This window comes from Pinus tabuliformis, chromosome 2_2, assembly GCF_031772625.1.
Source record: "Pinus tabuliformis cultivar Carrire ecotype Pingquan chromosome 2_2, CPIR1, whole genome shotgun sequence".
Taxonomy (NCBI): Eukaryota; Viridiplantae; Streptophyta; class Pinopsida; order Pinales; family Pinaceae; genus Pinus; species Pinus tabuliformis.
Window position 1 is genome coordinate 373,917,266 of NC_142300.1, and position 72,089 is coordinate 373,989,354.

A 72,089-nucleotide genomic window follows, 5' to 3' on the forward strand; every position below is an offset into this window, starting at 1 on the left:
TTTTTTTTAGGGTTCATCGTGTAAGCCTTAAAAGTTTCTTAAAAGTTTCTTGGGTTTTATTTTTTTCTCCACATAAAATGGGTTGGAATGTGGTTGGACGGAAAGTGGTAAATGTTGGTTGGAGAATGGGTGGAGGGAAAGTGGTAAAAGTGTATCATTACTTTTAATTTAAATTAAGATTTTTCATATACCATTGATTAAAGTAGAGAGGGGAGATTATAGCATTGAACTAATAATTTTTAATTAAAATTTATCAATCATGTGAATAGAAGTAAACTAGCAATTTTCCCAAAAGGTGCAAATGTACACCGAAGGAAGATTCAGGAAGTTCATCTTATCATGAATAGAGCACACCATTCCTGAGCATGTTCAAGGTTCTTAAATAATCTAGCTCAAATAATGATCATATAAAATCATCAAATCTAATAAGAATAACAATGTTGTGAAAGAACCCTTAAAACTCAAGGGTGTAATGAATATAAAATAAATTTCTCAACCCAAGGATGTAATACATATATGATAATAGAGTTCAGGCTTCTGTCATCCATATCAATTTAGAAAGAATTCTTCCGCGAAAATCACAAGGAATATCATTTGTCAACGCGTTTCGAACCAACCAGTGTGGTTCATCGTCAGGACAAGTTGAAGAACAGATGCAGCTTAGCATGTTTAAATAGCTAGAGCAGAGACACCAACGGTTACCTTGGGCAAGAGGTTGACTCAAGGAGCAAGGTCAAACTTAGTTGAATTAGGAAAAAAATAAATAAATAAATAACCCAATATATAAATGATAAATTATAATATAATAATGAAAATATATAAAATATAAATTTAGTTACATTAGGTGTAAGAAAAATAATAATAAATTATTTATTTAATATATAAACGAGGAATAATAATAAACTACTTATTTCTTAATTAAATTAATAAATAAAAATAAATTAAAAATATATAAATTTTTTATATAAAAATATAAAATTTAGTTATATTAGGGGTAAGAAAAATAATTAATTTATTTAATATATAAATGAGGAATAACACTAAACGACCTATTTATTAATTAGATAAATGAAAAAACATATAAATTAAAAAATATATTAATACAAGTAAATAAAAAATATAAAAAAATATAAAAAAATATAAATTTAGTTATATTAGGTGTAAGAAAAATAATAATAAATTATTTATTAATATAAAAATGAAGAATAATAATAAACTACTTATTTATTAAATAAATTAATTAAATTAATAAATATAATAGCAAAAAATAAATTAATTATTTAATTTATAGAAATGAAAGGTATCATTAGTAAGGTAAATACATTCATATTTAGTTATATTAGGTATAAGATAAATAACCAATTGAAGAATAATAACACTAATAAATCATTAAATTTATTAAATAAATAAAAATATAAACGAAGAATTAAAATAATAATAAATTATTTATTTATTTATTAAAAAGGAATAAATATATAAATAAATGAAAAATGAAAAAATATAAATTAACAAATATAATAGTAAATAAATTATTTATTTAATTTTTATAAATGAAAAAATAGAAATGGTATCATTAGTAAGGTAAAAATTAAAGGGAGGAAGTTACGCACCGGGTTAATTAGTTAGGATCAAATAATCCAATAAATAAAAATAGGAAAATGAAATAAGGATTTGAAAATAAAATAAATTAATTATAGTTAGTTAAAGGTTAATACAACTAATACTTAAAAAAAAAAAAAAAAAATTAATAATAAAGCAGTTAAAAATAAATAAATAATAATAATAATAATAAATAAATAAAAATATAATAATAATAATATTAATATAATAATTAATGAATAAATAGAAAATAATAATAATAAAAATAGTAATAATAATAATAATAATAATAATAAATAATACATAAACAATAATAGTACTAAAACTGATGATGATGATGATGATGATGATGATGAATGATAATGATGATAATAATAATAATAATAATAATAATAAAAGACAAAACTAAATCCTAAGGAGGAGGGAGGAAGCCAACTAGGAAGAGAGAGCAGGGACCCAACATCTACTAACCATCGTCTCTATTAAGATTGCTAGGCCTCTTTTCAATCTCAAGCCATCGTCTCTATTAAGATTGCTAGGCCTCTTTTCAATCTCAAGCACTTCCCTAAACTTACGATGATGGAAATGCGAAACCCTAGCAATAACACTAGCCTCCTCAATACAAACATGATGAGGAGGCTAGGAGGCTAGTGTTATTGCTAGGGTTTCGCATTTCCATCATCGTAAGTTTAGGGAAGCGCTTGAGATTGAAAAGAGGACTAGCAATCTTAATAGAGACGATGGTTGGAAAGGTAGATGTTGGGTCCCTGCTCTCTCTTCCTAGTTGGCTTCCTCCCTCCTCCTTAGGATTTAGTTTTGTCTTTTATTATTTATTATTTAGTTTTTTTATTATTATTCATCATCATTCATTCATTCATTCATCATCATCATTCATCATTCATCATCATCATCATCATCATCATCATCATCATCATTATCATGTTTATGTATTTATTATTATTATTACTATTATTATTATTATTATTTTCTATTTATTCATTAATTATTATATTAATATTATTATTATTATATTTTTATTTATTTATTATTATTATTATTTATTTATTTATTTTTAACTGCTTTATTATTAATATTTTTTATTTTATTTTATTTTTTTAAGTATTAGTATTAGTTGTATTAACCTTTAACTAACTATAATTAATTTATTTTATTTTCTAATCCTTATTTCCTCTTCCTATTTTTATTTATTGGATTATTTGATCCTAACTAATTAACCCGGTGCGTAACTTCCTCCCTTTAATTTTTACCTTACTAATGATACCATTTCTATTTTTTCATTTATAAAAATTAAATAAATAATTTATTTACTATTATATTTGTTAATTTATATTTTTTCATTTTTCATTTATTTATATATTTATTCCTTTTTAATAAATAAATAAATAATTTATTATTATTTTAATTCTTCGTTTATATTTTTATTTATTTAATAAATTTAATGATTTATTAGTTTTATTATTCTTCAATTGGTTATTTATCTTATACCTAATATAACTAAATATGAATGTATTTACCTTACTAATGATACCTTTCATTTCTATAAATTAAATAATTAATTTATTTTTTGCTATTATATTTATTAATTTTTTCATTTATTTATTTATTTAATAAATAAGTAGTTTATTATTATTCTTAATTTATTATTATTTTTCTTACACCTAATATAACTAAATTTATATTTTTTTATATATTTTTATTTACTTGTATTAATATATTTTTTAATTTATATGTTTTTTTATTTATCTAATTAATAAATAGGTTGTTTATTGTTATTCCTCATTTATATATTAAATAAATTAATTATTTTTCTTACACCTAATATAACTAAATTTTATATTTTTATATAAAAAATTTATATTATTTTATTTTATTTTTATTTATTAATTTAATTAAGAAATAAGTAGTTTATTATTATTCCTCATTTATATATTAAATAAATAATTTATTATTATTTTTCTTACACCTAATGTAACTAAATTTATATTTTATATATTTTCATTATTATATTATAATTTATCATTTATATATTGGGTTATTTATTTATTTATTTTTTTCCTAATTCAACTAAGTTTGACCTTGCTCCTTGAGTCAACCTCTTGCCCAGGTAACCGTTGGTGTCTCTGCTCTAGCTATTTAAACATGCTAAGCTGGATCTGTTCTTCAACTTGTCCTGACGATGAACCACACTGGTTGGTTCCAAACGCGTCGACAAATGATATTCCTTGTGATTTTCCCCGAAGAATTCTTTCTAAACATATATGATAAATTTCTTAGATCATGTGTCTCATATTGAAATAGAGGAGATCAATGAAAAAGCCAATAAACAAAGACTTGAGTTGGAACAAATAGGTATCCTCAATTATTTGACGGTGATTTTACAAATAGTATCTAGGCAAGTTAACTAATAAAGCAATGGTGCACACCAAAGAAGAAGTATTAGCTTACTCTTACTTTACTTAATAGTAGGGTATAAGGGGCAATAAAAAGTAGTAAATTGTTGGCTAGCTAACTGGAAACACTAGGGATGGGTGCTAGGTGATGAGGCTTTCTCTTTAAGTGAGGCCATTTAGTTCAAATACAAGTGAAATGATCTTTCCACATTTTTCCTTTATATAGAAGAATAAATAAAAAAAATATTATACAATCAACAATCCATCCCAACCAAAGAAATCTTTTAACTATCATATTCTTCCCTTCTAAATAAATTCTAAAGTGTTATCTAAATGGGAATAATTCCCTATATATGTGTGAAAAAATTATCATCATGAATGTAAGCTATTATAATATTGAGAGCACAATGTATAGTGATAACCAAAATTTATCAATAAATTTGATGATAAAGACACTGCAATATATATAACGATTAAATAGTGGATACAACTTGATGATTACTTATTTAAGAAGAAATATTCGAGGATTTTCAAGTGCCAATGTTCGCCTGCATGTATCTAGCGGATGACGGTGGGAGCACCTTCAATTGCTCGGGAAGAAATGACTTTATAATTGTTTTCTGCGGCAACAACACCACCTTCCTTCAAACTCAACTATCTAGTCAAGGTCATCTCTCTAATCTATCACGTGGAAAATTCGATCCATTAGGGTAGATCCTTCTAGGCAAGCAAAACATACATTTTTATACATCAATCTTGATATAATCATTCCAAAACCAACCATAACTCAACCTTGGCATGGTATGCATTTTCCACATTGCACTACAAAGTGATAGGTTTTTTATTTTTTGATAAGAACACATGCCTTACACACTGCACTACAAAGTGATAGGTTTTTTATTTTTTGATAAGAACACATGCCTTACACACGAAAGGCACAAACAACATGTGACAACTCCCCTTCTCTAGGTGTTGTTTCATTTTAACTGCCCACGACATTTGTTTCTCTAGGCTTCGTTGCATCCTAAGTTCCCACGACATTTGTTAGAATCGTGGACCAATTAATCAAATTATCCAAGTGAGTGTTCCTAGGTATATATATATTTGTATTGTAAAGATACATACTTCATTGTTGCTACTATTTGATTGCTGCAATTTGATTCCTTCAAGGTCAAGAGCTCGACTCTCGGAGGAGACTCGATTATAATATATAGTTATAGCTATAGTTCCTATTCCCAAAGAGCTGACGGAGAAGGAAAATGAATTAAATTCAGGATTTAAGGTTTTATAGGGTTTGCGTTTAGTGGAAATTTTAAGTCAAAAGATATGGAGATTAATGTCTGTTCAGTGGTGGTTCTAGGTACTGCCTTGTGTTTTTCTTGTGAAGGTTTGTAATCTTGTTGTCCCATTATTAGTAGTCAACAGTTCTTCTTTACCCCAATTTTTGTAAAAGAGGCAGAGATTTAGTGGGTGCCGACAATGTCTGTTTTGAGGGGCTCCATGAGACATGAGAAGTCGGAAATTTACAGTGGTTTTAAGTCAAAAATGGGTGAAGTTAAGGGAATTGTGGAGGAAATGGGCGAGGTCATTCTTTTCGGAGATGATTACAGTGATGAAAATTTGTTGAGGCAGTTCAACAAGTCTTCTTACTATGAGAGAAATGAGGAGGAGCAAGACGGTGCTAAAGTTGTAAAGGATTTTGTCTCGAACCACTTCTTCCTCTCAAGGAACAACTTGAGAAAGATAAGGTATAACTATTTCCTAAAATGACAAGTCAAGAATTCTTTTCTTGACATTGCTAACTCTTAATAATCTTAATCGAGAAAAAAAGTGATTTGGCTTGGTAGGAGGATGAGAGCTTGCGAAGATGGAAAGAGAAACTACTTAGTAGGTTGGACATGGAGTCCACAGAAGATATGAACATTTCTTTAAATAATTTATATGCTTAAAGAAGGTATGAACATTTCTTAAAACAATTTATATGCTTCTGCTTTGTTTTCTTTGACTTTAAATTGGGAAGTATTTTGCTTATATTTTGTTCTTTCTTACTTTGAATTTGACATTTTTTCCCATAACTAATGTCTCTGCAATTTATAGAATTCATGGAGCTGGATGTGAAGATCCTGCGCCTTTCGATATTATCTCCAGAATGGCACGACATAATTATCCCTATTCCATGTCCTTCTAAACTAAGTGTTTCCTCGTTTTCTCTCAAGGAAGGCAGTTGTTACAGTATAAAATTATGTTCCTCAGCTCTAGATAACATTGTGTCTGGCCTCACTTACATCAAGACCGTGTGGAAAAGCGGAGTCAGAGATAAGATATTTTCTCAGACATTATGCTCTCACAATATGTGCATTTATGTCAAATGAAGCACCTGATATTAAAGGAATTCAACTCCTTTTCTGTGAATTTTTTCAGTGGACAGTATTAGTGTTACGCTGAGAACATTTACTCCTCAACAAGAATCGTATACGTACATTATGGACAGTATTAGTGTTACGCTGAGAACATTTACTCCTCAACAAGAATCGTATACGTACGTTATGGACGAAGAGACAACACCATATGGGATTCTGACAAAGGGTTATTACGCTGCAAGAACCAAGGTCTCAGGATCAAAATTTTCCTTCTTAAGGTTTTCCTGCATAATAAACGAAATATCATCTGACAGATTTTCTTTATTTATATATATTCAATTCAAGATCATTATTTTCTCTTCTTCTTTACTTTCGGTTCAAGATCATCATTTTCTCTTCTTCTTTACTTCCATTTCAAGATCATCGTTATAAAAATTTGAATCATATCTAACACATTTCTATGTTTTTTTACTTTTGGTTTGTTTAGGACGAAGATAAATCTACCTAGAAATGAATTATACTTTCGAAATGTGGAAGAACTAGTAAATTTTATTCGGATTCTAATCCGAATAGTTTTCACTACAATGTTGCATATTTGTAGGTAGGAGATTTCAAGATGTTTGCATGTAAACACCACATACTGCATGAAGCCATGTAAGGATTTTCTTTAAACGAGTGATTGTGGCCATGGAGACAACTCGTCTAGTATTATGGTTTGGGCTAAGGCTGGGATTTGTACAAAGAACATATTCCTTGTATCTTCAACGAAGTAATGGGATGAGGACATTGCAAAATCCATAAATAAATTATGCATATTTGCAGGATTTATTCCATGGCTATGCATGCATTTATAATCTGTACAGAGCTTGTCTTCGAATTTTCTTGCTAAAATATAAAGATAATGTTCGAAGTTTCTATCTTTTCCCTCTAATTTGATCATGGGTGAATTATAGTCAATTGCCATAATTTAACAGAAAAAAGAACATGGATCATCAATGAATCACAGTCAAATGCCATAATTTAAAAGAAAAACACATAGATCATGGGTGAATCTCAGTCAATTACCATAATCAAAAGGAGAATGAATATATGTTAGGAGTCTCTTTAGTTAGAGTCATGGATCAGTTAATCAAATTATCCCAACGAGTGTTCCTAGGTACGATTCTTGTAGTATTCTAATTATGCGTCAGTGTGAAATGTATCCTTGTCCGTGTCGAGAAACCTACTATTTTCTTGATGTTTGAACTCTCCGCAGATTCATTAGGGAGCATACCTTCATCATGATCAAGCCTGACAACGTGCAGCTTGGATGGGTGGGAGAAATTATAAATTTTATTTTTGGTGGTGCAGTAAGAGCCGCCTGGCTCACTAATTATTTGCAAGAAGTTCTAGAAAGAGAAAAGAAAAAATAGAGCTTTGAGAGATAAAATTTAAGGTTTGAGATCAAATATTTTTACTTTATTTTTCAAATTTTAGAATAAATAGTTAGCAAAATTCCTGAGTATGCTCTCTTCTTGCGCCTTGTGCAACCGGAAGATCAGAAAAGAAAATTGAATAAAGTTAGCTTTGAAATTTTGCAATAAAACTCATAGATATAAAAATTGAATAAGAGATCTAAATTCATTATTCATTCTAAAAATACTCTAAGTTTAATCTCCAAATTTCAATTAGATTTGTCTCAAAATTTGCTAAAATAATTTCTTTTTTCAAACAAAAAAATGTAGAAATTAAACTGAAGGTGTCTCACAAACCAGGAACTGGGTTCTCATAAATTTCTTACAGGAAATGCATAATATTCTGATGAACAATCCCTAAAGATTTCAACCCAATCTATTTCAAGTTTTTGAGAAAATGAATATCATCACCTAAAACCATTTCACCTATATCTTGAGATCCGTACATTGGCTCGATTTGATTTTCGGTGTGCAGAAGTATTGGGACCATAGAAACCTTCATAAAAAAGATTCAGCCCAATCCGATCTGTAGTTTTTGAGAAAATCATTTTTGAAGTTTACAACAATTTTGATTATATCTCGAAGTTCGTGTATTAAATGGTGTTGATTTTTTGTGTGCATAAACATTAGAACAATAGGAACATTTCCAAAAAAATTCAGTCCAATCCAATGGATAGTTTGCGAGAAAATGGCCCAGGATTTTTGTTGTAACACACCTTGTAGCAACTTGCAACCAAAAAGAAAAATTAAAAAAAAAAAAAAAAAAAAAAAAATCTAAGTTGTAGCGTCAATGTTTTCCCATTTTTTATAGAATAAATTGGTTGTGAGATCCATTCTTTTTGGAAATAGGATGAGTTCAAATGAAAATCAAATTTTTTGATGGCATGAAATTGATTGACAAGTGTACTTAGACACTTCATTTTCTCCTAAAAATCTTGAATTTTGTTTTGTTGGACATTTGTCAAATTGTTGCCTTGTTAGTCAAATTTATAGAATGATTAATATTGTTTAATTTTAATTGACGTTTTTATGGCTTTTATTTTACAAATTTGAATTCTTACTTGTTGGTAAGTCTTTGAATTTGTGAAAGAGGTCATGAGTTCAAATCCAATAAAAGCCAAAAGTTGTTAAATATTCTACAATTTTGACAATCCTTATCTAGGCAACAATTTTGGTACAATGCAGCAACATTGGATTGGTCCAAGTGGCTGTGTATTATTGGTCAACATTACATAGTCATTGCCCCATTTTCCACCATGTCACCTTGAAAAGTCAGCTCGCCATGTTTGCATGTCATGTCATCTACCTCCTTCAGCATCCATGTGGCACTCCCTGGCATTGCCACGTGCTACCCATGCACAATTTTTTCCCTGTTTCATAAAAACCTCAAACAGTCATAACGCTTTTATATGACATCAGTTTTCGATGATTCAAATGCTATTGGAAATATTTTGATGAGATCTATGTGATGAGAGAGTTTTCATCAACATTTGAAACATTAAAAAATTGAAGAAGTTACCAAAAAAACACCAACAAGTACTCTAAGGTACTGCTTTCCAAACAGGGAAAAGTGCATTTAATTTTTCTTCCTTGAATTTGTTTTAATAGTACTATTTTTGAATTTTTTGTGTATATATCAGATGAAGAGAGACCAATCATCTCTCTCTCTTGATAGTCTTACATTTTATTACAGAAAAGTACTAAGTTTTTGCAGGTTCCAAGACAATGAAAGAAGATCACTACATTCATGAGTGTCTTTTAAATACCAAGTTTCTTTCAGAAGAGCATGTTCATTCGATGTCAAATCAGACCCATTACACCATTTCTACTAAACAAGGCCTCTCAAATACCAATTTTACCATTTCTACTCATTCTAAGCCTACAATCGATCCATAAATTTCCTTCTCGCTACTGTCGAACCATGATTTCAAAACTCATTTTCCCTTTGCAAAATTCTTACTTTCCTACCTCCTTTTCACTCACCTTTAACCCAAAAATAAAGTCACTCAGCTCCCTTACAAAGCTGAAACACCCCATTTTCCTCTTCCTTTCTATTAAATAAAACTTGCTTCATAATGAAAATATTTCATCCATGGTCCTTCAAATTATTATTTTATACTTGTGTTAGATGATGTAGGATTCATTAAGGCCTCCCTTCTAACAAGTATTGACCCATCGACTTTGACATGTCATCTAGGATCAAGACTAGAGATCTTTCAAGTATCTTGAGGCTTGCATGCCTTAATGGCAAGTTCTCTTGCCAATAAATAATGGGAATACATCAATGTCCCATTTTTTTCAGATCTTCTAGGTGACTCAACTATGACACATTTATTTTCACCTAATAAGATGTACTTAGGCATCTTGACTCTCATTGGCATCAATGGTGAGTAGTCTTGTGTTGGTTATTAGCATTCATTAATGGCTAGTAATCCAACAATTTCTTTTATATGTTCAACGTCGACACATCTATTCACATAGATAAGAATTATGCCATTGAGTGGGAATGAATGAAGACTGTATGATTTCAGCAGCTTGCAGCAGGAATCAATTCAAAATTTAGAAGTGATAGCATTGTCCTAGAAATAAAGATTCCAATTTCAGATTAGATTCATCCTCTACTCATACAACCATGAGAAAGAAAAAACAGATCATATTCTTTTACTTCACTTCCATGATCCAACAGCAGCAACCACACTCTTCTATAAATATAGTTTTCCACTTTTCAGTTAGATGAAGGTATGTTATTTCCTAATCTTTAATCATGTAATTCCTTAAACGCTGAAATTTTGATTTTAGAAAATCTCTCATAACATTTATATTCCCCTTCTCATTTTCCAAAAATTGAAAACACCTTTAGTTGGGGGGAAGGGATCTTAATTCATATTCACATTTCATGTCACATGCCACATTTCATTTCATCCTAACCAACATATTTTTCCCAATTAACTATTATTGCATTTTGATTCCAAAATTTTATATGTTTTGCAATGATCAATTGATAAGCACATTAAATGGTTGACAGCCACTATGGGGCCTTACAAAGGAATTCTCAATGTTTTCAGGTATTTTGATGCAACAGAAATAAGAAAAGTATTATTACACAAGAACCGATGCTCATAAATTTTTTGTTGTCACACAAGAACCAACCATAAAAATATGTTGCAATAAAATGTCTTTTAAAGTACATTTTGCAAAGAGAATAAATTTATTAAATGATATGATTATGCAAAGTTAAAAGAGAATCAATACAAAGCCAAAGTTCATATAAAGGAAAAGCATTTCAAGAAGATCAACTTATGATTAAGGGAATCAATGCAAAGTTGCATGAAGACATGCAACATCATCAGTTGGGGGTAAATGTTGGGCTTCCAAAATGTCATCCTCTTTTACCCTCGTTTCCATCATTTTACCATATTTTGTAACTATTTATCATATTCTATAGCTCCATAACCCTACATTAATAACCATTTTCATGATCACATGGGTTTATCATTATTATTTTCCAAATCATTTATTTTAAGTATTAGAATTTATGATTAAATATTAGGAAATTAACATGTTTTCATATATATCTAAAAGTGGTATGATTTTTATGATATTGTAGGCCTCTTTGAAGATTCTAGAAGGGTCCTATTTGGCTACTCAACCACAAATTCGAATTTCAATTCCAACTCATGAAGATTTGTGGAATAATTGTAGAAGATTTGGATAATTGACTAAGCACATTCAAAGGAGAAGAATCATGGATGTTTTGATATGTGTCTCATAAAGATGTGTGAGAAGATTAGTATCCCATATTTTTAGGTAATTGATTATAACCACAAGAGATATTTGTGGATCCATATTTATTGATTAGTTATCTTAATTTTTTGTATAAATAGGAGTGCATCCTTCATACAAAGTTCCAAGTTCAAAGTTCCATCCAAGACGTAATTTGTAAAGTGAATATAGAGAAAAAGAGAGTTGAATTGTTGTAATATCTTTGGAGCTTTTCTCCCACTTCATTTTATGGAATACATATTGCTTCTTTGATCTCCAAGCTTCGATAGTCGTTTGGTGTGCTTGTTGAAGAGTGGAGGGCCCCCATCAACCACAGTTTGCACACCTTTTTCATTTGTTGTACATATTGATAACATTGTGTAATTATGTTATTTCATTTATTTTCATTTTAAGCAAGTGTGATTTCATTTCAAGTAAGTGTGATTTCATTTCAAGCAAGTGTGGTTTCATTTATTAAAGTTTAGTTTAGTTTCTTTTATGTTATTTTGATTCATGTTGTTTTGTTAAGATTGATTCAATTTCTTTATGTTTGATTTGGATTGGATTGGATTGGATTGATTTAATTTTTTTTTGTAATTAGTTTCAAGTTTCTTGCATTAGATTAATCTATTCTAAGAAATAATCACCTAGTACATATAGTACACGTATACTTGATCAGTTCAAAAACCTTGGGTTGACAATCTAATGACAAGGATTTAACTCACAATTAAGTCACCCAACACTTCCCTAATGTACACCCTTTGCATGTATCTCTCTGCTCTAGTACACCCTTGGGAAGTCCTGTATAAATCTATTGCATGATCTTCAAAGCTCTGTGGTGCAAGTTGCCCAATATTCTATTCCATAATTCACCAATGTCTTGGCTCTACACCTTCTCTACTTTTGTTCTTAAAGTAGCACAATCTTATACATCCAATTTGTAGAGGTTCTTCACCCAAACCCTGATCCACTTCACTTGTCCTGAGGCTATGTGATGAAGGAAATCCTTTCCTTTGCTAAATATCACATCGTAGCCATGGTCTTCCAACATAACAACTAAAACCAAATTATTCTTCAAACTTGGAACATACATGACATATTTTAATGTGAGAAGAGAACCAGATTCCCTCAAGAAAGTAACAGTACCGATGCTGGTTGCACTATACCTTCCATCATCTCCCATTTCAATGTGCATCTCGAGGTCCTTCTCCTCCAAGCCACTGAATAATTCTTTGTTTTCAATCATATGGAATGAGGATCCACTATCTAGATACCACACACTACCCATCACTGATGTAACCATGCAAAAAATGAGGGTGAAATCCAACTCAAATTGGGAAGTGAGAGCTTCACCCACTGCTCCTCCTGAGGGCTTCTTATCGGCCTTTTTGTATGAACAATTCATGACATAATGTCCCAACTCATGACAGTAAAAAAAATTAATCTTCCTTAATTCCTTCTTCTTTCCGCCTTGACTAGAATTTGATTTGGAATGGGATGAACTCCCTTTCCCTTTCTTTTCCTTTCCATCAAAGGCCTAGTTCTCCTCATCATCATGGTCGGATGAGGATCCATCTCTAGTGTTCTGTCGTATCTCTTCTTGCATCAAGTCAGACCATAAAAGCTCCCACTTTGGTAGCTTCTCCCTACCATTTACCGAATCCTGGTAGTTGTTCCAACTCTTGGGAAGGCCTAGAAGTCTTAGGCTGTCCAGATCATCTTCAACAACTTTAACACCAACACTTCAAATCTCATCTCGAGATTGGGTGAGCTTGGCCAAGTACTTTGGTATTTTTTCTCCCTTCTCCATCTTGATTTTCCTAAGCGTGTCCTTCAGTTCTAGCCTCTTGTGGTCATTGTTGTTCTGAAATAGGTTTGTCAAGGCCTTCCATATTGCATATGGAGTCTCCTTCCCATGTGTTATTAGGAAAACTAGTGTCCATTCAGAGCTACTAGTCCCACTAAGACGAGTAGCTATCTTAGAAACAAACAAACTAAAGTTACTTGCATTTTCCTTTATGAGAGATAGATGAGAGAAAAGCAGAGAGTACCAACCTCAGTCTTTCACTTGTCTCCTTGCTTGTTTCCTTGCTCCTTTGACAGAGCTTTGCCACTCCTTCCTCACTTGTCCTGCTTCAAAGAACACCTGTAGAGTCAAAGCAGCATAATACCATCAAAGCATAGAGATCTATAACCATAAACAATATACGATCAGATATATATTAACCATACATATGCATACACCAATACAAGATTCAGAAATATACAAGTATATGGAGGAAAACTCAAATAGCTTTATTAATAGAAGTAATAGAAGAGAGGATTACAACCCAGTGGTCTGATCCAGCGCCATCCTCCTAGCATGAAAGCCCTCTTCACCTCATGAAAAGCTAGATCACCCAACACTATAATGTTTCACAAAGAAACCAACAGCACTTCCTTACAAAATACAAAATTCCAGCCTCTGGATCTCTAGGATGAGAGATCCATATATAGATATTTGTAGGTGGGTGAGTCAGCTTTTTGGATTTTGATTAGTGTCATTTCACTGATATTTCTTGGTTCCACTTGGAGATTTCATGATCTCTTACTCATCCCTAGGTGAATTCAGAGAGGCAAGTGTCAAATGAGCAGTTTCTAGAAGATTCTACGGGTTTCCACCTAGCAAACTACCTTTGCCATTTGTCTGCTCTCGCTCATCACATGTGATAGGTGAGATGCATTGCACCCTTAGCATGGAGCAGTCTGTATGGTCCAGCTTTGACCAGTTCTGAGCCGTTTTTTAGGGAGAACTTCTGGGAAATGATGTAATTAGTTGACGTTGTTCCTGTAAGGTATGAAATAACACTTTTAGGGGTTTAAAATCCCTTGGTTTATGGACATATTTGATTGGGGTTGCAGTGCCCAAATATGTCTATAACAGTTGCCCCCTAAAGCATGAGGTCGTAAATCTTCTGATGTTGGGTGAAATGCTTTATCATGAGGATCCGAGGTTTTTCGAACTGGAAGGTGACCTGTAATAAGATACAATACAATACATTATCTTCATAATATTTTCATGATCTAGCTGAGGCAGGCATTCCCATGCTCAACTTTATAAATTCATTTTCATGTACATAGGACAGACAACCGTCTATGTGGTAGACTGATGATTCTGGTAGAGCCATCATCCCTTGGCTTGGATGATTATCTGTGCAGCTATGATGTACATTGGAAGTCTATATTTTCCTGAATATATCGCAGCCCGGATGGATGAAACTAGATCCGGGGTCTTCAAACTCATTCAATCTTCACCCAGAGTACAAGTCGATCCATGTGAAAAGATTTTTTGGTGTCAAACATGGAAAGACATCACCTGATTACTAGCCAACGATGTAAGTTGTTAACAGGCATGAGAGGAGTCACCAATAATGATAATGACCCTCAAGGTACTGCAGTATAATTCACGTGGTGTGAATACATGAGTTGATGTCGAACACCATGCAAAATCTTTCGGTCGAAGTCCATTGATGTAAACCTGTCGCTAGAAGTGAGAAACTTGCCATTGAGGCATGCAAGCTTCAAAGTACTGAAAGGGTTGTTCCTAAGTCGACTTCTTGGATAATGAGCTGATGTCGACAAGAAGTGACCTGTCATAGGAGGGCCTTAATGAATCCCACATCCATGACACGGAACGAAGAAAATGATTTTGTGGAGGTGTAAACGATCTGATGATACAAGGTTCAGGGTGGCGGTCATAAAAAATGGAGAGTGAAGGTATTGCAGCGGATGGGGCGTAAGCTAGGTCAGTGAATTCTCTGAACGACTTCTCTTGAACATATCAGTGACACTGAAAATGGATCGGTAGCGTTAACCCCAAAAATGGATGGTACGAAGGACCAATCATGATATGACCGGTGAACGGAATAACCCAACCCAACTCAATTATGGTGATGGAGTGAAAGTGTCATGTTCAAGAGCGACCTGCTACCAATGAATTTCTTCAAGTTTTCTTCCCAATTTTTCCCCAGTCATTGCTGACCAGTACCTCTTTATCTTTGTCAAGCTTAAGGAGGATAACATATGCTTGTTCTATAATTTTCCCTTTGGGCAAACCTGTCACTATGTTTTAGGGAACCTAGCGACGGTGAAAGTCGCTCTCGTCTGTAATGGACAAGTTTGTCACTATTGTTTTAACGAGTTTAATGACAAAGATAACTTGGTCCTTTTAAGTTTTAGAGAGTCTGAAAAGAGACGGAAAGGAAACTCCAGTAATCCTTTTTCGTAGTATAATCCCTTAAGTCCGAAAAAGTATAAAATAATATGAAAGGGATGAATTTTCTGATCACTTTAACAAGCCGAAAAAGACAAGCACTCGATCTTTTTGTGTAATGATCTCTCAGGTCTAAAAAGATTAAAATATAGAGGAGGGATGGCACTTCCAATCACTTTAACAAGCTGGAGAGGCCAATTGATTGGCAATCTTTTTATATTTTATGAGTCTAAAAAGAGCTTAAAAGAGACTCGTCTTTGAGGAACGAGTGATATTTTCGGGTAGTAGCTAGTTCCAGGTAAGGTTTGGAACTTTTAAATCACAGCAGTGTAAAGAAGGTGGCTAACAAAATCACTCATCGCAGTTGTTCCTCAAAAGGGTAAACAATCAAGTGGAGGCATATGATAGGCTAAAAAGTGGAGGTGATGGCAAGAACACGACGAAGGCTCAACAGCTGATAGTAATGTGATCACAAAGGTTATTTACCGAAAGTGGGTTCATTTTCTAATGAGCTTGAACTTTGGGGGAACATATGCTCATAGCCAGGTTTATTTTTTAACGAGCTTGAACTTTGCGAAAACATTTCTCATGCCAGTCGTATAATAAGGATGTCTCTCATTAGTAGGTTCATTTTTTAGGGAGCTTGCCCCATGTGCAACTTTGCTCTGAAGCCTTTTGTATGCAAGCTAGGAACGACCAACTACTGTCCTAGGAGTTAAAGAACTACTGAGGTTAGGTAGGATAGCTTCTCGATGGGAAACCTTTCCTTTACTTCGCTGGTGCCATTTGGCCCTTACAAAGGTGAATGGTTGATCAAACCAATCACCTAACTTAAGCAGTTGAAGTTAGTAAAAAACTACGGGGTTAGAGTTACGTTGGTCGCTTTTCACTTGCGTACAAAAGGTTTGCATGCCCCCAGGTATAAAGAGAAGTAGAGTTTCTAGGTTACCATATGGAAGTTCTTGCATTAAAGCAAGGTTGTTTCGTCCGCATTTGCAGACAAAACACTTCCTTGGCTCTATCCATCGAAATAGACAAAGGTGAATGGTGGGAGCTTCCACTCACATAACCTTTGACAAGGGAATCCTTTTCCAGTCTAATCCCATTTTCCTAAACGGAAAGGTGTGTCAGACTAGTCGTATATCCTACACGGAAACCTACCTTATACCTGTGGTTTTCCTGACGAAACAGACCAGGGCGCATGCCCCCTGGGTTTAGTCACATTCACCGAATCACTCGCACTCATCAAGTGGATGGACTAGAGGTTGACGAGACATTCCTTGTGCAAAAAGACCAGTTAGGGATGGCATTTGACTAGTAGCCATGTTTGAACCGAGGAATGACAACAGGTCAACGAGCTGGACCATTCTGCTTTCATACGGGAAACACATCACTCAAAAGAGTGAGGAAACAATAGCTCCCATGCTGTAAATGTAGTCATGCTCAAGGAGTAGATTGTAATATAGAGGCCCTTGGACCACCATTATGTTTAGATAAACGGTTTTCCTTCTCAAAGTTATAGGCAAATTTGGAAGGATCCCTAAAGGTCGACTGGTTCCTTTGTTGAAGCTTGACAGATTTCGAATCTCAGGTAGAAGCGATGGTGAACCAAACACTTTCCAAGCAGTTGAGGAAAGGATACTCATGGAAGCCCCTTCATCTTTGATAGTACCAACCATGATCATTCTGTAAGCTTGCACTATGATTCGGAATGGTACATTAGATGGTAGGCGGGGTCTCCCTAGTAGATTCCAATCAAAGGAAACGACTAGATTGCTTGGAGGAGGGACTGAATAAATGGCCAGATGAATCTTTGATGAACTTCCTTCCTGTGGTAAAAGAACGGATAGATTACCCCCATGTTCATCGGATTCTGTGTTAACAAAAATAATTTAAATGGTGTCGTTCTCATTCTCTTTGATGGCTATATCATCTGAAGGTGGACCTTCTGAAGACAAGACTGGGTCAACTGCCGTCTTGACCTGTTGACTTTGGTCCGGCGTGGACTCAGAGGGTTTATCTTCAATGGTAGGTGCTTTGACCAACAACAAAGGTGTGTCAGTTGGATTTTCAACTAGTGATGGACTCGGCAAGAGTTTCTTGTATCCAGGAGGAAGTCGCTGCGGTGAAGCAGAGCGGTTATCCAAGACTCTTTTAGCTTCATCAAGGAAAGGACAACGACGGAGGGCATGATCACCTTCACACAGTCTACAAGGAAATTGAGATCTCCCATTCTTTACATTGACTTCGTTTTCACTAGTTAATTGTGTGCTCTCAACATGATCGTCAGAGGTTGAAGACACCGAATTGTGCAAGCAGGGAGACTAGTCTCTTAAGATCCGCGAGATGCAAGGAAAATCTCGATGATAGTGGTCTCCTTTGCAAATGACACGTGGAGATTTAAGTTTGGATGGTGCCGTGTGTGGGTTTTCGCCAGACGATGTATGGTTGCCCCCTTTTGCCATTGGCTTCTTCTTCTTCTTCTCCTTCCCTTTCCTCTTCTTCTCACTTACTTGGTTTTTAGTGTTCTAGCTTCACCAAGCGAAGATGAAGAAGGAGAGGGAGAAACAAATGAAGTAGGAGGTGGGGGAGCAACTTCAGTATCATTTGGTTGCTGATTTAATTGCTGAGGAATTATGGTGTTTTGAATGACATAAGTCGAGAAAATCCATACTGGCAAGCCAATTGTGAGTCCTGGAAGGGACAATGTAGCCATGTGTGGAGCACCAACATCTCCCCAAGAAGAGAAACGACTAGGATTCCCCCCAAGGGGAAATCCTTGATTGGTGGACTCCATTTTTTCAACCTAAGACCAATGAGGGAACAGTGATGTTATTCCGATTAAAATAACTTTTATGACGCTTTGACACAACTACGCTTTTTCAATTTTTAAGAGTCGAGAAAAAGCTAAAGATGACTCTAGTCACCTTTAATTTTGAATGAGCCTGAAGTGACAAGTGCTTAGATGGACCTTTTCTTTTAAGGAGTCTAAAAAGGAACAAAAGTGACTACTCTGGAAATCTAGATAGAGGGATTACCAAACCAATCGCAAAACTGCAGAATACTTTTTACGTACGGCAGTCAATCTTCCCAAATGTTGTGTTCATTGCATTGCAATCGATAGGGCGGTAGACATGGCTTCCTAAGGATAAAGGATATAGCCTATTGTGTTCTCCCAATATATACTCAACGATACATGGGAGCACAAGTCCACACTGGCACTTGTTGTATCAAAGAGGAGGAATCACCCAACCTACGATTAAAATGATAGTTACCAAGCTTTACGACGCCAGAATACATCTCTAGCCTAGACTTCTAGATGTTGTGCATTAGGTTCCAAAGCGTTTTTATGTTCATTGAGGTTTATTTTACAGTTGATCTTTCTTAAGAAGTTCGCCATTAAGGTTCACCGTGTCATGTAGATACACAATTCCTAAATATGCAATCTAAGATGATAAACAATCGTTTACTTTCTTTTAGCAATGAAAATCCTAGCTACTAAGGAAAGAGAAGTAAAATTCTTTCAACATAGAGCAGAGAGCACACACTAAGATGCACTGTCCTAAATCAATTTTTGCATGCAATCTAAATGCAAATGCACATGCATGTATTTGTTTTTCAGTTTCCTTAATGTGAGAATGACAAAAGAAAACTAAGTACAGATCTAAACTATCTTTCCTCAAAGTGACACTTTAGCAATTTCTTTTCAAAAACGAAAGGAATATTTAGACGACACTTCAATTTCGACTTGAAAACTACTTTCGACACTTCAAATAATTGATGATTCAAATCAAATACAATGGAAAAAGTGTAATCGAATATCTAAAAGAGGAAGAAACTCTTTTCTTCGACTGAAAACGACACTTGCGACACTTTCAAATCAAAAGACGACAATTCAATTAAGCTACTATTTGCAAACGAGAATTGTAAATGATTATTATAGACATTTTTGTGCCTTACAGCTCCAAGCATGAAATGTCCATAAACTAAAGGCTCCTAAGTCCTTAAAAGTGTTGTTACAACTCCTAAAGGAACAAGGTCAACAAATTACAGCTTCTCCGAGAAGTTCTCCACCAGAAACTACTCAAAATTGGTCAAAACTGGATCAGCGCACCTTGTACACATGGGAATTGCATTTCAGCGCACCTTGTACACACGGGAATTGCATTTTAGCGCACCTAAATACACTGTGAGGGTGCGATGGACGGAAAAAGACAAGTGGCGGAGACAGTTTGCGAGGTGGATGATCATGGAATCTTCTAGAAACTTCTCATGGGACACTTGCCTCTCAAAATCGCCCAAGGATGAGTAAGAGATCAATGAGATCTCCAAGTGGCATCAAGAACTATCAGAGAGAAGACACTAATCAAAAACCCAGAGCTGACTCACAACTCTACAAATATCTATATATAGATCTCTCATCCCAGAGATCCAGAGGTTGGAGGCTGGAATTTGGTATTTTGTAGAGAATTGCTATTGGTTTGAGATTGAGATTAGTACATTGGGTGATTTATGCTTTGTTGGAGGAGAGGAAGGGATTCTTTTGCTGGGAGGTACATGCTGGATTGGGACTCATTTGGTTGTCTCTCCTCTCGAACCTTGTTATCATATCAATAAAGCTACTTGAGTTTCTCCTATATGCTTGTATTTCAATGATGTTTTGTTATATTTGCATATTTAGTTTATATCTGATCCTAAACTAGTTATGAATGTGAATCTATATCTTTTGTGTAGTTTTCCTCTCTTGTGATCTCGCAGGAACTAGATGAAGCTGGACCAGTGAAAGAGTAGGAAGCGGGAAGCGAACAAAAGAGAGAGAGAGAGATTGGATCGACAAACTAGCGGAAGACACCGGTTAGTTACATCCTTCTTTCTCTATTTGCATCTCATAAAGAAGAATACTCAGATAGCTTTCCTTGTTTGTTGCTAAGGCACTATCACCTCTTAGAGTGGGATAGGGGCATTCCGAATTGGATACTTTTCCCAACAACAAATTGGCGACTCCGCTGGGGATCGTATCTTGTTAGTTTATTTGTGTTTCTATTGCTATTCATTTCATAAACTCAAGAGTGCCGAATCGAACTGCATTTGCCATTTATAAATACAAAGTAGAGATCAGCTACTCTAGTCCACTCACTGAGCCTGTTTATGATCTGAACAACGGATCCACAAGTGCTCTAACAGCCCTTTGTGATAGATCTTAGTCCTCCTTTAAATCATCCTCCTAATTGTACCTAATTGATAGCTTTTATCCGGCCAAAAACTGTAGATTAAACTGCAAACCGTGACCCAGAACCCAGAAACAACTCTCGTTTCTGCTTCAGCGCAGACTCTGTGAAGAGGTTCTGCATTTCAACGCAGGTCCCGTGAAGGCTACCTGTGCTGAAGTTCAGTTTCTCTGTGCTGAGGGTGCGCTGATCAGTCTTTGCCTTGTGCAGCTGTGGTTCTCTGTTTCTTTTGGCTCAGTTTTCTCTCTGTTTTTTGCAGCCTGTTATCAGTCAGTGTACCTATCTGAAACCCCTTTTCTTTGCCTCAATTCCGCCTCAGTTGTATAAAGAAACTGTATTTGTTCTTTGTGTATTTGTTACATCATTTGCAGTTTCCCATTACAAAAGTAAACTAGTCATACTGTCGCCCTTAGATCTAGACCTATCGTAAGTGTCGTTTTGATCTTAGGAGTGAGTTTGTTTGCTGTTCGCAGTTGATTGAGCTTTTACTTTTGTCGTTTGGTTTGAATTTATGCATTTCTAGTGTCGAAACAAGTAAATCATAAAGTGTCGTAATCGTCTTTTTGATTTCGAAAAGGAACTTGTTTATGTTTTCACTTGAAATCGAATTCAATTTTGTACAACAGCTTTCTTTTTAGGCATCAATATTAAGAAAGCGAAAACAAATACATGCATATGTTCATTTGCATTTTGGCAGTTTGTATGTGTTGATTTAGGAAAAGTGCATTTACAGTGTGCTCTATGCTCTTTGAGAAAAGATTGTGTCTTTCTTTTCCCCTTGTAGCTAGGATTTTCATTGTTGAAAAGATATAAAAGCTTGCTTATCATCTTTAGACTACATTTAGGAATTGTATCATACATCTCGTGGTGATCCAAAAAGGTAAACTTCTAAGAAAGATCAACCTAAAATAAATTGAATGAACTTAACAACGCTTTGTAACTTAACGCACAACATAGAGGTCTAAGCTAGAGACGTGTTTCGGCGTCGTAAAACCTGGTCACTGGTCACCTCACTGATGGTTGGGTGATTCCTCCTGAGAGACGATAAGTGCCAGTACGGATTGTACTCCCACGTACCGTCAAGTATATATTGGGAGACCCCTATAGGCATAAAACCTTTATCCATAGGAAGCCGTGTCGGCCGCCCTACTGATCGCAATGCACTGAACACAGCATTCGGGAAGATTGACCGCTCGTACCTTAAAAAGTATTCTGCGGTTTTGCGAAAAGTTTGGCACACCCTCTACCTAGAACTCCAGAGCAGTTCCTTTTGGCCTTTTTCAGACTCTATAACGGAAAAAGTCCATCTGAGCACTTGTCACTTCAGGCTCATTAAAAATCGAAGGAGACTAGAGTCATCTTTTGCTTTTTCTCGACTCTTAAAAACTGAAAAAACAAGTTGTGTCAAAGCGTCTAAAATTCATTTAATTCGGAAACATACTTCCCCTTTGTTTTAGTTGATCGAGTAATCCGCGATCGTGGAAGAAAGTCAATCGAAATCGCTAGAAAATATTTTGGATAGACTAGATATGTCTGAACAACCGTCGACATTCAGGACTGTGTCATCTGACACAGCAGTGGCATAGCCTCCTACTGCTACTCCAACGATGTTCAATGGTATACCATCTGTCCCGGCAAGTTATCAGCAACAAGCCGGAGTCCCATCAGGGACTGCTTCGACGACATGGTTAGTTCCTATTTCTTCATCCGGATTATCATCTGGTATTTCTTATGTTGAAACTTAGCAAATTGATCCAATGTGTCTTCAAAGGCCAATCTACCCTTTAAGTACTGGATTGCCACCATATTGAGGGCAGTATGCCTTTTCATTGTTCCCTCCCAGAGAACAACCATATGGGAGTTTACAACAAAGTTCGGGTCAAACTGGAATTACATCCAGCAGTTGGGTACCAATACTGCCTCAACAACCAAGGGTTGTATATCCAATGCAACCAGTCCACCCTGTGTCGGATATTCCCACTATACCTGCTATGGTGACTGCGTCGCAAGTACAAGCTCTACCTGTTGTATGTCAACCCCAAGTTTCTTAGGTTGCAATACAACAGCCTCTTGTCTCAACGACTCAATCACAACCTCAGGTTAGTGCCTCCTTATCTGGAGCGACTCAGGCTCAAACAAGTACTGTGACTCCTCATCTTGGTCAATCATCCAGTATTGGTCAACAGCAAATGGTCCAACAACCAGAGCTGGTTCAAACTCAACAACCCCCATTCCAGCAATCATATCAAGGACCTGAGCAACAAGTCTTTGTAAGTAATGGGCAATCACATTTCCAAAGCGGTTATCAACATCCATATTATAATGGTTATGCCCATCAACCTTGTCAAAGTTGCCAACATCAAATACATTATGCTGGTATGCTCAGGTGATTCCATCTTATCCTGGGTATGCTTCGCCTAACCTGAATCAACAGTTGCCCTTTGTAGCAACTCTAGAATTACCAGATCTAAACCGGCTGACGAATGATCCAATTGCTTATGCCCCTTGGTGGCCAGCGATTCCGCATAAACTTCCGTCAGATATTCCTAAATTTAATGGAAATCCGGGTGAAGACCCGTCGAATCATGTGATGACATTTCATCTGTGGTGTTCATCAAACACCCTAAACGATGATTCGATTAGGCTTCACCTTTTTCAGAGGACGTTAACTGGTCCGGCAGCAAAATGGTATATCGAATTGCCTAGAGCTTCATTCGACAACTTCAGTACCCTAGCCACAACCTTTTTAACCCATTTTCAATTACCGATAAGGTATGAAACGGGAACGAAACTCCTTACCAACTTCAAACAAACGACGGCCACTCACATATTTGATCATATACATGAATGGCGACGTCGTCGTAGAATGGTAAAAACGTATGTTCCTGATCAGCTTTTAGCTGAATGGTTTATCAAGTCATTACTACCTTCCATCACGGAAGATGTGGAAAAAGGGGGAGTCGTCACAGAAGAGCAAGTTATCGCTCGTGCGCAATATTTGGACTTGATTTACACTCAGTCCGGCATGCTCTACGATAAAATACCTGACACCCCTAGACCCGAATTCTCAGTTCCTCCTCCTCCTAAATCAAACAATGACTCTCATGCCATTGATGGCGTGATTGGCGCAACAGACACGAAATCGACAAAGGCTACATCTAAAAAGGCCCGTAAGATTTCCAGTCAAAATGCAAATGAGGAACTTCTTGCCTCGGAAGTAAATGCCATGTCGACCGACAAGGGCAAACAACTGAAGCAACCAGGGGGCAAGAAGAAAAAGAAAGGGAGAAAAAGGAAACCCCCTGCGGGGTGTCATATATGCGATGAGGATCATTGGACGAGAGATTGTCCACATATAGCTGAAGTTAAGAAACTCTTTAAGAGTTCAAAAACCTCAGCAGTATTGACTGATCCGTTTCCAAGCCCGGGAACCAAACTAGTTGCTAATCAAAACGCTTCCCGATCCCAAGTACTTATGTTGTCTATCTCAAAGCAGCAAAATGATGCTTTGGCAAGGAATAAAGATTACGGGAATCCACAGGTGTCGAATAACAAGGCTAATGAACAACCTAGTAGTTCGATGACAACTTTGACCGAAGTTGTGCCACCCATCATTCCTGAACAAATGATAAAGTCGCCAAAGAGAGTAGTACACAAATCGACATTTAATCCTCGTGCAAAAATAGCATAGAATTATAATATAATAGAGGACCTGGCCCAATCGCCGTCCGCTATGTCGACACTTGAGGTACCGCAAAATTGCCTCTCCCAAGAGCAAGCTTTATTATCAGAAATAGGTGGGATTGACCCAATGGATTCCAATCTTGTGGCCTTTGATCATAAAGGATATGACCCTCAGTTACCAGCTCAACTAGCTTTCATTATTCAAGTGAAAGCCCTCAACAAAACTGTTCATCGAACAATTATTGATGAGGGGGCATCTACATGCATTATGTCGATGAGTTGCTGGGAAAATTTAGGATCTCCAACCTTGTCACGATCTTCGACGACATTAAAAGCATTCGACGGAAGGACATATACCCCATATGGTATCCTAAGTAACTTGAAAGTTGAACTAGGAGGGAAAACAGTAGAAATTGATGTTGAAGTAATCGACGGAAACCTTGATTACAAAATCCTATTGGGAAGACCCTGGATATATGCCATGGCCGCAGTTGTGTCGACCTACTTCAGGAAGATTGCATTTCCCTTCCAAGGAGGAATTACAATCGTCGACCAACAAACATTTCTCCCCAACAGTCCACAAGTTACGGGAAGCATTCCAATGATCCATGGAAGCAATCGTGCGCTCCAAAATATCGGAGTAGGTATCCTAAAAGACCCTGCCTTAATGGGTACTTTTGCCCTACCGCCTCCGAGTAATCTGGCAGAAGTGGCCACAGTGGAATATGAAACCTTCTATATCTAATGGATTTGGACTCCGAGGACGGTTCTTATCTCGTGTCAACCTCGTTAAAAAATGAAACAAAGAGTCATGAGGATAGTTCTTTTACTATGTCAACCTCATTAAAAAATGAAACAAATCCCCTTTTCAAATCTCAAAGGTAAACCTTCATTCCAACCACCGAGTTGAATGCAATGAAGCTTGGGGGGCATGCACCTCATTTTGCGTTATTATGCTGGGGGCATACAAACTTATCATCGAGCAGTTTTAGCGCATAGTTCATGCTCGTTAAAAAATAAACATAAGACCAAGCAAGTGTTTCAATCCGCGTTTAAGCTCGTTAAAAAATGAACTATCCTTCGGTAAATAACCACCGTGAATGTAACATTATCAGCCATTAAAGCCTTGGTCGTGTTTGCACCGTCACCTCCACTTTTCCATTGGCCGATCATTCACCTCCATATTGATTGCTTACCCATTTTGAGGAATAGCTGCGAAGAGTGATTTCACTAGCCATCCTTGTGACACTGCCGTGATTGGAAAATTCCAACCCTTACCTGGAATCAGCTGCTAACCCGTTTTATCACTCGTTCCTTAAAAGACGAGTCTTCTTTAAGCTCTTTTCATCTGACTCGTAAAATATGAAAAGATTGCCGAGTTTTGACCTTCCAGCTCGTTAAAGCGACCGGAAGTGCTATCCCTCCTCTAGATTTTAATCTTTTTGGACCTGAGGGATTATTGCACAAAAAGATCGAGCGCTTGTCTTGTTTGGCTCGTTAAAACTATCGAAAATTCATCCCTTCTGTATTGTTTTATACTTTTTCGGACTTAAGGGATTAGATGACGAAAAAGGAACTTTGGAGTTATCTTTACGTACCTTTTTAGACTCTCTAAAAATGAAAAGGGACCGAGTTATCTTTGTCGTTAAACTCGTTAAAAAACATTAATAACGACAAACTTGTCTTTAGACGAGAACGAGTTTCACTATCGCTAGGCTCGTTAAAACATAGCGATGGGTTTGCCCGAAGGGAAAATTATAGAACAATCATATGTTATCCTCCTCAAGCTTGACAAAAATAAAGAGGTACTGGTCAGCAATGACTGGGGAAAAATTGGGAAGAAACTCAAAGAACTTTATTGGTAGCAAGTCGCTCTTGAACATGACACTTCCACTCCGTGCCAGAGTCGGGTTGGATTGTTTCATTCACCGGTCACATCGCCATGGTCTTGCCATACCATCCATCTTTGGGGTAAATGCTACCAATCCATCACATAAGTGTCGCCGATATGTTCAAGAGAAGTCATCCAGAGAAGTCAACCGTGTCCCATCCACTACCATACATTATCCTTCATTCTTTCATGACCGCCACCCTGAACCATATATCATCAGATCATTTTCACCTCCATCAAAATCATTTGCTCCGTTCCGTGTCACTGATGTGGGATACAATAAGGCCCTCCTTTGACGGATCGCTTCTTTTCGACATCAGCTCATTATCCAAGAAGTTGATCTAGGAACACCCCCTTCAGTACTTTGAAGCTTGCATGCCTCAATGGCAAGTTTCTCACTTCCGGTGACAGGTATACATCAATGACCTTCGACCGAAAGATTTTGCATGGTGTTCGACGCCAAGTCCTTTATTCACACCACATGAATTGTACTGCAGTACCTTGAGGGTCATTATCATTATCGGTGATTCCTCTCGCGCTTGTTAACAGTTTACATCATTGACTGGTAATCAAGCGATGTCTTTCCATGTTCGACTTCAGAACATTTCTCACATGGATCGACTTGTACTTAAAGTGAAGATCGAACGAGATTGAAGACCCCGGATCTAGTTTCATCCATCCGGGCTGCGATATATATTCGAGAAAAATAAAGACATTGACATGTACAACATTGCAGCACAGATAATCATCCTACGAAAAGGATGATGATTTCATCAAAATCATCAGTCTACCATCAGACGATTGTCTGTTCTATGTACAGAAAAATGAATTTATAAAGCTGAGCATGGGAATGCCCACCTCAGCTAGATCATGAAAGCAGTATGAAAAATAATGTATTGTATTGTATCTTATTACAGGTCTCCTCCCAGCATTGGAAGAACTTCGGATCCTCCTAATAAAGCATTTCACCCGATAAACGGCCTCATACTTTAGGGGGCAACTGTTATAGACATTTTTGTGCCTTACAGCTCCAAGCATGAAATGTCTATAAACTAAAGGCTCCTAAGTCCTTAAAAGTGTTGTTACAACTCCCAAAGGAACAAGGTCAACAAATTACAGCTTCTCCCAGAAGTTCTCCACCCGAAACTACTCAAAATTGGTCAAAACTGGATCAGCGCACCTTGTACACATGGGAATTTCATTTCATCACACCTTGTACACACGGGAATTGCATTTCAGCGCACCTAAATACACTGTGAGGGTGCAATGGATGGAAAAAGACAAGTGGCGGAGACAGTTTGCGAGGTGGATGATCATGGAATCTTCTAGAAACTTCTCATGGGACACTTGCCTCTCAAAATCGCCCAAGGATGAGTAAGAGATCAATGAGATCTCCAAGTGGCATCAAGAACTATCAGAGAGAAGACACTAATCAAAAACCCAGAGCTGACTCACACCTCTACAAATATCTATATATAGATCTCTCATCCCAGAGATCCAGAGGTTGGAGGCTGGAATTTGGTATTTTGCAGAGAATTATTGTTGGTTTGAGATTGAGATTAGTACATTGGGTGATTTATGCTTTGTTGGAGGAGAGGAAGGGATTCTTTTGCTGGGAGGTAGATGCTGGATCGGGACTCATTTGGTTGTATCTCCTCTCGAACCTTGTTATCATATCAATAAAGCTACTTGAGTTTCTCCTATATGCTTGTATTTCAATGATGTTTTGTTATATTTGCATATTTAGTTTGTATCTGATCCTAAACTAGTTATGAATGTGAATCTATATCTTTTGTGTAGTTTTCCTCTCTTGTGATCTTGCAGGAACTGGATGAAGCTGGACCAGTGAAAGAGCAGGAAGCGGGAAGCGAACAAAAGAGAGAGAGAGATTGGATCGACAAACTAGCGGAAGACACCAGTTAGTTACATTGTTTTCTCTATTTGCATCTCATAAAGAAGAATACTCAGATAGCTTTCCTTGTTTGTTGCTAAGGCATTATCACCTCTTAGAGTGGGATAGGGGCATTCCAAATTGGATACTTTTCCCAACAACAATGATGAAAAATACATAAAAACATTCACAATTCTTTATCAATGCAGGCTGAATAATGCAAAGGAAGAGAGTTTCAACAGTGATATAGTGATCATAAACAACAAAACTACTGAATAGAGCTGAAAACAATGAAGGAAAAACCAAAATCTGGAGGCAAAAACAGTCTCATTCAATCATCACACCTGTAACACAGGGAAACAGGGATGCATCTCACCTACAACACATGGGAGGTGCGATGCATCCAAGTTGCCAATGAGAGACAATGCGATGGTCCAGGGACAAGACTAAGTTTGGTTTTCACACACAGTTTGCAGCAAAGTTTAGGGATTTAGGTTGAGCTAATGATAGAAAGTAAACACAAATTATAGGGGCTGATCTAATGATGTTATTTGAGCTACCACCAGGGCACTTAGGATGTTTGCAAGTCAGATTTTCAGTTCATAAACTAACCCAGAGATTGACTAAAGCAGCATTGATCTACTTTGCAGTTGCATAGAAAAATAGTTCGAAGGCTAGCTGGCTTAACTTCAGGCTCTGTCTGTAGCTTATAAAGCAAACAACAGTGACTAACAATCAAACTATTCGTTCCCCAGCAGAGTCACCATTTTGTTATTGGGAAAACTAGTGTCCATTCAGAGCTACTAGTCCCACTAAAATGGATAGCTATCTTAGAAACAAACAAACTAAAGTTACTTGTGTTTTCCTTTATGAGAGATAGATGAGAGAGAAGCTGAGAGTACCAACCTCAGTCTTTCGCTTGTCTCCTTGCTTGTTTCCTCCCTCCTTTCACAAAGCTTCGCCACTCCTTCCTCACTTGTCCCGCTTCAAAGAACACCTGTAGAGTCAAAGCAGCATAATACCATCAAAGCATAGAGATCTATAACCATAAACAATATAGGATCAGATGTATATTAACCATACATATGCATACACCAATACAAGATTAAGAAATATACAAGTATATGGAGGAAAACTCAAATAGATTTATTGATAGAAGTAGTAGAAGAGAGGATTACAACCCAGTGGTCTAATCCAATGCCATCCTCCCAGCATGAAAGCCCTCTTCACCTCATGAAAAGCTAGATCACCCAACACTATAATGTTTCACAGAAAAACCAACAACACTTCCTTATAAAATACAAAATTCCAGCCTCTAGATCTCTAGGATGAGGGATCCATATATAGATATTTGCAGGTGCGTGAGTCAACTTCTGGGATTTTGATTAGTGTCATTTCACTAATAGTTCATGGTTCCACTTGGAGATTTCATGATATCTTACTCATCCCTGGGCAAATTTAGAGAGGCGAGTGTCAAATGAGCAGTTTCTAGAAGATTCTCTAGGTTTCCACCTAGCAAGCTGCCTCTGCCATTTGTCTGCTCTTGCTCATCACACCCTACAAAAGGGCTTTTTAGTATGCATTTCACCCTTTTCATGTGACAGGTGAGATGCATCGCACCCTTAGCATGGAGCAATCTATATGGTCTGGTTTTGACCAGTTCTGAGCAGTTTTTCAGGGAGAACTTCTGGGAAATGATGTAATCGGTTGACCTTGTTCCTTTAAGGTATGAAACAACAATTTTAGGGGTTTAGAAGCCCTTGGTTTATGGACATATGTGATTGGGGTTGCAGTGCCCAAATATGTCTATAACACCATGTAGGTTCGAGACAATATGATATCAAACTCCTTTTGTGTACTACACCTTTCTTACTCATCTCTTGTATAGGTTTGACTATATGGGAATAATTAGAGATGAATTTTCTAAGGAAAATAATTTTCCCTAAGAAAGTTTGCATATATTCCCTGTTCACTAGAAATGGGATCTATGTAATATCCTTGACCCTCTCGGGAGAAATCTTGATTTTTCTCTTTTCTATGATGTGTCCCAATAGGATCACTTTAGACACACCAAAGACTCTTCTTTAGCTTAAGGGAAATCCCATACTTCTAACATCGCTTGAATATCTGTTTTAGATGACATACATGATCTGACCTATTCTTTCAAAACACAGTAATATCATCTAAATAAATAACAACTCTTTGACCTATAAGGCCACGAAATGTGATGTCCATCACTCTTTGAAAATTTGCACACACATTGATTAGTCCGAACAGAATCTTCTTGAAAGTGAACATTCCCCATTTAGTCTGGAAGGTAGTTTTCAATCTGTTTGGTTCAGCTACTAGCACTTAATTATAGCCTGTAAAACCATCTAGTAGTGAAAAAAAATCATACCAATATAATATCTCGAGTATCTGCTCCATGGATGGAAATGGATAGTTATCTTTGTCAGAAGCCCGGTTAAGATTCTGGAAATCAACACATAACGTATTTCACCAGAATTCTTTTTGACCGGGATCAAATTGTAGAGCCACATGGAATGTCTAACTCTGAAGGTTATCCAGGCATCCAACAACTTTCTCAATTCCTCCTGAATGAGGGGTTCCAGTGTTGGATAGACTTTCCATAGTTTTTGCTGGAATGATTTTACCCCTTCTTTTATATGAATTATGTGCTGGATAATACGAGCTTCATAAGTATTTAAATCATCTTAGGTCCATGCCAAGATGTCTCGATACTGCTTGAATAGGCAATTAAAATCTTTTCGTTCCGATGGAGAACAACAAGCACCGAGGTTCACATATTTTGGATCTTGTGGGGTTCCAAGGTTGAGTTGTTTAGATGTTAGCTTTGAACTCTAAGTCTTCATGTTACTGTTTCCTTTAGGCACGTTGGATGCTTCATGAAAAGCCTGTTTATCTCATCCTCCTCTATGGCAGCATCTTTTAATACATCACCATTGCCATAAAGTGTAGTATCTATTGGTCGTCATTGAAAACATGGAAATTAGTAACATTTTCAGGTACAGATGGTTTATATAAAATTTCAATACAAAGGCCATTTTTCAATGGTGACATCCTAGAAGCAACATTTGCTAATGCATCTATAGCTGCGTTTCTATCTCTAGGAAAAAAAACTATATTAAAAGCTTCAAAATGATTTATCAAACACCATACCTCATGTTGGTAGTTTTTAAGATGAGGTGAAACATAGTGTATGGTATCTTGTACCTAACAAGTGACCACCTCTGAGTAGTTGATTACATTTAGGAGCTCTACCTTCAGGTTGATAGCTTTCTTCAATCCAAGTATGAGTGCTTCATATTCTGTAGTATTATTAGTGAACTTGAACTCTAGATGGCATGAAAGTACATGTTTCTTTTTATGTGGGTCAATAAGTACACAAGAAGATTTGGAACCGTCCTATGCCTTAGAACCATGAAAATGAAGAGTCCAGATATTGCGAGCTACTAAGTTATTCCCTATGTTATTATTCTTACTAATATTAGCATTAATACTACTATGTACATATATATTACATAATTCATTTGCACCATCTGGAGAAAAAGGAAGGAGTTCCAGTTCTGTATCTAGTGAAATGGGTGATAGTTGTGCAAGGTAGCACCCAAGGTCAGTTTCCAAAAAGAAATTTCCAAAAATTAAGTTTGTGAAAGCAACAGGATTTCTTTTCCCTTCCAAAGGTGTAACAATGTGTTTCATGTAAGGTTTTGATTCCACCCAGATTTGGTTACTCCTTCCCTTGTACTGAAGCCATAAATGCGACCAATCGGTAGAAAATACCTTTGTAATTTGCTAGACCAAACTCTACTTAGCAATACACCATAGGTTTTCGGGATGTCCAAAATCACTATGTTTATGTATTGTTGAACTCGGTGATCAAATGATAAGTGAATAAGAACATTTTTGAGTTCACCAATAGCTTGGAAAAGAGACCTGTCCATCTGAATAATTTGTGCATCGGTCTTATCCCATTTGGCATTGATTTTCTTGGCAATAGACATTGGAATTACATTCATGGATGCACCAAAATCAATTAAACAGTAGTGAACATTATAATTGAAAGTTTCAAAAGTCAATAAAAACGAAGGTCAGAAAGTGTTGGCTTCTAATGTTACAGCATTAACAACTGATTCCAGGGAACCATAAGACTTATTGGACACCTTTTTTTGAAGAAGAAGCATTATCACCTGATGAAGGCTGGGCAAGGGCCTGGACAAGTAGTTACCATTGGCTTGCTATCCTTGTAATCTTGAATATTGAAGTATTTATGTGAGCTTTCTTCGTGTCTTCCACTATGTTGGAATCTTGTGCAACAAGCATTACCAAAGTGTCTGGAGGAGTGACTATGTTTTTCACCTCCGGAATGGTAGACTTACTTTTAATGTTGGCGGAAGTGTTCTTTATTGTAGTATTGTTTCTATACTTGTCCTGAGTGTTATGAGCTGGGTTGAAAGATGGTGTGATTTTTCTTAACAAATGTTCCTTCAATTTTTGCCTCATCAGCTCTTGTTCAAGAATAGGCCCTTGACTTCTCTACTTGTATCAACTACTTTTATTCTGAGTTAAGATCTCACTCAGTTGTGGTTCTTCGAAATTTTCTTCTCATCAGAGAAAACATGACTAAAAGTATTCACTATATGTCCAATACCCATAGTTTCTTCAACTGCAGCAGGTTCCTTCTTTTTTTCTGTCTACTCAATATGTTCCTCTGAAAGTTTGTGTTAATGATGTGCACAACTAGAGTTTTCATGTTGTGGTTCCATTGTGGGAATTTATTTTTCGAATGACATTCTTGATGAAAATAACAATATTGGTCCATGCCCATGCTTTCAATATTAAGCACAACATTCGAGCTCTGTGGAAACTAAGCTAGTTGATTAATGTTGTTGTTGTTGTTATTATTCCTTCTCATGAAGTTGAACATAGTAGGTTTGCTACTAATAGTGGTCTCACTTGTCCTTTTTCTTAACTCTGCCAACTCATTGGACAAGGACTTGATGGTCCTAGTCAAGCTTTCAATATCAGTAGCTTCCTTATCCTTGGCATTGTTTGAAGAGGCTTGAGACGTTTTTCCAATCTCCTTGGAGCCTTTAGATCATTCATTATCAACAATGACTCCAATCGCATGCACGTCCTTTTCAACAACAATAGATTCTTCAAAATTTTGTGCCAAAATTTATTTTGTCGCTCTCTTTACAACTTGCAAAATGCTTGTTGGCAAGGCAGAAGTGTAGTATTTGATCATGATTGAGGCATGAGGCGTCGTATCCGAGGGAAATTTATTGAATACCCAATTGAACCTCTAATTAAAATATTTAAATTTCTCTTTTCCCCCATCTTTAAATTCCCTGACTCTTTCAATAACATGGTTGTGGTTTTATCGTTAGAAAACTTTTCGAGGAACAATATTTTAAACCTCCTCCAATTCTAAATTTAATCTACAGGAAGACTATTATACTAGACAGTTAATCTACCATCTAAGGTACATGGAAATATTCTACATGCAACATCGTCCTAACGTACCTCAAGCATTTGTAGGTGTAATTAGAAGTTATCCAAATGGTCTTCAGCTTTGATCGAATTGTCAGGGTCATATTTATTTAATAACGTTTCCTAGTGTCTTGCCATGTTATGTAAAATACTCAGAAGTGCGAGTGGGACCTAATATATCCAATCCCAATCTTGGTTTTCCATGGTCTCTTCTTTGTTATCCTCTTCCTCTTGAGAATTTGGGGAATCCTCTTTGTTTGGTAATTTAATTGATGTTAAATTACTTCCATGAATTATCAATGAGGGATAGTAAACTATTGAAATGTATGTGCACTGTATGTGCTAGGAGTCTTTATCACTCATTCAATTTCTACGTTTTGAGTTATCGAAATGCACAGGTTTCTCTATAGCTATGTGAGTAAATATATCACTTATACAAAATGAAATCAATTCTACTTTCCTTTCTTAAATAATGGTCACACTCTTCTTGAAAGAAACTTCACACTTGCCTCATAAGATCACTCTCACACTTTGTTTGAAATAAGATCACTCACACACTTGCTTTAAAATAAAATCACTCTTTCTTATAAAATCACACATGCTTAAATGAAAATCACACTTGCTTGAATGAAATTCACACTTACTTATAAATGAAAATCACACTTGCTTAAGTGGAAATCACACTTGTACTCAAATAAAATCACTCTTGCTTATGAATAGAATCATACCTACAATAAAATTACACTTTCAAATGAATATGTTTTAATTTAAAGAAAGATTAGTTATGTAATTGAAAATCACTAGAATGTAAAGCTTATGCTTCTTATGCTTATGTTTCTTCTTATGTTAGATTATACTCTGTCCATGAGCATTTTGAATCTCTCTTCACCTGAACAATAAAATGATTAGCAAAACAATCTCAAACTTGTATCTAAGAATCGAAATTCAAATACTAAAATGAATTGATGGAAATATATGGGAAATATGAACTTAAATACTAACTATTAATAGATGAAGACCTTACTATATCGAGGGGGGCCTCCTACGAGAAGCATGTAGCATTATAAATATTTCACAAGATAACATTCCACGCATTGAGAATGCATAGTAGAAAATGGAATCGAAACATAGTTTTATATATCATAACATAGTGTTTACAAATAAAATTAAAGTCTCCTTTAGCTATGCCAAGAGGCATATTTATAAAACCCTTATGCAATAAATGTTTTCAGAGCTTTATGCCTATGTTAATCAACATTGGCTATAATTTACTACAAGAGATAAGATATTATAATCTTGATCATGATTTGCTATCAACGCAACAATTCATGAGGTGAAAAATATGCACCTCGCTCGCTTGATTCACCCTCCATGATGGTTGATTTATCCTTTGACCGAGCTGATGGAGTGCCTTATGTTGTATCATTTTTTGGTTTTGATAAGTTAGAATAAATTACTCTAAAAAATGAAAATATTTTTCAAAAAATGTTAAGCTAGGATATGGACAAAAGACTACTGAAAAAATGTTAGGAAATATTTTGATAAATATGTCCATATAGAAGAAAATGTTAGAATAGATGCCCTAAAAAATGAAGGCAAAAATAAAATGTTAGGTTAGAGAGAAAAGCAAAAATCAATAAACTCTAAAAGTGTGCAAGTCCAAGTGCCACTAATTTTTACTTTATTATGCAAAATAATGGTTGTGTGGAGCTTGTCATAAATGCCACAACCCATGATAGTCAAATAGTTTAATCTTGACTAGTTCATGCTTTAAATCTCATGTTTATAGTTAGAGAATAAAGATCTAGCCAAACTGTTTAATCTTGGCAGATCAGTGGTTAGGTAGAGAATAAACAAGAGCTCATCAATTTAATTTGAGCCCTTGGATGTTATAAGGTTAGAATTAGATAGTTTTCTTTTCAAAAGAACAGGGAAAGAAAAGGGCCTACTAGCCTAAATGCACTCAATTAAGTGAAGAAAAAAGGTTAGGGCAAGTAAAGGGCAGGTAGAAGAAAGGTTGTACAAGTACAAAGTTGATTGATGCATAAGCACATTTATCATGCTTGATCATTTGTTGCACTGCGCAGGAGCAATTATGAAGGTGAAAAGATGTTCACAAGTTGATTTGGTTAACTTCCCTTCATTTCATTTCACCCCCCACTACATACTTACTAATTTCCTCATTATCCCATCATTTCCTAAGAAAATACCCTTTTCCCTTCATTTTCACCTTTGCCCCTTGGTTTCACACATTTCCCTAGCAAATTACCCTCCAAAGGTCATTTCTACCCAAAAATCCCTTTTTCCTAGTGTGAAACCCTTTCCCCTTGGAAAAAATCACTTTCCCCTTGTAATTTTCCTAAAACCCATAAAACCCCCCTTGTCCTAAGTCTTTATTCCCCCCTCCGCTTTATAAAGTTAACTCCACCATACCCATAAAACCCTTTTTAACCTAAGTTTTATTAAACCTCGCTTATTCATTGAAATAATTACAAATTCCCTGTAATTATTCCCCGAGCCTTGCTAATCTCAGCACTTGTTCCCTTCGTGCATCTCAACCGTGTGATAGTGGTCAAATCATCCACTCCTAGATCCAACGACCCACAACAATATCGCGCACTCTCGATCTCCTAGCTTTACCCGCCCGAGAGCACGCGAGATTTGTGGTTTTGCTCGGGCCCCTTGTGGTTATGTGGCAGTCCCATGTTAACTCACATGCCCTCGGAGAAAAACCACCCCACAGCCAAAAGTGGTGCAATGAGTCTCCGAAACCACTCCCCGTGTATGATAAAACCATCCACTATTCACTTAACCCTTCCACGTGAAATTTTAAAAGTTTCTCATTTAAACGCCAAAACCATCACTTTCGCTCTTTTCACCTGTTTACACAGTAAAACCTGTATAACCCTTCTTGCGCAGCCCTGAGCCTCTGCAACCTATTTTGACCCCCAATTACCATTCGAACACTACCAAGACTCCGTCCACAGACTTTCCTGTTCCCTAAAGCCATTTATCACCTCCTTGTCAGCCTGTGTTTTTCTTAACAATTGTTGTATTTTGTAGGCGATCATATAAAACCTATTTGTTCGAGATTCTCTCAAGAAATGAATTAAAAAACCTTTATACAGTTAAAAGACAATTATCATTTACATAGAGCAGAAGTCATTTACACAGTAATGGTTAAAACAAAGAAGAAATCCTTTACACAGAGACAATAAATCTTATAACAAAGGAGGCAGATAAAACATACAAATAAAAGACAAACAGACGAAATATACAAAAATATGATCAATATCCAACTACCTGATGTTGAGACATGTAAAAACTAAATGATTTACTGTTGAAATATGCAGTAAAAACTTGAAATGTATAGTAAAATTAAAAATCACAGTAAAGGTTATTGACAGGTCAAAAAGGTCAAAGAGTATCAGATGAAAGTGTATTGGATGAAAGGTCATAAGTAAAAATGACATCCAGCGTGAAGATCAAATAGCCAAGTAACTTAAAGGGAAAAAGATCAAAGTCTAAAGGACAAAAGAACCTAAATAACAGGGACAACAAGCAACAGTTCAATCGTTGTCTCTATCTTCTTGCATGAATATATTTCCTTTTCCTTGAATAAATCTGTTTTTATAAAAACAGTTTAGGATATTTTCTACTGTTGTATAAATAACTCTCTTCATGAGTTATTATGGGTTCACCATTGAACCAGGTTGACCATTGAAGAAGGGTTGCACTCTTGAAGAAAGGTTGCACCTTGATGAAGCATGTGTAAACATTTGATGCACTTAGCATTTCTCGACCCTTAATGCAAAGCAAAGGATTATGAATTCAGTTTGTGTTTCCTGTAAGTTTTTCCAGTGTCACACATTATGTTTTTCTTCATATTCTTATGTCTTATAGAGATACCTAGGTAAGAATAATTGTGTCTCAATCTATTCCTATAAGCTTCTGAAGTAATAATCTATAAAGAGAATGGATTAATGGATTGTATGTTTAATTAATTCCCTCTAAATCAATAAATCACCAACATCTTGTTGTAAGCATATTCATATTCTCTTAAACCTTCTGAACATTGATCAGAGGTTTTCATACTTATGATTATTCAATTTTCAATCTGGAAACTGTGATAATCATATTATTTTTTGTTTCTACTCACCACTATTCAATTTTTATCATTGTGTGAAATTTTATAGCAGCCCTCTGCTTTAGGATTAATATTATTCAAAAGGTTAGGCATTATAGTATTATATATGTTTCATTCATTGGTCTTCCAAATTAAAACAAAAACACCCAAAACAATTATCTTAGATGCTTTGGCTGGATAGCTGACCATTATCAACTTAGAGGTACAACATCAGTCTAGCGTCGTTGTCGGGGATCCGAATTCCATTAAGTTTCCTCAGGCAACGATATTCATTATATTCCTTTAAGGTGATTAAAGGTCTAGAAAGGTTAAAATATTTCACCTAGTGACTCCATTAGCCCAAACTAGCACATTTTAAGCACACCAGATCTCATTCAAAATCTGACTTAGTTAACCCTCTGTCAGATCTTGAAAAAATTATGAGAAAAGCCAGTTCTAAAAGGATACATCAATCATCTTCTTCTTCCTCTTCAACCTTGCAGTCTGAAGATTTAGTATCATTGGATCCTTTTAGTAATAGTCCATTTGATCTTGATTTGACACAAATACCTCCTAGGGTTTTTGAACTATTAGATAGGGGAGTTGATTTAGATTCAGCTTTCTCCATTCATGCTTTTGAAAAGCATATAGAACCACCACTACCACCAAGATCACCTAAAACTGAGTCTGACTTGGGTGTTCATTTACCTAAATACAAACCCACAAATTCCATATCCCCTACCACTTATTCATTTCCTTCCACTTTTGAACGACTTGAAGCTTCTACTTCTGAACTACCTGAAGAGACCATCTTTGTATATTCAAATCCACTCTTTGAAACAAAAGAGGGTATTCCTTCATAGGTCCCAAAGTTAGTTCTTAAGACTCCTTCAAAGTTATTCAGGAGATCCCCTCCTTCTTCACCTCCACAGAGATACACACCCCCTCAATCACCTTCTTCTACATATTCTTCATCATCTTCTTCTTCATCCATACAAACACCTCATACACCACCTTCTACTATGGCATTCAAACCTATTGTATAGGCTAGATATGCAACTTTAGTCTTACCTGCTAACCTCAATGCATTCCTAGTTGGATACTTGAAATACCTTCCCAGGAATAATGAAGAAATTGGTCCCTCAGCTAAGGACCATCTTCAATGTTTTCTAGACTTTGCGGACAACATAAATATTGAACAAGAAAATGTTTACATGAGATTATTTGTATAGTCACTTGAAGGAAATGTAAGAATCTGGTTTAGGCAATTACCTGTAAATTCCATTAGAAATTGGGAAGAGCTTACAAACATATTTAAAAATCAATGGGGTGTAAAGAAAGATCCTCTTTACTTTCTGACTGAGTTTGAAGAACTTAAAAGAAACTTTGGTGAACCTGTATCAGATTTTATCAAAAGGTTCAATAAACTTTATCATAAGATGCCCCCTGATTGTAAACCCCCTGTAGCAGCAGCTAAGTCTAGGTTTTCTAAAGCCTTTGATGATGATTTTGTTGTAATGCTAAGAGAGAGAACTTCAAGAACTCTTGAATATATGCAAACAAATGCTATAGAGGTGGAAGCAAATAGGGTTGCTTCAACTTCCTTGAAAGCTAAAGAGGAAAAGGCCCAAAGAAAACTCAAATCTATTCAAGAAGCCTCTAGTTCCTCTAGTTCTTCTAAGACTAAAACTGAAGATTCTAAAATAGATGAAATAACTTCTCTTCTTAGAAATCTAGCTAATAGAATTTCTAATATTGAGACTCAACCTAGGATAGTTCAACAAACAGTTACTAGACCCCAAAATCAAAATCAAGGTCAGTATAGAAGGAATCCACAATTACAAATTCTTCAGAGACCTAGTAATGATCAGCAGGTTCCCACTCCTTTACTAATAGATGACCAACAACCTGATGAGAATACTATGACTATTACTGAAGATATTAATAACATGGATACTTCTTCTAATCAAACAGTTATGATTCCTCTCTCACGACAAAATCAGGTTCATGAAGATCAAGAATCCTCACAGGTTTCTAAATACCATGCCTTCTCTGAATTTTTAATTGCAGAGTTGAATAAGAGATATGATCTTAGGCCTAGACCCGGCCATGGAAGACCTCCTAAGGAGAGTCCAATAATTGAACCTCGTACCAAAGCTACTCAAACTCAAACAACTGTTATTCGACCATTAAATCAGTCAACTGATATCGCTCAAAATGATAGAAATGCTTTGACTACATTTAATGTTGAAAAAGAGTTAGAAAGAGTTAAAATCCCAATTCCACTTTCAAAACTTTCCAAAAACCCTGGTTAGAAAAATCAATTCTCCAAATGGATACAAAACACCTCGGTTGATGCTGAAAGTGCTATCATTAGTCTGCAAGATGAAAAACCAGTAGTTGTCTTTGGTCCTAGTTCAAATATGATAGATGAAATAGTGCCTCCTTTCTATATAACTCTTAAGACGAATGATTCCATGTTATATAATTGTATGCTTGATTCTGGAGCATCACATAACCTCATGCCAAAAACTATCAAGGAACATTTGAAACTTAACATAACTAGATACTATCATGACTTGTACACCTTTGATTCTAAAAGGGTGCCCTGCTTAGGATTGATTAAGGATTTAGTAGTCATCCTTGCCCAAATTCCAGTGAAAAGTGTAGTGCTTGATATATTTGTCACAGATATCCCTCCCAAATTTGGAATGCTCCTTTCTATGTCTTGTTGTGCCAAATTAGGAGGAACTCTTTAGATGGATATGTCTTATGCCACTATTCTAGTTTATGGGGGAGAACAACTGAGGTTATATAGAGAGGTAATATTTGTGCACACTGTTTGCAAAACAGACCAGCCAAGGAACCATCCCATTTATGCATTTGATTAGGATTTTGGTTGCTTTCAACTCTCTTCAAACCAAATTCATGAAACTCAAGTTAAAATAGAAGATGTAATTGAAAGTCCTATACCAAATCAAACTGATGTATGGAAACTATTTTTTGATGGCTCTTGTACAAAAGATGGAGTAGGAGCTGGGGTAGTTTTAATTTCACCAAAAACAAAAAATATCACCCAATCATGTAAACTCAACTTTGAAGTTACCAATAATGCGGCTGAATATGAAGCTTTCCTTTTGGGACTGCAATTAGCCAAAAGCTTAAAGGTTCAAAACTTAAGTGTTTTTACTGATTCAAAACTTATTGTCAAACAAGTGAGAAATATTTGCCAGACTAAGCAACCTAGACTTAGGTCTTATCAAAATGAAGTTTGGGATTTAGTTAAAAACTTTGATGCTTTTAATTTGACTTATATTCCAAGAAATGAGAATATTCATGCAGATGCCTTAGCTGTTTCTGCTAGTTCATTTAAAACTCTTGATCATACCAATGTGCTCTATCAAATACAAGTCAAGTACAAACCATCCATCCTAGACAATCTAAAACACTGGCAGATATTTGAAGATGATGAACATTTGAAATCTTTTCTACAGGTTATAGATGATTTTTCAGTTCTACAAATTGATGAAGATAGAACAGAAATAAATGAAAATGCAAATGAAAATGATACTTCAAATTTCAATTCAAAAATTTTTGATCATGACATTATTCAATTGTCTAACAATTTTATTCCCAAAGACTTCATTCCCTTAGAAAAATTGTTTGATCAAAATGATGTCCTCCAAAACCCTCAGTCCATTTCTTCACAAGATGACATGGAAGAAATTGATATTGGAACAGATGATGATATTAAAAACATAAAAATTTGTGCATCTATAGATCCTGAGATCAAAGCTCAATATCTTAAGTTACTTCAAAATTATAAGGATGCTTTTGCATGGACCTATGCTGATCTAAAAACCTATGATACTTCATTAATATAGCATAAGATTCCTTTAAAGCCAGAAGTAGTTCCTTATCAACAGAAACTTGGGAGGATCAATCCAGCTCTTCTACCAACTGTAGAAAAGGAAATTAAGAAAATGCTAGATTCCCATATCATTCCCCCTCTTAGATATTCTAATTGGGTTGCTAATTTAGTTCCTGTTAGAAAGAAGAATGGAGAAATTAGACTTTGTGTGGACTTTAGAAATTTGAACAAAGCATCATTAAAGGATAAATATCCTTTGCCCAAAATGGATCAATTACTCCAAATGGTTTCAGGATCACAAATACTTTCTATGCTTGATGGTTATTTCAGGCTATAATCAGGTAAATGTTGATTCAGCAGACAGAGAGAAGACAGCCTTTACTACACCCTAGGGTACATTCATGTATGCTAGAATGCCATTTGGCTTAACCAATGTTGAAGCAACATTTCAGAGAGCTATGGATGTAGTTTTTATGGGTCAGGTAAATAAATTTATGGTCATTTATCTTGATGACATAATTGTTTTCTCTATATCTGAACAGAAACATCTAAAGCACTTGACGAAGGTTTTTGACAAGTGTAGAAAATTCAGAATATCATTGAATACTAAAAAGTCTCTCTTTGCTATCAAAGAAGGAAAACTATTGGGTCATATAATTTCAAAAGAAGGAGTAGTGATTGATCCCAAACATGTCTCTGTCATTGAAACATTGACCTTACCTAGAAACAAGAAGGAAATTTAAGCTTTTCTAGGCAAGATTAATTTTTTTTTAAGTAGATTCATCCCAAATTATGTTGAGATTGTAAAAGATATAACTAATATGCTCTGAAAATATCATGAAGTAAAATGGATTGTCTCTTCCAGGGATGCATTTGATTAGATCAAGAAAGCTATCTCTTAAGCTCCCACCTTGGCTAGCCCTGATTACACTAAACCATTCAGTATCTTTTTCTTTACCTCAGAAACAACCCTTGTTCATGCTCTACTACAAAAGAATGAAGATTCCCATGACCAACACATATCCTTTTTCAGTAAGGTTATGAGAGATGTCGATCTTAAGTATGACATAATTGAGAATCAACCAGGAACTGATAGAAAGAGAGGTAGATGGATCACTCAAATGCTAGATTTTGATCTAACTATCAAAACTACAAAGCTAGTAAAAGGCCAAGGATTAGCTAAGCTTCTAGCTAAATCCCACTGTAAATTTCTCAGAATCAATTATGTTTTAGAGATACAAGGGAAGAATCCACAAGAACCTTATGTCCTTATAGAAGGGAGATTCCACAAGAACCTTCCCTTCATCCTGAAGAAAAGAATCCACAAGAACCTTTACCTTCAGATCAGATTTCCCCTTTATACATTGATGACAAATTTCTGGTGTCAGATTGGTACCAAGACATTGTACATTTCTTGACCCATTTTGAATGTCCAACATCATTCTACAAAAGCTAGTGTAAAACTCTCAAACTGAATTCAGTCAAGTATTATGTCATAAATGCAAATTTGTACTGGAAAGACCCACTAAATATTTTGGTATTATGTTTAACAGAATCAGAAACTGAAGAAATCATTAACTAGTTTCATACAAGATTTTGTGGAGGACATTATGCTTGGACAGAAACATCATATAAGATATTAAGGGGAGGGCTTTATTGCCAAACATTGCTCTTACAAGTAGGAGCAAAGGTCAGAGGTTGTGTTCTTTGTCAAATGTTTGCTGGTAAGCAAAAATTAGCAGCTCTTCCACTGGTTCTATCAATAGTCTCTGAACCGTTTAGCCAATGGGGATTAGATTTTATTGGAGAGATTCATCCCACTTCAAGTAATCAGCATAGATGGATCCTCAATACAACAGACTACTTCACTAAATGGGTGGAAGAAATTCTAGTCATAAATGCTACTGATTCAATAGTAATCAAATTTATTGAAGAGAACATCTTATCTAGATTTGGTTGCCCAACTCAAATTGTCATTGATAATGCAGCAACGTTTTCTAGTGTTAATATGATTGAGTTTTGCTAGAAATATCAGATTTTGTTACATCATTCAACTCCATATTACCCACAAGGTAATGGCCTTATAGAATCCTCCAATAAAAGTCTAGTAAAGGTAATTAAAAAGACTCTAGCAAATCATAAAAAGAGTTGGGACTCTCATTTAATTTATGTAGTATGGGAAAATAGAATTACTCTGAAGAGATCTACTGGAAAATCTCCTTTCCAGTTAATTTATTGGAAAGATGCAATCTTCCCTACCAATTTGGCCTTCCCTATTTTAAAATTCCTACAGGATTCAACAGATGAACCTAATGATTTTTCAAGGAGAATAAATCAGATTATTGAACTAAATGAAAACAGAGATGAAGTTCAATACAAATTGAAAAAGTATCAGAGTAAGATGAAGAGCCTGTTGATAGAAGAGCTAGGGAAAGGGACTTCAAGGAAGGTGATTTATTTCTAAGATGGGATACCAAGAGAGAAGAAAAGAGAAAACATGGAAAATTTGACAACATGTGGTTTGGACCTTTAGCAATTGCTGAAGTGAAGGGAAACAACACTTTTGTGCTACAAAATATTGAGGGGCTATATTCCACTTATCCTGTAAATGGAAGGTTTCTCAAACATTACATCCTGTACTAAGAAGTTGAAGTAGATTTCATTACTACCATTGTAAAAACTCTGGTTTCTTTTACTTTTCCAGTTGTCAGTGTGATTTTTTACAGCAAAAGACTCCATAACCTGAGGAGAAAGCACATGGATCTGTAGGTTCTCTGCATTCTACAGGAGAAATCAATCCCCAGTTGGAGCCAATGTTGTAGCATTTTTTGGTTTTGATAAGTTAGAATAAATTAGTCCAAAAAATGAAAATATTTTTCAAAAAATGTTAAGCTAGGATATGGACAAAAAGAATACTGAATAAAAATGTTAGGAAATTTTTTGATAAATATGTCCATATCAAAGAAAATGTTAGAATAGATGCCCTAAAAAACGAAGGCAAAAATAAAATATTAGGTTAGAGAGAAAAGAAAAAAGCAATAAACTCTGAAAGTGTGCAAGTCCAAGTGCCACTAATTTTTACTTTATTATGAAAAATAATGGTTGTGTGCAGCTTGTCATAAATGCCACAACCCATGATAGTCAAATAGTTTAATCTTGACTAGTTCATGCTTTAAATTTCATGTTTATAGTTAGAGAATAAAGATCTAGCCAAACTGTTTAATCTTGGCAAATCAGTAGTTAGGTAGAGAATTATAAGGAGCTCGTCAGTTTAATCTAAACCCTTGGATGTTATAAGGTTAGAATTAGATAGTTTTCTTTTCAAATGAAAAGGGTCTGCTAGCCTAAATGCACACAATTAAGTGAAGAAAAAAGGTTAGGGTAAGTAAAGTGCAGGTAGAAGAAAGGTTGTAGAAGTACAAAGTTGATTGATGCATAAGCACATTTATCATGCTTGATCATGTGTTGCATTGTGCAGGAGCAGTTATGAAGGTGAAAAGATCTTCACAAGTTGATTTGGTTAACTTACCCTCATTTCATTTCACCCCCCACTACATACTTACTAGTTTCCTCATTATCCCATCATTTCTTAAGAAAATACCCTTGTCCCTTCTTTTTTACCATTGCCCCTTGGTTTCACACATTTCCCTAGCAAACTACTCTCCAAAGGTAATTTCTACCCAAAAACCCCTTTTTCCTAGTGTGAAACCCTTTCCCCTTGGAAAAAACCACTTTCCCCTTGTAATTTTCCTAAAACCCATAAAACCCCCCTTGTCCTAAGTCTTTATTCCCTCCTCTGATTTATAAAGTTAACTCTGCCATACCCATAAAACCACTTTTAACCTAAGTTTTATTGAACCTTGCTTATTCACTAAAATAATTACAAATTTTTTGTAATTATTCCCTAAGCCCCGCTAATCTCAACACCTGTTCCATCCATGCATCTCGACAATGCGATAGCTATCAGATTATCTGCTTCCAGATCCAATGACCCACAACAATATCGCACGCTCCCGATCTCCTAGCTTTACCTGCCCAAGAGCACATGATATTTGTGGTTTTGCTTGAGCCCCTTGTGGTTACATGGCAGTCCCACGTTAACTCGTGTGCCCTTGAAGAAAAACCACCCCACGGCCAAAAGCAGTGTGATGAGCCTACGAAACCCGTACCTGCGTATGATAAAACCATCCACTATTCACTTAACCCTCCCATGCCAAATTTTAAAATTTTCCCATTTAAACACCAAAACCCTCACTTTCGCTCTTTTCGCCCGTTTACATAGTAAAAAATGTATAACCCTTCTTGCACCACCCTAAGCCTCTGCAACCTATTTTGACCCCCAATTACTATCCAAACACTATCAGGACTCCGTCCACTGACTTTCTTGTTCCCTGAATCCATTTATCACCTCCCTATCAACTTGTTTTTTTCTTAACAATTGTTGTATTTTGCAGGCGATCATATGATCTGTTAATCACCCTATGAGTGATCTCAGTTAAGAATTATTAAATGGAGGTATTACAAACTCATGTGTTGGTGTGTGTGTCTAGTTTATTTAAGCAACAGAACGATCATATTGCAAATACATAGACACCTGAAATGGAAGACAGTAGAGAAACATAGTAAGCAAATATAAGAACACAAGAAATTAATAAGGAGTTCACCCTATCCTCCAGGGCTACATCTCCGGTCCAGCTTTCAGTGGTGGCCTTCTTTATTTGTGTTTTAAAGCAGAGAATTACAAGGAAGGAGCTCAATAAGAGTCTCCTATCACAAGATAGCTTGGTAGAGTGGTTCTTGGATTCCCCAAGCCGCTAGAGTGCACAGACTCTTGGCCTTACCAGCTTTTTGACCTCTCGGGTCTACAACGAAAGGAGCCGAATGTGGTGCTCGGCCCTAACAGATTTCCTTCAGGGATGGCTCGAATTTCTAAAGCCCTCTAGTGCTCGACACTGTCTTCAGTCAACTCGGCCCTCTGTCTTCTTATTGCTTTTTGCTCTCTCTATCTATTTTCTCTATTCTTTCGTGTGTGTCCCTTCTGTTGGTCTGTGCATGGCTTTAAAGCCACTCGAGCTCATGGTTGTTCGATTCCTCTCCCAACTCTGTCGGATCGCCTGCTATAGCTTCACTTGGAGTTCCATGTCTCGGTGTCATCATCAGACTCACAGGGAGTGGCCACTTCTCCTCCTACGAATTGTACCAGCTTACTTCATTGGTTTAGTTCTTCAGTTACATCATGGGGTGAGTCATCTGCCACCTTAGCGGTCAAAGTGGACCTCAAATTCTTCTAAATCACGGCTTAATCCCTCGTTACATCCGATCTTACCATTGAGTGCGATATCAATCGTTAGATCTAGATCCGTCAGATCCAATGCCATCAGCTCATTTCTCGCGGTTGACTTGCTCAACCATTAGCACGCGATGAGCAGCAATTTTCTCTCTCCTCCGCTTACCATGTATCAGGCGTTGAGTGGAATCACTTTGTTTTCACCAAATCTGCTTACCGCCCAAGGATGCCCCTGATGAATACCGGTGGTTTTTGGAGCGTAGGTCCTGCCTTAGCCTTTAGCCTTTTTCCCCATAATTCTCCCGGCTCCCATGCCACCAAGCGCTCGAGGCCCCTCCTTTTTAAGGGTTTTTTCCCAGCGATGCGCGATAAGCACTAATTGTGCATCAAAAACTCCCTCTGTTTCCCAATCCAGGCTTCCTAGGGGCTAGTTTTGCCTCTTGCACAGTCTCCATGGGCCTCGGTCAGCACGCTTTGACTAAGGTACTCATCGTTCCACGCTGGCTGCCAACTGCCACTATTTTAGAGGTGTTTTTGATCACTGCTCTCAATTCTTTGAAGTCTGTCCTGACCTGGTACAGCCATGGTTCTTTTGATTATTCTTTATGGATCCAATTCAGATCACAACCTTCCCACTGAAAAGCTTTTGGACCACCAAAAGTTGGTTTTTCAAGCATCGACTAAGTGAGGGTACTACTGTCTCACTTGCCCAATCTCAATCCACTTTGCACTGCTCGGCTTCGAACCTTTGAGTCCAATTCTGAGGTACTCAACATCTCCTCTGTGCGTTGTCCTCACCTTCCTGTCCAAGACTGTGTCTTCCTGCAATTCATTCAGATATTCAGGTAGCAGGTCATCAATAGAAGGCAATTGACTTTGCTCTTCAGGATCCTCAATCATTGAAGGTTCAAACAATCTCAAGCAATCTGCATTTACAACTGAGTAGATGTGCATGTAAGCTGGTAGATCAAGGCAAAAATCATTTTCATCGATCTTCTCAAGTATCTTAATGGGTCCATACCTAATAGGCTTTAGCTTTTTACCTTCACCTTGCATCATCTCTTTGCTGATATACAGCCAGACCTGGTCACCAACTTGGAAACTATGCTCCACCCGATGCTTGTCATGCCTTGCCTTGTATTTGGCTTGGCTCTTTTCCAGTTGTTCCTGTACTGCCTGGTGGATCTTCTGGATCTGTTTAATGAACCTAGTTTCCTTGTCCACATCACTGTGTCCATCAACGGTGGTATCTTTACCAAAGACAAAATCCAAAGGAGACCTTAGTGTGAAACCATAACAGGTTTCAAAAGGAGATCTCTGTGTAGAATAATGTTTTGCTCTATTGTAAGCATGCTACACATAACACAATTTTTCATCCCAAAGCTTAGGATGTTTTTTGCAATATCCTCTTAGTAGCTAGATCACTCTTCTGTTAACTACTTCTGTCTAACCATTAGTTTATGGATGAAAAGTTGTGCTTTTCTTCAATTAGGTGTCCATCAGCTCCCACAGACTTGACCAAAACTTCCCCACAAATTTGGTGTCTCGATCAGATACAGTAGAAGTGGGTAACCCAAAATGAACCCATACATGTTCAAAGAATAGTTTTGCAGTTTGTTCAGCTGTAATATGCATATTAAAAGGTATCAAAATGCACATTTTGTTGAACCTATCCACAACCACATACAGATAATCATGACCTTTTCTAGACTTAGGCAGTCCCCCAACAAAACCCATGGAAACACTTTCCCAAGGGTGAGAAGGAACTGGTAATGGAGTGTACAGGCCTAGCTTTCTATTGCTGGCTTGCTTTTGGCACACATAGTAGACCCTCTCACATATCTAGAAACTGTCTCATTCATTTTTGGCCAATAACAAAATCTTTGCAGTTGTGCAACTGTTTTACTTACCCCAAAATGACCTGATATCAGAGAAGTGTGTGCCTCTCTGATTATCTTTACCCTCTCTATTTGTGGAATGTAGAGTTTCCCACAATGATATAAGAGTCGGTCCTTCACATAATAATCCAATTCTTCTACCCTTTTGCCTTGACTCAAAGTTGCATATACATCTCTAAAGTCTATATCTTGAGCATATTGTTCAATGTAACTTTCATGTAGTACAGAATTATGCTTAAGTATAGTAGATGCATTTATAATGGGTCTAGATAACATGTCTGCAACTTTGTTATGTATGACCTTTTCATATCTAATGACTAAATGAAATTGTTGTAGAAAACCCATCCACTTGTAATGTTTTGATTGCTACAACTTAGTTTTGGAGTGTATTTTTTTTAGTGGTTGATGATCAGTATGTATTATTGTCTCTTTGCCCATTAAGTAATGTTTCCACTTTTTCACACTCTAAACTAATGCATACAATTCTTTATCATATGTAGAATAGTTAACTACTGCAGGATTAAAAGTCTCAGAATGATAACATATGGGTTTACCATGCTGTGTCAACACTACTCCCATGGCATAGTCACTAGCATCCATTTGGATCTCAAATGGTCTTTGTAGATAAGGTAGTGCTAGTACAAGTGTTGTACTAATATTTTCTTGCAAGGTGTCGAAGGCTTTTTGATGTTTGCCTCCCCACTGAAACACCTTGTTCAATCCTGTCAAAGCATGTAAGGGAGCTGCAATTGAGGAAAAGTTAGAGATGAACTTCCTCCAATATTGTGTTGCTCCTAAGAAGCTTCTCACTTCTGTAGCAGACTTGGGTTTAGGCCAGTTTACAATGACTGCCACTTTAGAGGGATCTATTTTCAATTCACCACCCCCTACTATATGACCCAAATAATTTAGAGATGTTTTGCCAAATTCACATTTGGAGAGTTTAACATAAAGTTTTTCTCTTTTCAAAACATCTAATGTCTGCTTAACATGCTTTAAGTGTTCCTCCAATGTTTTACTAAAAATCGGAATGTCATCCAGATACAAAATAACAAAATCATCAAGAAAAGACCTGAGTACATCATTCATTAATCTCATGAAAGTAGCAGGGGAATTGGTCAAGCCAAAAGGCATAATAAACCACTCATACAATCTCTGCTTTGTTTTGAAAGCAGTCTTCCATGCATCTTGCTCTGCAACTATGACCTGATGGTATCCACTGTGCAAGTCCAGCTTGGTGAAATAAATAGCTTCCTTCAATTAATCTAAAAGATCATCTGTGCGAGGAAGGGGATAACGATTTTTTATTGTTATCTTATTCAGCGCTCGGTAGTCAATGCACATTCTCCACAAGCCATCTTTCTTTCTCACCAAAACGATTGGTGACCCACATGGTGATGTGCTAGGCCTGATGAACCCCTTCTTGAGCAAATCCTGCACCTGCTTCTTGATTTCAGCATTCTCTAAAGCAGACAAGTTGTACATTCCAATGTTAGGCAATGGAACATCTTGCTGCAAAATAATATCATGTACTATTTCCTTCTTGGGTGGCATACCTTTAGGTTCTTGGAATAGGACATCATACTCTGAAATAATCTTTTCTATATTAGCTTGTTGCTTAGCATTACAGCCCTAAAAATATATTTGTTTTATCAGGTTTCTTCTCCTTTACAACCATTAGTAAGAATTGTTTGCATGAATTTATCATTCTTTTCATCTGCCCTGAGTTTATGAGAGTATAATTATTCTTGAGCTTATGAGCTCTTACAAAGTATTCAATTCCATCTTTAACAAGTAGATACTTGTTCTCAGCTCTATAGAAAATAGCCTTTCTATCATACAATAAGGACTCCCTAAAACAATTCCACATATATCCAAAGGAATTATGTCTAACTCAACCTCATCTACAAATGTTGACCCAAAAGAAAACTTAAGTTTGCACTGTCTAGTCAGTTGTAGTTGTGCTTTATCATTCAACCATCCTAATGGGTATGGTTTCTTGTGAGGTGTAGTTGCTAATCCCAATTTCTTTACAATTGCTTCAGAAATCAAATTTACTTGTCAGCCACTATCAAACAAAGTATAAATCTTTTGATGTTTGGAAACAACTTGAATATGGAAAAGCTCATGTCTTTTTCTCTCATGTTCTTCATCAATAATAGATTGAGCAGAATTACTAGTAGATGCTTCAGAATTCTTACCTTTTATACCTATGGCCGCAATGGTTGTTTCATCTCCCGAGTCTAACCCCAAATCTTTCTAGATAGCTGCAACAGTCTTCTTCTTCTTGCCCTCGGACTTCTTAGGTCTCAGCTCTAGATGCAGAGTCCAATAGTGCTCATCATCATGCCCATCCTTTCTATAGTGAGTCCATGAAGCTTTGCTCTTCTATGCAGTGTTAGCCTTCCTTGCTTTCCACTTCTATTTTCTTTTATCCTTGCTCTTGCTTGCAGTGGGTTGGGATGGTCCCCCAACTTCTGGATTTCCATTCTTTCCTCTAGCCTCTAGATGAGTAGCTTGTACATATACCTCATCTATACTAGCGGGATTAAACATGAGGATGGTATGCCTCATGTAGCTGTGTAGACCACCAATGTACTTCAAAAGAGTCTCTGGTGAGTCTAATGAGATCCCTAGAATCAATGCTCTCTTTCTAAATTCTTGAGTGTACCCTTGCACACTTTTCCCTTTCAACTACTGAAGAGTTTGCCAACTCATCATGGCTTTTTGCATGTAGGCCAATGGATAGAATTGCTTCTTGATGGCAAAAACAAATTCACTCTAGACAGAGATAGTCTTACCATGTATTTTCATGTCAGCTTAGGTTCTGCCTTCCCACCAAACCAAGGCAGTGCCTCCTAGGCGTAGGCTTGCCAGCTAAATTTTACTCTTGTCCAAGTCGATGTTCTGCACTCTGCAATACACATCAATTTGTCTATTACAATTGTCCAACTTTTCAGCATTTAGCTCTCCATCATATATATGCAAGCCAAATTTAACATCTAGCTTGATCAAAGATGCTTTCTTATTATGGACAAGGCTATTAGGAGGTGTGAGAAAGTTTTCCTCTTTCCCTTTTCCTTTTGAGTGGTCATGGGAATGAGATTCATCTTCTTCGTTATCTTGTTTAGAACCTGATGAATCCTCATCCTTATGCTTTCTAAAGTCCCTATACATTTCTTCTATCATAGACTTTATAGCTAGGAAACTCTCTATGAATTGAGGGTTTGGTCCCACAGAACCTTCCTCTAACATTTTCTTCTGAGAATAGACTCTCCCAATTTCAGGATTAGTTTCGACCAACTCTGGTTCTCCTAATTTGAGCTTTGATCTAGTGAGCATTCAATAGCTAAATCATCACAAGCTTGTCTAACCTTATAGCCTAAAGCTCTGATACCACTTGATCTGTTAATCACCCTATGAGTGATCTCAGTTAAGAATTATTAAATGGAGGTATTACAGACTCATGTGTTGGTGTGTGTGTTTAGGTTATTTAAGCAACGGATCGATTAGATTGCAAATACATAGACACTTGAAATGGAAGACAACAAAGAAACACAGTAAGCAAATATAAGAACACAAGAAATTAATAAGGAGTTCACCCTATCCTCCAGGGTTACATCTCTGATCTAGCTTTTAGTGGTGGCCTTCATTATTTGTGTCTTAAAGCAGAGAATTACAAAGAAGGAGCTCAATAAGAGTCTCCTGTCACAAGATAGCTTGGCAGGGTGGTTCTTGGATTCCCCAAGCCACTAGAGTGCACATACTCTTGCCCTTACCAGCTTTTTGACCTCTCGGGTCTACAATGGAAGGAGCCCAATCTGGTGCTCAGTCCTGAAAGATCCCCTTCAGGGATGGTTCGAATTTTTCAAGCCCTCTGGTGCTCGACGCTATCTTCTGTCAGCTCGTCCCTCTGTCTTCTTACTGCTTTTTGCTCTCTCTGTCTGTTTTCTCTATTTTTCCATGTGTGTCCCTTCTACTGGTTTGTGCATGGCTTTAAAGCCACTTGAGCTCATGGTTGTTCGATTCCTCTCCCAACTCTGTCGGATCACCTGCTATAGCTTCGCTTGGAGTTCCATGTCTCCTTGTCATCAACAAACTCATAGGGAGTGGCCACTTGTCGTCCTGCGAACTGCGCCAGCTTAGTTCGTCGGTTCGCTTCTTTAGTTACGTCATGGGGTGAGTCATCCGCCACCTTGGCGATCAAAGGAGACCTCAATTTTTTCTAAATTGCAGCTTAATCCCTCGTTACATCCGATCTTACTGTCGGGCGTGATATCTCTTAGGTTCCTATACCAATAGGTTTTATTTCTCATGATTGAATATGGAAGTGCCAAATATGATCATCCTTTCCATGCTGCAAAGGTTCCATATTTTGTATATAAATAGAGAAAATTAAAAAATGTAAAGAGGGTATGCCCTAAAAGAAAAATCAAAGGGCAAGGAGAATGAATTGGTCGACAAAAGAAAAGAAAATGAACCCCAAAGAAAGACCAAGAAAGTGGCCAATCAAAATGCCACTACTATCTTATTTTGTGCAAAGCAAGTTCACAAAGTGCAAACACTGTTTCATCACAGTTAATGGATGGCCCAATAGTTCAATCTAGGCCATTCCATATTTAAATTTCCTGCTATAGAATAGAGAATGAAGGTCTGTCCATACAGTTCAAGCTTGGCAGATCACTAGCTAAGTAGAGAAGCAAAGGATCTCAACTGCTTAATCTGAGCCCTTGGAGATAATAAGGGTAGACCTAGATAGGAGGGCAGTCAAAATAAAAGAGTTAAATTAGGGTTTGCAAGTTCAAGTGCACCCAATCAAAAGGAAGAAAAAATGGTAGGAATTGTAGAATGGGTAAGTAGATTGAAGTTGCAGAAACAAGACTATCAGCATTGTCATCTCTTTCAATATGGTCAACTTCATGGATATCTCTAATGCCATGGAAAAGGTATGATGACAAATCAGATGTTGCATGTCTAACTTCCCTTCTCCTCCCTCACAACAAATGTTCACTAACATCCCTTAAAGATATTGCAAACTCTTAACTTCATTCCATTTCCATCATAGCTTAAGTGAAACTTCAAGTTTGCTTAAGAGATAAAAGCTACATTTCTTGTGTAAAGTTTTGTTTATCCTAAACGCCCTAAAACCTAGGTGATTTAGCTCATACACCTAGCGTTTCTCCCTCATGCTCATATTAATATACTAACTTTACTATATAGATCCCCTATATTTCCCCTCCCCTTATTATGTATGAAAATCCACAAAAACCCAAAACATATTGTAAATACCCCGCCCCGGCCTAATATGGCTATAAAGTTCCCTTCGGGAGTCATTGGTCCACCTGGGACCAATAAAAACCTGCCATTTGGCACCCTGGGATTCGTTGACCTCCGGTTGAACGAATAACCATAGTCGCTACACAAAAAACATCGAAATTTGGTTAATATTTGATTAATCAAACAACCGCATTCATTTAAACTTCTAACCCAAAGTTCATAACCCCCCACACAAACATTATAAAATATTAAATATGTGGGCAGGTCCCCATGCCATATCGTACCAGCACCTGTGCCTCCCGTCAACCATTGGATCGCACCCGCCAGATCCAACGGCCTGCATTAATATTGGAGCCGCCTCGGTGCACGTATGTTAGCTCTCGATGGAAAGCGGTTTTGCCATCGTACATGGGGACGTGTGTCCCATTCATACTGCATCGGGCCCACTCTGATAGAAACTACCCCCGTACCAAAAGCGGTTCGATGGAAACCATTTACCACCTATTCTCCCCGCCGCGCACGTCATCCCCATGTCTGCGTCTGTGTCAGCGCCCCCACCACTATTCCGTCCACCGTGTCTGCCCCATCACCCGTCCACATCAGCTGCCATGTCACCCTCCATACCCGCTACGCGACAAGGTTACGTCATGCTGACGTCAGCACAAAAAGTGCCAAAAAGTCCGAAAAAACCCAAATTTTCATTAAAAGTCACGAAAGTGATGTTTTTTGTTTATGTTTTATGTGACCAATAGTGGAGACCATGCATGAGAATTACGTTGAATTCACCATTAACGTCCCAGTCTGCCACCCAGGCGCGTTCATACTGCAAACCTAACTCCCCCAGCTCACTCTGCAACTGCATTCCGCAGCAAAGTCTCGTAAAAACAGGTATTTACCCATGAATCGCCCATAAACCCTGTTTTTTCATAATTTCTCTGTTAAAGATCACCGAGAGAGCTAAATTCAACTCAAAGACACTATTGTCCGCAAGCTCTTATTCTCTACCTCACTGTGTAACTGTATTTTCGGGCAAAATCTGCAAATTCTGTGGCCCTCTGATAAATTGTCCATTGAACTTAAGCTCGAGCTCGTGTCCGCCTGCAAAACCACTGAAAACACCTGTAAAATCCGTGCTTTTTCCATAGTTTTCTAGCTTCCTCGTTAAAAAACCCTGCAGACTCTGTATTCCCTTTGAGTTCCACTCAGTAAGGCCACCTTCACACAGAGCTCAAACTACAAAATTCTTGCTAAAAACCCATTGTCACTACTCTGTTTCCTGTTGAGACACAGACTCAAAATCCAACTATAAACACAGTGAATCATGGAGGCTCCAGTGGCCCTAAACATTGCACCCTTGAATGCCCCTCATAGGGAGTTAGAGTGGTTGCCTCTTACTGATAGGGATTTCCAAATTGATGACATGGAGGGAGATAAGCCTCACCTACAAGCTTTTTGTGAAATAAGAATAATCACAGGAAAAAAACTGACATGCTTAGAATCTAGGAGTCTAATATGCCTATATAGTACCTGCCTTCAGTCAATGTCTTTCCTGACCTCATCCTTCAATGTTGTGCTAATTATGAGCCTTCTCAAAGGGCAGTGATGGACCCTTCTGGAAATGTCCTCTTTTATATCACCCCTCAGTCTATAAATGAGATGCTACACTTCGAGCCAGCTCAGGTGGTCCCACTCACCATGGTTGGACCAAGCCTCCACGTTGTCCTCTGTAGAAATTGACCGAATTGCCAAGTGTTTATGCCACAGATTGCTACTCCAGATCACCATGCCTGGGAGGCTGGCAAAACGCTCATAGACATGATTTCCTACATCCTGGGATTCAGAACACTGTCTTTGCTTTGATGACATGTTTGCTCCAGGACAGCCCCCTGCTGTCAAGTATGACTAACCTTCATAGCTAACAAAATGCATGAGTAGTTCATGAATTTAGAAAGAGAGAGAGTGTTCAAATACACTGCATACATATACCATTTGATGTTGTACTATCAACCTGATAGTTTCCCAGTTCCCCTCAAAAAATTGGATGCTAAGGGGGAGCGAAGGTCTGTAATAGCCACCTGTTTGTTGTCAATAACTCCTCCTGCCAGGCTCTCTGCTGAAATGCAGAAAATCTTACACCTCTCAAAGGAATACAACATTGGTGATTGGTATTTTTACCAAAACCATACAGTGATCAGGATCTATGGCTGTCAATTAGCTCCCTACAAGCTGCCAAAGTATGTCCCTATGAGACTCTTTTCCCACTACCAACAAAATTCAGATTTGACTCATTTCTATAATGCTAGGAAAAAGGCACAGCTCAAGATAAGGCACCAACTGGGCCCTTTTATCAAGCATGGAAGGAGGCTGACACTTTTCTGAGAGACAAACTTAAGTTGAAACAAAGTTTTATTTGGGTACCATATGACCCTAAACATTTCATAAGCTTTAGGAGAGTCAAACACAAGCTTACAGGATATGTGCACTATAGTGTCCCTCAAATTGAACAATATGCTAATCAACAGGAGTGGATAGAAGGCACACTAGTTGAGGAACTTACTGAAGAAGAGAGATTAGAAAAAGAAATGAAACAGTTTGAAAAGACACTTGACCTAGACTCTGTTGGATAGGTGTTTTTCACATTGCCTCGACACCTTGGAGCGGGCACATCATCTGCCACAACTTCCCAGCAACCCGCCCAAGAAAGTGATCCACCTGCAACGACATCTAAAGGCAAAGCAGTGCAGCATTCAGAGCAACAGGAGATAATGGCAGACCGGCCAGACACAGCAAAAGAACAAAATCAAGGGCAAGTCCCTTCAACACAGGCAAAAGCACCTAAAATCCCTGTCTTACAAACTCCTCTCAATGAAGAAAGAGCCAAGAAAAGGGACAGGAAGGAAGAGACACCCACAAGGGCATCCACAGAATAGCAAGGAGAGAAAAGAAAAATACTAAACCCCTACTCCAAGGAAGAATTTATAGAGGAGACAGTAGGCAATCAAAGGGGTGAGGAAACAACCGAACAGTAGATTCCTCCAACTATGGAAACATCAGCTAGCTCCTTTTAGTAGGAGCAAGAGAGACAACAAGGTGTGGAGGTTACCTCCACCAAGAAGCAGAGCAAGCAAGGCTCTGACATAAAGAGGGCATTCACTAAAATCAAGGCCTGAAATGAGCCGGTAAGGTTCCAACTATATAACCAATTACTAAGAATGGCTCCCACCAATCAACAGAGGCTAATGGCAGCCTATGATATCCAAGAAGGGAAAATGACCCTCAATCATTTCACGCCTACAGTACAGTAGCCCCAGTCAGCTGCTGATTATATCAGAACCAATCTAGAAGTCCTTGCTAAAGATGTCCACCCAATGGATCAGATTGAGTTACACAAACAAACTAGAGAAATGGTGTACTCCACCCTCGCAGATAAGGAAATATTGGCCCACAGATTACAAAATTCACTTCACAACACTTCTACCCAATTGGAATTGGAGAAAGCTTCATCACAAGCCAAGGACAATAGAATCAAATCGTTGGAGGAGATCATTATGGAGCTGGGACATGATCCCAATGATCCCAAGGGCGTACAAGCTTTAATTAAGAAGAAAGAAGAAGACATAGCAGCCCTCAGAAAACAACTCAGGCTACCATCCACAATACATCCTCAAACCACAGAGGTAGCACAATAGAAATAAGAAGAGGATGTAGTAAGTTTTCTTATGATGATGCATGAAAGACTGATAGAAACAGAGAAAGCCTTGGAGGCATCACTGCAAGAAAAACCGGGAGAGTTGGCCTCTCAGCCAGCTCAAACAATTCTAACTCTTGGAACTGCTCCTCCTACAGTCAGCGTCCCTCCTACTGATCTAACATCAACAGTAGGTACCTCAGCTCTAGCCTCAACTTCAGCAACAGTTACAGCAACAACTACAGCAGCAGCAGAACAAGAAGCCAGCCTGAGTATGGAGGATATGATGAAAGAAATAAAGGCTCTAGAACTGCAAATGGCAGAATTAAAAGAGGCCAAAGAAAAGCTGGCCAAAATCGAGGTAAAATATGACAAATCAAAGATGGATGTAGCTGAGAAGACAAGGGAAATAAAGGCCTTGGACAATAAAATAAAGTCCTTAGAGAAAGAGCTTACTCTAGATAAAACTCTAGCTGAAATCAAGAAAATTTTGTGGGCCAAAATCGGCCAATCTATCACTGACCAATGGCAATCGATTCAGACTATACATGAGCAAATAGAATTGATAGGCTTAGCTCAATTTGAGGCTCAAAAGGCTAGAGCATCATTGGGAAATATGCCTGAGCAAGCCAATAGGATGATTCAATTTTTAAACACTCATACCAAAGAGCAGTTGGCAGCACTAGATATCAGGAACAAGACAGAGACCATTTTGATGGTGAAAAAGGTACTGACCCTAAGGAATTTTGTACAAACTTTAGAAAGAAAATGCCAAGAAATGCAGGCAGAAATAAATGCCTTCAGAATAAATTTTACAACATTACAAAGCAAAGGATTGCCCAGCCTGTTAACCAGTAGTGGAAGACTGCTAACACATGAACAGTATGCCAATAGGGTAAATAAGTATGTCACCAATCAAATTACAGCATCCTCAAGCACCTAAGGAGAAACAGGGCCTCCCTATGGACAAAGTCTTTATGACAAATTGGAAAATTTGTTCTACATTGAACATGAGATGAATCATCTTTTTGAAGTACAGCCCAACTTTTACAGATACACTGAAGCTGATGAAACGTTGATAAAAATACAAAGACATTAGTTGCCTACAGAAGACCGGTGGCAAGGAATGCTGGAGGTTTTACCGAGGTAATTGTGTTTCTGTTTTTTTTTTTGGTCAGCTACAGGTCAGCAAATTCAAATGCATGGGCCACCTGTCAAAGGGTAAAAACAGCAAAAAGAAGAAGTCAAATTGTGATTGTAGCTCATTAATGAATAACCATGCACAGATGACAAAGCCAACACAATAACATAGCAAGACATCAAGGCAGCAAATTTAGGAAACGCAGAGTAAAGACGCAGCTACCATCCGACTCACTCAGTCCAAAAAGACAAAAATCTCTGACAAATTGGACAGCTAGCACACCAACATTCACTATAGAATTCATTTCTCTCGTTTACTTCTTCTGAAGAGTTGGTAAAGGAAGTTATGGCTTGAGAACTTATCTACATGATATTTTGTATCCCCTTTTTGTATAAATACCTCCCCATAATATGTATTTGGGGTTGATGATTTTCTCTCTAGACTGCGCTGTAAATTTTGAGACTGTCTAATACAAAGGTCGTTGAAGTTCACTGTTGCTGCACCATCTGAATGTGGATTTGATGTTCTAGGAACTACTACAGAATTCCTTTGTCTTTCTATGGATCAATAAGTTGCTCTAACCTGCGTTTATGTTTTCTGTGTTTGCAAATTTCATACATGTTTCATGATCTTAGTAACAGAGAAAAATAATAGCCCAGAATTTGTTAAAATACACTCTGTGTTCAGTCTCTGCTATTAATTATGTTTTCTTAAGAATTAATCATAAATAGGAATTCTTAGCTGCTCCTGTTTGCACTAATTCTTTCATTTTGAATACTGTTTAGGAATTCTTAACTGCTCCTTGATAATATTCATGCAGCTTCCCTCTACTAGCATAATGAAGGATTCTTGACTGCCCTTCATCCACTGGCTTACATTCCATGAACTTCCAAATCTAAAAATTGTTCCAAGACTGATTATCTTGCTCTGTAGCATTGCCCTTTACCAAAGAAACACTTTCAGCAGTACATCATCATTGACCCCATTGCCCAATGGTATAAACTGTTTTAGATTTGCATCCCAGCTCTATTTGATATCACCATCCAACAAACTAAAAATCAAACTCTGTGCATCATAACTAGCCTAAAATACTCCAAAACAAAGCTAAATTACAAAGAGAGAGCCCTCTCTGGTTGCAGGTAGGCTAGAACCTACAGCTAAAAGACTGGTTAGTGGTTACCTCGGCCGTATTCCCTTCTGGAGGCAGGGAACAACCTGAGTGATAACATCATTGGCGACTCAGTTGGGGAACTAAATGACTATTTATAACTGCTGTCCATTTTCTAAAGCTACAAATGGAGCCTGAAGTTAGCCAGGTAGCCTCTAAAACTCTTCTTGCGGTGCATTTACAGGAGTAAATAAACGCTACTTTAGTCAATCTCTAGTCTAGTTTTATGCTTTAGACAGTTGTCCCAAAGATTTGATCAGTTTCCCTATTTTAACATATTCAAAGGAAAGCCTAGAGCCTCCTATATTTCAAAGAATTTCCTGTAGAATATTGTCACTGTGATCTTTAAAAACAATCCCAGAAAAAACCAAAAAACAAATTTAGAAGCTGGCTCCAAAGAAGAAAACTCGTTACACCAGGTCAAACCCTAATCTAGATCCTGCAGCTATTTTTGAAAACCCCAACTTGATCTCTAAGACCTTTAAAAAACAAGAAAAACTAGAAAAATCTGTTGATTTAGACCCTGATATACTTCAGCAAAACCCTACAAAATCTGAGCTCACCCCTGGGAGAGCAACAGTCATTTCAATAGCCTCTCCTAGTTCCTCATCCACACCTCAAAGTATCCTCTCCACCCCCCCATCCACTGCACATATCTCCACTCTTGTCCCTGTTGTTCCAGTTGTCTTATTTCTTCCTGTTGTCCCGTTTATCTCTGTAAATATGGCAAACCGTTATGCTCCTCTTCAGTTGCCTGGAAATCCAGGGGCTATTCCTCAGGATTATCAGAGAAAAATCACATATTTTGATGGTACTGGCTCTTATACCACCCAGCAACACACTAAGAAAATGCAAGACTATTTTGAGAACTATGAAATTGATGATGATGATGTGAGAATGAAGATCTTTGTCCAAAGTCTAACTGGTGATGTAAGAATTTAGTTTAGAGCACTTGTTGTAAATTCTATAGCCGATTCAGAAGCTCTTTATCAATCCTTTTTAAATAGATGGGAAAAGAAGAAAGACCCTTTACACATTTTAACATAATATGACAATTTGAAAAGAGGTCCACAAGAAACCGTCCAAGACTATTGTGCTAGGTTCAACAATGTCTATAATGCTATCCCTCAGAACCTTAGACCTCCACCTGACTTGGCCATAATCAAATTCCCTGAAGGATTTGATTCTGACATGGCATATCAACTGAGGGAAAGAGTCCCTCCAAGCCTAGCAAACGTGCAGAATATAGCAGTTAGTGTGGAGGAAAACTTGATTGCTAAACGGAATAGAGCAAGAGCTGAAAGAAGAACAACTTTCAAAGAAGATCCTTCAGCATTTGAACAAAAACTGGATGCAATCATCAAAGGCATGGACAGACTGGGAGATAGAATGGAAACTATTGAAAGGAAATCATCTTGGGAAGGGAAACCAGGCAACACCGCAAGAAACCCAAACTTTAGAAAAAATCAAAATCCAAATGTTGGAAGGGCTGGCCCTAACCAGAACATCAGACCTCCATTTCAAGAGAACTATGCCGAAGCCTCAACATCTAGTGAACCAACTGAGGACACCCAAATCAATCTAATGGGGTTAAACAATGAACAATAAATCTTCCTAACCCAATATGACCAAGAAGCTCATAATATCAATCAATTTCAAACTAATTCTGGTGAGTCATTTGATTTCGGAGAAGGCTATGATGCAGCAGTCTATGAGGTCCATAAACAATACAAATTAAGAAGCAGAACCATAGATGTGCCTGAACCTGCCAAGCTAAAGGATACCAAACAGCCAAAGAAAACAAAAGATAAAGTTGTCCTGACAGAACTCCCTGCTAAAACAGACCCAGACTCAAAGGAAGTTACTGTGGAAGACATATCAGATGGGAAGCCCTCAAAAAATCAGTCATCTACATCTCTCCCCTCTAAAGAAAATCTAAACTATCCTCTTGAAAATAATTTCAAAACAGATTTACCTCAAAACAACATTCACAATGAAGAGAAGGTCAATGAAAACTCAGTTGAAAAGGAAAAGTTTGCTGTCCACAATACAAAAATTAAGATAGAAAAACCTTTTAACTTAGAAACAGAAATTGGCAAGCTGAAAATAGCTATTCCTTTGTCTGAATTGGCTAAACATGAAGTTTACAGACAGCAAATCAATAGGTCACTAGAAATACCAGAGAATAGGGATGAAGTCAATGTTCTAGATGATCAACCAGAACTAATTTTTGGTCTTGAAGTCAATGGTAAAACAGTAGATGGAGGAGTTCCTCCATTCTATGTGAGCATAAACATTCATGACAAAGTGCTGCATAATGCAATGTTTGATTCAGGAGCTTCCCATAACCTAATGCCTAAGTCTGTGATGGAAAGACTAGACCTAGATATTACAAGGCCATACAAAGACTTGTTCTCATTTGATTCCAACCCAGTCAGGTGTCTAGGCCTAATTAAAGACCTTTGTGTATCTTTGGTCCAATATCCAACGAAGACAATCTTAATGGATATGGTGGTAGCTGATATTCCACCTTAGTATGGTATGCTTTTGTCAAGATCTTGGGGTGAAAAACTCCAAGGGTCTTTGCAGCTAGACATGTCCTATGCCACTATTTCAGTATTTGGCCAGCCAAAGAGATTATACCGAGAAACATTAATGAAATATGTGGTGAGCAGTCAAGAGAAACCCCAAAAATTCCCCATCTATTCTATGCATTCTGATATGGATGCATTTATTTTATATAATGCTAGGATGTGTCCCAAAACTGATGTCAAACTCCTAGAAACAACACAAACAGAAAACATAGTGCCCAAGATCAAAAAAATCTTGATGTGAGTGATGCAACAAAGGAAAATGACATATCATATGAATTACGAAAGCCAAATCTACCCACTGAACAAGGTTCCGAAACTCTTAAGGCTAATCATAACCAAGAAACCTTATGGTACTTAGAGTTTGATGGTTCAGTGAAAAAATTAGGAGCAGGGGTAGGAGCTTGGACACACAACATGCAAAATGACCATGTTGAAGGTCATGCATATAGGTTAAATTTCAGATGTACAAACAATATGGCTGAGTATGAAGCCCTTCTATTGGGTCTTAAACTGATTAGAGGTCTAGGGGCAACCAAGGTTTCAATTCTAGGGGATTCAGATTTGATTATCCAACAAATGAAGGGAAATTTTGTTACAAATGATCTTAGGTTGAGAGCTTACAGAGGGGCAGCCACTGAAATACTTAACACCTTCTCAGAATTTCAGCTCACCAAAATTCCAAGAAAGCACAATTTACATGCACATAGCTTGGCAACCTTTGCCAGCACTTGCAAGCTTCCTTTTGAGCCCAACCACCACTTCACTGCTGAAATCAAGCACAGACCTGCTATCCCAGATAATGTCAAAAATTGGCAGGTCTTTGAAAATGATAAACAAATAAATAATTTCCTGACTTTGAAAGAGGAATTCTCAAGTATAAACATTGATACTAGCACCATTGATGATCAACGCCAAATAGACAAAAGTGAGCCAAGTATATCAGCTGAAACAGCAAATCTAATTCTGCATCCAACAACCTTTGATGACAAAAATTTACAAGAACTGAAGCAAATGCACCTTGTTGAAATGGCTGAGGCAGAATTTGAAATAATTGAACTAAAAGATAATTTTCTGCCCACGAGATTAACTCCTTTGGAGGATATATTTGATTCAAATGATATCCCAAGAAAGCAAAAAATGCAACCACTGAATGCATAAATTGAGGACTGCAACATTGGAACCATAGAAAATCCCAAAATGGTAAAACTCTCCAAAGCATTACCTGCTGATCAGAAGCTAAAATACATTGAATTGTTTAAGGAGTTCCAAGATGTCTTTGCCTGGAGCTATGAGGACCTCAAGTCCTATGATACCTCTATCATCCAACATACTATACCTTTGAAAGAGTATCAAAAACCTTTTAAACAAAAGCTTAGAAGGGTGAATCTTGTCCTCCTTCCCCTGATTGAAAAGGAATTTAAACGAATGTATGAAGCTGGAATAATTGCACCAATCATGTTCTCAGAGTGGATTTCAAATCTAGTGCCTACTAGGAAGAAAACCGGAGAGATAAGACTGTGTGGTGACCTAAGAAATTTGAATAAAGTCTCTCTCAAAGACCATTACCCCTTACCAAAAATGGATCATATCCTACAAAGGGTAGTGGGGGCTTCAAGACAAAACTGCCTTTACAACACCTTGGGGAACCTTTAAATATGTGAAAATGCCTTTTGGACTCAAAAATGCAGGGGCCACGTTTCAAAGAGCAATGGACATAGCCTTTGCCAAGGAGATCCATGATTTCTTAGTTATATACCTTGATGACCTCACTACTTTCTCAAAATCAGATCAAGAACATTTAGAGCATTTAAGACAAGTGTTCCTAATTTGCATAAAATATGGCATATCATTGAACCCAAAGAAATCACTGTTTGGCCTAGAAGAAGGCAAACTCCTAGGTCATATAATCTCAAAAGATGGCATTAGAATTGACCCGGATAGAATTCAAGCTATCCTCCAAGTCCCCCATCCAAGAAACATCAAAGAATTACAAGCTTTCTTAGGGAAGATCAATTTCCTAAGAAGATTCATTCCCAATTTGGCCGAGCTAAGAAGACTGTTGAATAATATGCTGAAGAAAGATTCTAAAGTCAAATGGACTATGGAAGCTAAAGAAGCCTTTGAGGACATCAAAACAGCCTTAACAAAAACACCAGTCCTCACAAGCCCCAAGTTTGATAGAGACTTCATGATTTTTTCCTTTGCATCTGAGCATACTATTGCTGCTATCCTATTGCAAAAACATGACCAAGGATGTGAGAAGCCCATTGCTTTTTTCAACAAAGCACTTAGAGATGCTCCACTTAAATATCAGATCATGGAAAAACAAGCTTATGCCCTTGTAAAGGCCATCAAGGATTTCAGAATTTATATCTTATACTCACATGTCATTGCTTATGTCCCAAACGTCGTGGTCAAATATATTTTAACTCAAGAAGGAATTGAAGGTAAAAGGGGCAAATGGATAGCTAACATTTTAGAGTATGACATTGAAATCAAGCCTACAAAACTCATAAAAGGACAAGGGTTAGCTAAATTAATGACTGAAACCAATTTCCAAGCCCTTGACATCAATGAACTGGATAATGTGCAGGAGATGGCAACTCCACAGATCAATCAGGCCTTTCTACAATCATCTTGGTATGTTGATATATGTTGTATATTGTTAAACCTGCAAGCTCCTCCAGGGTTATCCAGGACTAAAAAGAGATTCTTGAAAATGAAGGCAACAAAGTTTTGTATTATATACAATGCTTTATTTTGGAAAAAACCATGAAGGTATTTTGCTAAATTGCCTAATTCAGGATGAAACTGACAAAATACTCAAGGAATTTCATGTAGGGGACTATGGCAGACACTTGTATTGGAAGTCAACAGCTGATAAAAATCTAAGAGCTAGTTTTTATTGGCCATCCCTGTTTGCTGATGTGAAGAAATTTGTAGTTTCATGCCACAAATGCCAGATCTTTGAAGGTAAGAGAAAGCTGTTACCTTTGCCCCTCAAACCCATTTCAACTGAAAGACCATTTCAACAATGGGGCTTAGACTTCATTGGGGAAATCCATCCTTCCTCTTCTTGCCAACACAAGTGGATATTGACTACCACAGACTACTTTACCAAATGGATAAAAGCCATCCCTTGTAGGCAAGCAAATGACTCAATCATGATGCAGTTCTTGGAGACCAACATCTTGTCTAGATTTGGCTATCTGGAGAAGATTATTACTGACAACGTTGTAGCCTTTAAATCCAAAAGAATGATCAATTTTTGTCATAAGTACCACATTACCTTGGGCCACTCCACAGCCTATTACCCTCAAGGTAATGGCCTAGCTGAATCATCAAATAAGAGCCTTATCAACATCATCAAAAAGGTCTTGGAGGAGAATAAAAAGAATTGGCATAAGAAGCTTGTAAATGCACTATGAGCAGACAGATTGACCACCAAAAGATCTATTGGAACAAGCCCATATGAATTGGTTTATGGAATGGAGGCAAGATTCCCTTCATCTTTGGGAATCCCAGTGATAAAGTTGCTACAAGAAATACAAGCAGAACCTAATGATATTCAAAGAAGGATTAATCAACCTATTCACTTGCAACAAACGAGAGAGGAAGTATATCAGAGAACCCAGGTTCTACAAGATAAACTCAAGAAAATCTTTGACAAAAGAGCAAAAGCTGAAGATTTCTTCATAGGAAACAAAGTGCTAAGGTGGGACTCTAGGAGGGAAGACAAAGAGAAGCATGGAAAATTTGATTTCTTTTGGAAAGGACCATTTGTCATTCAAGTTGTACAAGGTAACAACACCTATTTTTTGAAGAGTTTGGATGGCACAAATGTTGAGGAAGGCCCAGTCAATGGGCGAATGCTCAAGAATTATTTTGATTCTCCTTGATCAACATAACACAATTGTATATTGTACATAAATAGTTGTCTTTTCAGCAGTTTTCATTTACAACAATTAGATAAGGAACAAGACGCAGCAGATTTTGAGAAAAAGTCAAGGAATTATACCACTTTGTATATATTTTGAATTTACCAGAAGAGATCAAGAAGCAAAACTTGGGAATTATAAAGATGATGATAAATACTCAGACAAACGACTGAGAACAGAGCAGTAATTTGGTACAGATCATCTTATGAGAAGTGCACACATGTCATAAAGATCCACTTTGTGTTCCAGTTGTGTGTTTCAGATTACAGCAGCCAACCAAGAATAAGGCCATTTGACCCGCTGTTCTTGGCTTTTCACCTAGAAAAGTCATCCCCAAGTGGAGCCACTGTTAGGTTCCTATACCAATAGGTTTCATTTCTCATGATTGACTATGGAAGTGCCAAATACGATCATCCTTTCCATGATGCAAAGGTTCCATATTTTGTATATAGATAGAGAAAAATAAAAAATGTAAAGAGGGTATGCCCTAAAAGAAAAATCAAAGGGAAAGAAGAATGAATTGGTCGACAAAAGAAAAGAAAATGAACCCCAAAGAAAGACCAGGAAAGTGGCCAATCAAAATGCCACTACTATCTTATTTTGTGCAAAGCAAGTTCACAAAGTGCAAAAATTGTTTCATCACAGTTAATGGATGGCCCAACAGTTCAATCTGGGTCATTCCATATTTAAATTTACTGCTGTAGAATAGAGAATGAAGGTCTGTCCATACAGTTCAAGCTTGGCAGATCACTAACTAAGTAGAGAAGCAAAGGGTCTCAACTGCTTAATCTAAGCCCTTGGAGGTAATAAGGGTAGACCTAGATAGGAGGGCAGTCAAAAGAAAAGAGTTAAATTAGGGTTGCAAGTTCAAGTGCACCCAATCAAAAGGAAGAAAAAATGGTAGGAATTATAGAATGGGTAAGTAGATTGAAGTTGCAGAAACAAGACTATCAACAATGTCATCTCTTTCAATATGGTCGAATTCATGGATATCTCTAATGCCATGGCAAAGCTACGATGACAAATCAGATGTTGCATGTCTAACTTCCCTTCTCCTCCCTCACAACAAATGTTCACTAACATCCCTTAAAGAGATTGCAAACTCTTAACTTCATTCCATTTCCATCATAGCTTAAGTGAAACTTCAGGTTTGCTTAAGAGCTAAAAGCCACATTTCTTGTGTAAAGTTTTGTTTCTCCTAAACGCCCTAAAACCTAGGTGATTTAGCTCATACACCTAGCATTTCTCCCTCATGCTCAAATTAATATCCTAACTTTACTATATAGATCCCCTATATTTCCCCTCCCCTTATTATGTATAAAAATCCACAAAAACCCAAAAAATATTGTAAATACCCCGCCCCTGCCTAATATGGCTATAAAGTTTCTTTCGGGAGTCATTGGTCCACCTGGGACCAATAACAACCCGCCATTTGGCACCCTGGGATTCGTTGACCTCCGGTTGAACGAATAACCATAGTCGCTACGCAAAAAACATCGGAATTTGATTAATATTTGATTAATCAAACAACCGCATTCATTTAAACTTCTAACCCAAAGTTCATAACCCCCCGCACAAACATTATAAAATATTAAATATGTGGGCGGGTCCCCACGCCATATCGTACCAGCACCTGCGCCTCCCGTCAACCGTTGGATCGCGCCCGCCAGATCCAACGGCCTGCATTGATATCGGAGCCGCCCCGGTGTACGCACGTTAGCTCCCGATGGAAAGTGGTTTTGCCGTCGTACATGGGGACGCGTGTCCCATTCCTATTGCATCGGGCCCGCTCTGACAGAAACCACTCCCGTACCAAAAGCGGTCCGATGGAAACCATTTACTGCCTGTTCTCCCCGCCGCGCACGTCATCCCCACGTCTGCGTCTGCATCAACGCCCCCACCACAATTTCGTCCACCGTGTCTGCCCCATCACCCATCCACATCAGTTGCCACGTCACCCTCCGTACCCGCTACACGACAAGGTTGCGTCATGCTGACATCAGCACAAAAAGCGCCAAAAAGTCCGAAAAAACCCAAATTTTCGTTAAAAATCACGAAAGTGATGTTTTTTGTTTATGTTTTATGCGACCAATAGTGGAGACCGTGCATGAGAATTACGTTGAATTCACCATTAATGTCCTAGTCTACCACCCAGGCGCGTTCATACTGCAAACCTGACTCCCCCAGCTCACTCTGCAACTGCATTCCGCAGCAAAGTCTCGTAAAAACAAGTATTTACCCATGAATCACCCATAAACCCTATTTTTTCATAATTTCTCTGTTAAAGATCACCGAGAGAGCTAAATTCAACTCAAAGACACTATTGCCCGCAAGCTCGTATGCTCTGCCTCACTGTGTAACCATATTTTCAGGAAAAATCTACAAATTCTGTGGCCCTCTGATAAATTGTCCATTGAACTTAAGCTCGAGCTCGTGTCTGCCTGCAAAACCACCGAAAACACCTGTAAAATCCGTGCTTTTTCCACAGCTTTCTAGCTTCCTCGTTAAAAAACCCTACAGACTCTATATTCCCTTTGAGTTCCACTTAGTAAGGCCACCTTCACACAGAGCTCAAACTGCAAAATTCCTGCTAAAAACCCACTGTCACTACTCTGTTTCCTGTTGAGACAAAGACTCAAAATCCAACTATAAGCACAATGAATCATGGAGGCTCCAGTGGCCCTAAACATTTCACCCTTGAATGCCCCTCATAGGGAGTTGGAGTGGCTACCTCTTGCTGATAGGGATTTCCAGATTGATGATATGGAGCGAGATAAGCCTCACCTACAAGCTTTTTGTGAAATAAGGAATAATCACAGGAACAAAACTGACATGCTTAGAATCTAGGAGTCTAATATGCCTATATACTACCTGCCTTCAGTCGATGTCTTTCCTGACCTCATCCATGTTTTGCTAATTATCAGCCTTCTCAAAGGGCAGTGATGGACCCTTCTAGAAATGTCCTCTTTTATATCACCCCTCAGTCTATAAATGAGATGCTACACTTCGAGCCAGCTCAGCCTTTACTCCCTCTCACCATGAAAAATTTGCTGGACCAAGCCTCCAAGTTGTCCTCTGTAGAAATTGACCGAATTGCCAAGCTGTTTATGCCACCAGATTGCTACTCCAGATTCAAAATTCCCTATCACCATGCCTGGTTCACCGAGGGTGGCAAAATGCTCATAGACATGATTTCCTACATCCTGGGATTCAGAACAAGTGAGATTGTGGATGAGACTGTCTTTGCTTTGATGTCCATGTTTGCTCCAGGACAGCCCCCTGCTGTCAAGTATGACTATGCCACCTTCATAGTTAACAAAATTCACGAGCAGTTCATGAATTTAGAAAGAGAGAGAGTGTTCAAATACACTGCATATATATACCATTTGATGTTGTACTATCAACCTGATAGTCTCCCAGTTCCCCTCAAAAAATTGGATTCTAAGGGGGAGCAAAGGTCTGTAATATTTTGTTCCTTAGTATTCCATCATGTTAGTAGCTCCCCATATACATATTGTGAGTTTATTGACCTTTTCATATATCCAGCCACCTGTTTGTTGTCAATAACTCCTCCTGCCAGGCTCTCTGCTGAAATGTAAAAAATCTTACACCTCTCAAAGGAATACAACATTGGTGATTGGCATTTTTACCAAAACCATACAGTGATCAGGATCTATGGCTATTAATTAGCTCCCTACAAGCTGCCAGTCCCTATGAGACTCTTTTCCCTGGAATACTACCGGCAATTCAGCAGTTCAGATTTGACTCATTTCTATAATGCTAGGAAAAAGGCACAGCTCAAGATAAGGCACCAACTGGGCCCTTTTATCTTTAATAAAAGGGAAGAAGCATTGAAGGAGGCTGACACTATTCTGAGAGACAAACTTAAGCTGAAACAAAGTTTTCTTTGGGTACCATATGACACTGAACATTTCATAAACTTTAGGAGAGTCAAACACAAGCTTACAGGATATGTGCACTATAGTGTCCCTCAAATTGAACAATATGCTAATCAACAGGAGTGGATAGAAGGCACACTAGTTGAGGAATTTACTGAAGAAGAGAGATTAGAAAAAGAAATAAAAGAGTTTGAAAAGACACTTGACCTAGACTCTATTGGACAGGTGTTTTTCACATTGCCTCGACACCTTGGAGCGAGCACATCGTCTACCACAACTTCCCAGCAACGTGCCCAAGAAAGTGATCCACCTGCAGGGACATCTAAAGGCAAAGCAGTGCAGCATTCAAAGCAGCAGGAGATAATGGCAGACCGGCCAGACACAGCAGAAGAACAACGTCAAGGGAAAGCCCCTTCAACACAAGCAAAAGCACCTAAAATCCCTATCTTATAAACTCCTCTCAATGAAGAAAGAGCCAAGAAAAGGGACAGGCAGGAAGAGACACCCACAAGGGCATCCACATAACAGTAAGGAGAGAAAAGACAAAGGCTAAACCCCTACTCCGAGGAATAATTTATAGAGGAGACAGCAGGCAATCAAATGGGTGAGGAAACAACCGAACAACAGATTCCTCCAACTATGGAAACATCATCTAGCTCCTTTCAGCAGGAGCAAGAGAGACAACAAGGTGTGGATGTTACCTCCACCAAGCAGCAGAGCAAGCAAGGCTTTGACATAAAGAGGGAATTCATTGAAATCAAGGCCTGAAATGAGCCGATAAGGTTCCAGCTCTATAACCAATTACTAAGAATGGCTCCCACCAATCAATAGAGGTTAATGGCAGCCTATGATATCCAAGAAGGGAAAATGACCCTCAATCATTTTAGGCCTACAGTACAGCAGCCCCAGTCAGCTGTTGATTATATCATAACCAATCTGGAAGTCCTTGCTAAAGACATCCACCCAATGGACCAGATTGAGTTACACAAACAAACTGGAGAATGGTGTACTCCACCCTAGCAGATAAGGCAATATTGGCCCACAGATTACAAAATTCACTTCACAACACTTCTACCCAATTGGAATTGGAGAAAGCTTCATCACAAGCCAAGGAAAATAGAATAAAATCATTGGAGGAGACCATTATGGAGCTGGG

At 37.4% G+C, this 72,089-nt stretch overlaps 1 pseudogene; it reads left to right on the forward strand.

Moving 5' to 3' along the window:
• The first annotated feature begins 5,489 nt into the window (after nucleotides 1-5,489).
• On the forward strand, nucleotides 5,490-57,435 carry LOC149192798 (uncharacterized; annotated as a pseudogene).
• Nucleotides 57,436-72,089: the final 14,654 nt, after the last annotated feature.